This window comes from Myotis nattereri, assembly GCF_964212035.1.
Source record: "Myotis nattereri genome assembly, chromosome: 8".
NCBI lineage: Eukaryota > Metazoa > Chordata > Mammalia > Chiroptera > Vespertilionidae > Myotis > Myotis nattereri.
The window spans coordinates 12,621,763-12,692,845 of NC_138083.1; the positions used below are offsets into that span (position 1 = coordinate 12,621,763).

General features: G+C 49.5%; 1 protein-coding gene and 1 pseudogene across 2 annotated transcripts; both read left to right on the plus strand.

The window, feature by feature from the left end:
- Positions 1 to 931: 931 nt before the first annotated feature.
- UBE2V1 (ubiquitin conjugating enzyme E2 V1) lies at positions 932 to 34,186 on the plus strand. Its single transcript, XM_081096647.1, has 4 exons — positions 932 to 995; positions 18,206 to 18,354; positions 31,236 to 31,361; positions 32,545 to 34,186. Exons 1-4 carry the CDS (start codon positions 974 to 976, stop codon positions 32,689 to 32,691), a joined length of 444 nt encoding a protein of 147 aa, XP_080952773.1. The 5' UTR covers positions 932 to 973; the 3' UTR covers positions 32,692 to 34,186.
- On the plus strand, positions 20,607 to 22,187 carry LOC308523601 (large ribosomal subunit protein uL22-like; annotated as a pseudogene). The gene is made up of 2 exons: positions 20,607 to 20,627; positions 21,542 to 22,187. The product of its transcript is annotated as a large ribosomal subunit protein uL22-like (transcript).
- Positions 34,187 to 71,083: the final 36,897 nt, after the last annotated feature.

The following is a 71,083-nucleotide window of genomic DNA, read 5'->3' on the forward strand; positions in this document are numbered from 1 at the left end:
CCAGGGTTTAGCTAGCTGTGTGACCTTGAAGCAGTCCCTTCACTTCTCACATCCTGTTTTCACAACCACATAAGGCTTCTCAGAACATTGACAGTAATGGTGGAGGTATGTCTTCAGGGCCTGCAAACAAAACTGTTTTCTCTGCCTCCTCATCACTCAAGTTCCCTGGAAATGTGACCACCTTAGGAGTCTCTCTGACCACCCTGCTGCCCCTTCCCTGGCCTATCATAATTATGTTCTTTCCTATTTACTTACTGTCTCCGTCTAGATTGTAAGCCCATAAGAGCAGGGACTTGCTTCTTCAGGGATGTATCCAACCCCAGCACCAAGGACAGTAGTAGGTGCTTATTTAATTATTTGTTTGGGTGATTGAATGAATGAATGAATGCTTTCCCTGCCACCTTAATGCCCTTCAATCACTTAGCTGCACCCCCTACAAGCCTCCTCTGGCGCGGGAGGAGCATCTACTTTGGAAGCAAGACGACCTGGCCTGGGTTCATACTCTGACTCACTTACTAAACAGCTGAGCTTAGATAAATCGCTTAACCCCTCTCCGCTTCATTTTTCACATTCATCCCCACCTGGTAGAGAGGCTGAGAGGATGCAACCACATAGCCAAGTGCCCGGAGCGAAAAGGCGCTTTTTTTTTTTTTTTTTTTTTTTTTGCAGCTTTCGTTTCTTCTTTTCTTTTACAATCGCGCCTTCCCAAACTGATCACCCTGCCCTTCTCACCGGGCAGCTCAATACCTGCCTCGCACCGAGCCCGGGGGGACGCGCCGGTTGCGGGGCCACCGCGCACGCACCTCCCGTCCCCTCTCTCCCACGGCGGGGGGACCTGCCCCGCGTCGCGCGCGGGGTCCGCAGAGCCGGCGTCAGCGGCGGCGGCTGCGCGTTCGCTCGCGCCTGCGCAGAAGCGCCCGGGGACGGGCGGGGGGTGAAGAAGGGGCCGGCCTTCGAGCGACAGCGACGCAAGATGGCAGCCACCACGGGCTCGGGTGAGCAGGGGCGCCGGGCCCGGCCGGCTGAGGGGCCGCGGGCTCGGGCCGGGGTTCAGGGGCTCGCCGAGGCCATTGCGGTGCGACCCGGGCCTCGGCGCTGGATCTGTCCGCCGGGCTTCGCGGCGGGGACCGGCCGGCCTGCGTCGGGAGGAGGAGCAGGCGGCGGCCGGAAGCACGGGCGGGGGCCGGAGGGGCCTGTGGGCGGCGCGGTGAGGCCCAGAAGCTCCCCGGGGCGGCGTGAGGGCCCCGTGGAGAGGCAGGGCCGGGCCCTGTGGCGCTGCTGCGCGGCCGGAGCGGGCGAATGGGGAGCCCAGGGGCACTTCCGAGAAGCCGGGGCCGGCGGCTTTTTGGGGGGAGATCGAGGGGTCCGCTAGGGGCGGAGAGGCTCCCCAAAGCGGATGGGAGTCCTTTACTGAGTGCCGTGGGTTCGGGGCCCAGGGCAGCCTTGGGATGTCCGTGTGGCCGGGACGTCAGGGCAGCCGGTCGGGATGGATGGGCGGAGGCGACGGGGACCTGAGGGGGACTGAACGGGTCTCCCAGCGGCCACGGGGACGGCTCCAGCGCCAGTTTCTGGGATGGGGCTCGCCGAGGAAATCGCTCTTTCAATTAGGAAAGGGGAGCCTTCTGGGGGATTTAGGGCGGTAAGTGGGGGAGATCTCGGATTCCTGAGGGTGCTGGTCGGTGCGGCCGAGAGGGAGAGGGAAAGGACGCCGTCATTGCAGCCCTGCTCGAGGACACGGTATTAGACTTTAGGAGGCGGCTCCGATGGGCACTAGCTGGACACTTGCTATGTTGGGTGCAAAATAGATGCATTGGGAGCGCCAGGGGAGTCTGGGTGGGTGGGGGCGGGGGGGTCAGCTGAGGGAGGCCCATGCAGAGTGGGTGAGAGAGGGAAAGGGCCAGGTCTCGGCGATGTTTCTTGGGGAGGGAAAGCACCTCCTCCTCTGATTGGGTGAGGGAAGCAGCCCCCAGAAGTGTCCGTTTCCTAGAGCCGGGCCCTCCTTCCCCTCCTGTGGACATGGGTAGCAGACGTGTGGGTTCAGGTCCGAAGTTCCCCGTAGGCCGGATGGGGAGGGAGTGAGGGGAACCCGTGAGATGATGGGGGTTATTGGGGGGCTGCTTGGGGGGCGGAAGGCTGGGCCACGGGGAGTGAGGGGGCTCCGCTTTGGGGGAGGGGAGTTCCCCGTCCCTGGTAGGTTAAGGGGAGCAGCACTTGTTCTGACGACTGGATTCCCCGCGCTGCACACCTGGTGTGAGCCTGGGGATGAAACCCTAAAGGCCAGTTTCAGACCTAACGCCCCACAGCTGGGCATCAGGGATGGACTCAGACTGGCCTTCCTGGGGAGGAAGGCTGGGGACTGGCTGGTGAACGCCCCGGAGAGTGAGATTCTTGGAAGTGCAGGATTTGGGGGTGAGGGTGAAGTGGACCCAGAGTGCCCGCAGGTGAGGTTGGCCAAGGAGGTCCTCCCAGGTAAGGGTGAGCTCTGACGGAGGCAGTAAACCGTCTGCTAGCCTGGGCCCTGAGATCCTCTGGCTGTTTCAGGCCACACAGCAGCAGCGCTGTTAGAAGAGGGTTGATGACCCCGAATGCACAGGGTACCCTAGCTGGTTTGGCTCAGTGGATAGAGCGTTGGCCTTCGGACTAGAGGGTCCCGGGTTCGATTCTGGTCGGGGACACCTGCCTGGGTTGCAGGCTTGATCCCCAATGTGGGGTGTGCAGGAGGCAGCCAATCAATGATTCTCTCTCATCATTGATGTTTCTTCTGTCTCTTTCTCTGAAATCAATAAAAAAATATATTTTAAAAAAGTGCACAGGGTGAGGGAAGTCCATCATTCCAGGATGTTGTTCCTCTGGTAACCCAAGGTGTCATCTTTGTGTAATTGCTGGGTGGGAAAGAAGGAAAGGGATGTAGGGGATCTGACTAAAGTGACCTACAAGTTACCATTTACACTTAAAGCAGCGGGGTCTTGCTAGAGGACAGAGGAGACCATGCAATCTTCATAGATTTTGGTTTCAGTCGGAACGGTGCTGAGTCAATCATTTAACCAAGAGACTGCCACAGACACTGTCAGAAGAGAGAGGCTGAGTCAGGCCAGACTCCTGTGGAAAACTTCTCACCAGAGTAACACCCCTACCAGGCTGCTATGAACTGGGGCAAAGGGGGGACGTGTAGCAGCCAGCATGATGGTGTATTGCATCTCAACCTGTTGTCAGCCACTTGGGCTGCCTACAGTTTTTAACAGCTACTTAATTCTAACGTCGTGATGCCCAGCCAGTGAAGAGTGCTTCATACATGCAATGGTGGTCGGATAATGGTGTCAGCTGCTGTCCAGAGGAATTACAGGAGCACTTGCGTGGTTAGAGCAGCGGTCGCCAACTGGTGGTCCGTGAGATCCGAAAGGTTGGCGACCACTGGTTTAGAAAACGTGAATAGGCTTCGAGGTGCCTTAAAGTGGGTTTCCCAAAACTCCTTTATCTGTTTATACGACAAGCCTGCTATGTCCCATTGTGAAGAGTGAACAAGGTAGGCATAGCCCGTGTCCTTGAGCTTCTAGTCAGGGAGAAGGCCATTAAGGAGCAAATAATAAAGACAGTTTCAGATAGCAGTAAATAATGTACCAGGAAGGAGATTGTATGATGTGATAAAGGGTGTCTGGAGAGGTGATCAGGGAAGACTTCTCTGAGAGGGCATTTGACTGAGACAGATGATGGCAGGAGCCAACCCTACAGCATGTGTCACAGGCAGGAGAGGGCGGAGACAGTGAGTGCAAAGGCACTGTGGCAGGACCAAGCTTGGCATGTTGAGATAAATAAATAAATAAATAAATAAATAAATAAATAAAGGCCTTAGTGTGCAAGGGAAGCTGTTAAGGATGGTGAGTTGGGGAAATGTAGCTTTGGATTTTATTCATTGTAAAGAGAAACCATTGCAAAAGTGTCTGATATGAAGTAGGCATTCAGCAAATATTTGTTGAATGAGTAAAGAGTTTGAAAAAGAGGGATGGCAAGATCTGATCTGGGCCCCTAGACAGTGAGAGGAGTGCAGCGTGCTAAGAGTGGAAGCAGAAAGATTTTAATTGGGTTAACTAAAATGAGTGCACTAACCTCTTTGCTTTCTGAACTTAGTTTTTTATGGTCACTGCTTTCACACTTGGCTACAACACCTTCCCGCCTCCCTTGGTTTTGCAGGGTGTGATTTCTGCATAGATCCTAGAGGGTGGGATTGGGAAAAGCCCACTAGAATCCCTCCAAATGCCTATGTTATGATAGGTGCCTTGTCCAGGATTGCAGGACCTTAGACAGTAGCTCTTGGCTGCCAGGTCCTTCTTCTCACCCAGTACCCCGCAGGCTTCCCTGACAGATAACCAGACACTGGCTGCCAGAAGGGTAAGCCCCGGCTGGGCATGATTTTAAATTTGCATACATTGACGTGGCCTCATACACCCACTCGGCTTATGAAAATTGAACCATATGGGCAGTGGAGGTTAAGTAATCTTCCATGCCATTCAAGGGTGTTCCCCAGAGAGAGGTGGCGATGAAAACCTGTAGGCTCTTAGTTGGTCTTGTTCCCGAGTGTCTCATTGTGTGAGCATTTTGTTGTGCCTGTTGTAGCTAAGTGCCTTTTGTACAACATGAGCCTTGCATTCAAGAGAGCTGCTTCATATATTGCTCAGCTGAAGAAACAGCCATCTGTTGCAGCAGTGGAGGGGGAAACACTTCGCTGGGCCAGTACAACCTATTGCTGTCCTTAGGGATTGCCAGGGTTAATTTTGATGATCATGATTTTCCCCTTCACAAGTAACTTTAAAACCACCCTTTCCCTCCACCTCCATGTTTTCTTTCTTGCTCCCTCTCTCTGTCACCTGAATGTCCCTCTACAGTAATTTGATAAAAGTGAAATACAAAATGTGAGGTCAGGAATCCTCTGTTTAATTTTGAAAAAAACCCAATGAACTACAGCACATTGGTGAAGTATAAATTTTAACACTTTTATATTTTGTATAGTGCTTTAGAGTTTTCTAAGCACTTTGATTTACCTGCTGTGTCATCTCATCCAACTCTCCACAACCCAGTCAGCTAACCAAGGGAGGTATTGGCTCCACAGTGTTAACTGAGGGAGATTGGTGGTTGGCTAAGGGAGCAATGTGATACTCAGACTAGAGCCTAGAAGTTTGGGCTTTATTTCCCTCCCCAACCTGGTCCAGTACCTTAGGAAGGAAGTAGAAAGGCTTGGGTTTGGGCATATTCTCTCCCTGGGTTTTGGAATGGTTAAGCTTGGTGCACAGAGCTACAGCTTTAATGAGAAGCATCTGCCACCTACAGCAGGAACCCTTTTTATCCCAGTCTGAGTAATGTGAAGTTCATTTCTAAAGAAGCTTTTAATTATACCTTATACTCAATAATTTATACACGTTGGGCTTGGGACCCCCTCATATCATGTACAAGTAGGTTCTAGTCTTCATTTATATCCAAGCCTTCAAACTTCTCTTTAAGCTGCACTTCTGAGGCTTACTATGTGCTAGATACTGTATTAAATACATTATCTCCTTTCTCAGAGCAACCCTTTGAAGCAGGTAACTATTGTGAAGGTGAGGAAACTGAGCTCAGAACCAGTGACTTGCAGAGCCAGGGTACAGAACCAGGACACATGCTCTTGGCTGTATTATCATTCTTCCAGCCCCTATTGCCTGTTCTTCAGCTAGGCATCTCAAGTTCCTTCAGCCATTGGCAAGCTTGTTGACATTTCTGCCTTGGCTGATTAGTTTTTCATGGGCAGGTAGTAATGACTGTCACATAGGATTCTTTCCTTCTCCTCACATTCTTTCCATCACAAGTCCAGTAGGTGTAACCAGAAAACAGATGCCAAATCTTCCACTTCTCCATCTCCATTATTGTCATTCTCATCCAACCAGAACCATCTTTCATGGAATTTGCCTAGAAGACTGCAAAAGCCTCCAGTTTCCAATCTTGCCCTTTTCCAGTACATTCTCTTTTTTTAATAAATTTTATTGATTTTTTACAGAGAGGGAGAGGGATAGAGAGTTAGAAACATCGATGAGAGAGAAACTTCGATCAGCTGCCTCCTGCACACCTCTCACTGGGGATGTGCCCGCAACCAAGGTGCATGCCCTTGACTGGAATCGAACCTAGGACCTTTCAGTCCGCAGGCGATGCTCTATCCACTGAGCCAAACCGGTTAGGGCTTCCAGTACATTCTTAATAGAGAAGGCAGAATGATCCATAAAACAGAAACTGTCACGCCCCTGCAGAAAGCTTTTCCCACTGCACTTAGAATAAAATCAATTTTTTCTCCAAGGCCCACAACCCTTCTGTGGTCTTGGTCTTGCCTGCTCCCTGACCTCATGTGTATTACACACCTCTGCTTTTGCTCTTTTCCTTTTGGGAATGAATGTTCTGCCAGCATATCTTCACATGACTAACTGCTTCTTATTCTTCAGGTCTCAGTTCTCCAGAAAGGCCGTCTCTGACCACCTCATTCAGTAGTCTTCTTGGTCATTATCACATCTCTGTTCTGTTCTCTTTCGAAGTGCTTAACTTTATCTGAAGTTTCATTTGTTTATCTTGAATATTTTCTGTGCCTTTCCACTAGGGCAGTGGTCAGCAAACTCATTAGTCAACAGAGCCAAATATCAACAGTACAACGATTGAAATTTCTTTTGAGAGCCACATTTTTTAAACTTAAACTATATAGGTAGGTACATTGTTATTAACTTAATTAGGGTACTCCCAAGGCTTACAAAGAGCCACACTCAAGGGGCCAGAGCTGCATGTGGCTTGCGAGCCGCAGTTTGCCGACCACGGCCCTAGGGTAAGATTCTGCTTTGTTCTCTGCTAGTCCCTGGCATTCCGCATTGTCCCTGACATATAGTAGGTCCTTCATAAATATTGACGTTACAGTAAATTAATCCAGGTCTTACCTTGATATATAAACTTGACGTATTTGAAGAAACAATATGTCTGATAGGGCAGAAGCAAAAGTGGCTGTTCAGCCTTCCAAAAATGACAGCTCTTGTCTTGATTAGTTGGTATTTATAAAGCGACTTGAGCATAGAATTAACTCTGTCCTCTCCTTCCCTTACTGTCCTGACACACTTCCCACATCTCATGCTTTGTCTCCACCCTATTAGAGAAAATCTAATCTTTAGCCTTCGTCTCCCTAGCAGCAAAAAACGTCACAGGTTTTGTCATCAGCCGATTGTTGTCCCATTGTCTTGATTGTAAAGAATGATTGCCACTGTTTCTTCCTCTTGGGTCAGTGGTTCTCAAACTAGTGTGCATCAGAATCAGCTGGAGAGAGTTGATCAGATTCCTGAGCCCCACCCTCTGAGTTTCACATTCAATAGTTCTGTGGTGTAGCATAGCGGTCTGGTGTGTGGCCTGAAATTTTGCATTTCTAGCAGGTTCCCAGGTGATGCTATAGAGAAGGAGAGAAAAAATATGCTTCTAGGCAGGCACTAACTAGGTAGCTAGACTGCACTTGCCAGTTACTCAGAAGTAAAAGTTAACTTCCCTAACTTTATATCTACTTTTCAGGAACATTGAATCTGTGAACATCACCTTCCAGGCCTCCTTATTTTCCAACCAGACTCCTAGCTCAATGCACTGTCTTCCCTGACTGGGCAACCAAACCAGTTTGAATTAGCAGCTTTCCTTTTAGGAGAAACCTCTGAGGCTCTGCCATTTTAGATCAGGACCCAGGCCAGGCCGAGGTTTTCCTGATACTGGCATGCTGTAATAGCTGCTGCTTTGTGATCATGCTTTTCCTAAAAGATGTTTCAAAATCTTTTTTGTGCCAGAAATATTTTTTTTCACTTACTACACACACACACACACACACACACACACACACATTTAATTCTTTATTATTTAAAGTATTACATATGTCTCCTTTTTCCCCCATTGACCTCTCCCTGGCCCTTCCCATCCCCAAGCACATGCACTCACGCCCCCTACAGTCTGTGTCCATGGGTTATACTTATATGCATGCATACAAGTCCTTTGGTTGCTCTCTTACCTCCCTCTCCCTCCCCTGCCTTCCCTCTGAGCTGGTTTGGATGGTCTGTTCGATGCTTCTATGTCTCTGGATCTATTTTTGTTCATCAGTTTATGTTGTTCATTGTACCAGAAATATTTTAATATGTTGCTGTGTTTCAGATTGCTGCATTAAATGTTTTACTATGACATGGTATAAGACCCTATCAAATATTCATGCTTTTTCAACCTAGTTGTCATATTTTCTTTGTAATATCCTGCAGCTGCTGACTTTTCAGTTTATATTTAGCCAAGAGAATAACTCGCTGACTTTTGCTACTGACACAGATCCAGGAAAAATCCTTCTTGAAAGAAGAATTCTGAAGTAACAGGAACAAATGTTTGCTTTTTAAAAAAAATTGGATTACTATGAAATTATAGCACTTTGGTGAAGTTATCTTAACATTTTCATGGTTAACTTTTTGATAGTTAATAGTCTGTTAAGATTGACAACAGTCCATGTTTATATCCTCTGTATTGTCACTTGAAGCTATTGCTTCATCTGCCTTTTAGGAGTCAGGTTCACACATTAATGTTAGGAATTTTAAAATTTAGGTTGATTCAATGGATTAAAGAGCTGTAGGAAGAAAAATAGGTTAGAGTATTCTTGAGGTTTCTGATGTAGTAAGCTTCTGGGTTTGTTTTTTTGGCATATGTGGATTTAATTTTTAATACAGTCACTGAAATTTTTTCTTAAAATTAATATATTATAATTTTGAGCTTATACTCTCCATTTGGGATGGAATGAAGTCTTCACTTGTGACTGATATACTCACAATGTCTACAGGATCTCTGAAATCCACTAATATTTGATTTATGTCCCTGGAGTACCTCTAAAATTCTAGACCTAGGATGTGGTCGGGCCATTTGGAGTAAAATGCTCTTATATGCAGTTTCTAAATGGTTTGGGATATCAGTAGCATAGTGGCATATATATCCTATTAAACAAAGTTTATTTTATAGTGAAGAATCCTTTGTTTTACAGTTTCTTTCCCTAAAAGTCTCAATCACACTTCAGTAAAAAAAAAAAAAAAAAAAAAAATCCCTGAAAACAAAAAAATGACAAGAAAACTAGTTATCGAGTAATAGTTATCTCAAAATAGAAAACAGTTCAGAGTCCAACATTTTGTCCACAACAGACCATATTAGAGTTTACAGTAGGAACGGAAGAGGTACTGTTTAATCAGGAAAACATTTATTGAGTACCATTATATGACAGGCAGCATACCAGATTCTGGGGAGGCAGGATTGAATGAGTCACGGCTCTAACTTGAGAAGCTCAGAGAGTGAGTCAGACAATAAAAAAGAAAGGAAATAAAACTTTAAAGAAAGAGTACAGCATAGACCAGTGATGGCGAACCTATGACACGCGTGTCAGAGGTGACACCTGAACTCATTTTTTTGGTTGATTTTTCTTTGTTAAATGGCATTTAAATATATAAAATAAATATCAGAAATATATGTCTTTGTTTTACTATGGTTGCAAATATCAAAAAATTTCTGTATGTGACACAGCACCAGAGTTAAGTTAGGGTTTTTCAAAATGCTGGCACTCCGAGCTCAAAAGGTTCGCCATCACTGGCATAGACATTAGGTAAAGGTATATGGGGGAGGGAGGACTCTGAGAGGACCTCTGCAGACTGCCTGGCTTCTAACTTAAGGTTTGTGTTTCTTTTTGCGATCATTTAATTCAAAATTTAATGGATAACTTGGGTTAATTAAATTCATACTAAGCCCCTCTGGTGATCTTTCTAATGTTAGACTTCCTTTTAATAGTGCTCTGAATGTTTCTCTACTGTATTTTTAGAAATAAAGTATTAGAATTTTGTAACATTGAGCATCATTCATCCTGAAATAATATCGCGAGCTAACACCCAGCATTTGAGTGCATACTCAGCAAAGCACTCTTCAAGTTGGAAAGTCAGCAGTAAACAAAACAGATGAAGTTTTACACTCATTGAGTTTATGTTCAGATGGGACAGACAATAAACTAATGTCAGGTGGTTGTGATTGCTGTGAAGAGAAATAAAGCAAAATAAGGGAATGGGAAGTTAGACCTCAGTGAGGATTAAGGGAGCCAGCCAACTATTTACAGCTCTGGGACAGAGAATTCTAGGGTGAGGGAACAGCAAGTGCAAAGGAAGAAAGTCAGTTTGCTCATCCAGAAACTTAAAAGATGGATAATACGGCTGAAGGAGGGTGAGGGAGCAAGGGGAAGGGTGGCAGGAAATGATGTTGGAGAAGTAGGTGCATCTCTGTAGGTAAGGTGAGGAGTTTGGATGTATGTTGGTTGCAAGGAGAAGCCAGTAGGGAGGACTTTTGGGAGGGGGGTGATGGATCTAAGGGGAGTGATGTCCTTTTTAAAAGGCTCACTGTGGAGAATAGGCTATAGGTAGAGACCAGGTCGACTAAGAAACCAGGTAGGAAGCTGAGAACTACAGTGATCACAGTGGAGATGGTGAAAATTATCATATTTGGGATCTATTTGGAAATAAGTTGGGTATGGGATGTAAAGGAAAGATTTCTTATTAATGACTCCAAGATTTTTGGCTATAGCAGTATGGCAAATGTGCTATATTTTTGAAATTGAGGAGTTGGGTAGTTTTTAGAGTAGTTTGAGGAGTGTAAGGGAGTTAGCTCTGTTTGGAAGTGTTTTGAGTTAGGCCTGTTAGGCATCTAAATGGAGATGTCTAGCTGGCAGTTAGTTGAAAATATAAATTGAGTCATCAGCTTCCTTGGTCTAGGTAAAATCACTTGGGTAGTAGAGTAGACAGAGGAGCAGAGGTCAGTGGGCTGTGCTCTGAGGCCCAGCAGCCAGTGTTTGGAGGTCAGGGCAGTGAAGGCAAGAAGAGAGCCTGTGGCTAAGGGAAGAAAGACCTGCAGAAGGGAGTAATTAGGTGCTACTGAGACCTCCAGGAACTTGGAGTGGGGACTGAATTGACTAGGATTTGGCTAGGGCAGGGGTGGGCAAACTTTTTGACTCGAGGGCCACAATGGGTTCTTAAACTGGACCGGAGGGCCGGAACAAAAGCGTGGATGGAGTGTTTGTGTGAACTAATATAAATTCAAAGTAAACATCATTACATAAAAGGGTACGGTCTTCTTTTTTTTTTAGTTTTATTCATTTCAAACAGGCCGGATCCAGCCGGGGGCCATATAGTTTGCCCACGACTGGGCTAGAGGGTGCTGCTTGGTGCCCCTGATAAGCACTTTTGGTGAGTGACTGGATATAAAAGCCTAATTGATTGGAGTAGGTGCAAGTAAGGTGAAGAATTGTAGACAGGAGTTTAGACAGCCCTTTTGAGGTTTTTTTGTTTGTTTGTTTGTTTTCTTCTAAGAAGGAACAAAGAAATGAGATGTGGGGGTGTGGGGTCAAGTGAGGGTTTCTTTAATCTTATGATGGATAATACAGTGCTGATGAAGGTGATTCAGGTATTACTGAAGGTGCTTTACAGGTTTAAGTCATTAATTCATCCTGTCATCTGTAGAGGCATGGAGTATTGAGATCCCTGTTTTGCTGAGGTTCAAGGTAACTTGCAGTCACATAGCTAGAGAGTTCTGGAGTGGGAACTTGATTCTAAGCCTGTGCTCTTAATTATCTGCTAAGAGATTAAAGAAATTTACCTGAAGTATACTATATTCGGATTCTTATTTCTGAAAGATAACGTAGCCATTACCCTGACCAGTCTTTTTGAAATGGAGTGGTAAATCAAATATCTTCGTGATCATAAAAGGTATCTAAATGTCATTTATATGAGTACAGTGGGGCCTTGACTTACGAGTTTAATTCGTTCCGTGATGGAGCTGGAGCTGGTTAACTCAAATTACTCTGTCAACTCAAAGCAAAAAAACGGCCGAGAGATGGCTTATATCTCGGAAAAACTCGTTAGTCGGGACACTCATAAGTCAAGGCCCCACTGTATATACATACGGGGAAGCCTGGGTTGACTTTGTATAGTTTTTGTATAAAAGGCTCCGTCTTTTATAAAATGGAATGTGCATACCTTTTTATCCTTTACTCATTCCCCCCTCCCAATAAATATTTATCTGAAGCCTAAGGTGTGAAGACCAGTTGTTTTTATGTCACATTGTAAAAATGGCAACTACCAGGACAGTCATGCAAATTAATATTTTCTGCCTTAAATCTCTTAATAGTCCTTCTGTTTTCTACCTATCTAGGCCTGTAAGAAGTTTGATAACATATCCTGTAACAGTATTTGCTCATGGCCATATAATTTGGTCTGGCTCTGCCAAGGCAACCGCAGAAAGGACTTGAAATTCAATAAATCTAGGAGCTTTTTAAATAGCAACATAATTTTTTAGTTGATAATTTTGTATGGCTCTCGAATGATGTTACAAATATCTAAGTAACCCTTGTCAGAAAAAAGGTTCCCCACCCCTACTCTAAGCAAATGCCTCTGGCTATAGAGACTGTTAGTAGTAGCACTTCCCTAACCTGGCCTCTAAGCCTTCCAGTCCATCCTGAATGTTACCCAGAAGATTAGTCTTATCTCTTGTCCTACTCAGAGCCTTTTGCAGCTCCCCACTAATTATCCTCAGGATAAAGTCCAGCCCCTCCTAGTAACATGACCCCACCTCTTTAACTTTCATTAAATTCAAAGGGTTCTATGAGTGCCCCCCCCCTCAAAAGTTAAGAAACATTGCCCTGTGATAGATGATATTTCTCATATATTTTAATGCTGTTTTATTTTGTTGCACTTGGTATGTGTATATCTTGCTTCCATAGTGAAACTTTATACTCTGATTAGGAGGCCTGTTTTTTGTTTTTTCTTTCATAGCCCCTATAAGGTCTAGTATAGTATTGGGTAATTATTGCACTGAAAAAGATGTGTGTATGCATATGTTACTGACAAATTTATGTAAAGGGAAATTTTGACGAACAGGTTAAAAAGCCTAGCTAACTTTTTTTTTAATGGCAGTCCTAAAATATGTGGATTATTTTTACCTGTAAGTGTGAAGTGAGCTCAGACTTACATACATTAAACATGGTGAGCCCCCAAGTGGTCCCTTACCAAGTAGAGTTCAGTATACCAGCTAACCTGGTGCTAATTAGCCACTTCTATTTAAATATCAGAAAAGACTAAATGAATTGCCTCAATTTTTAAATATTTTTAAATTCCTGGTTTCTGCCTGTTTATTCCCCAAACTTTACTTCTAATGAATTTTGAATGAAAATAAAAATTTATAGCTTAGAAAAAAAATGAATTAAAAATATAGTCTACTTTAGCCCTAGCTGGTTTGGCTCAGTGGATAGAGCATCGGCCTGCAGACCAGAGGGTCCCGGGTTCAATTCCAGTCAAGGGCACATACCTCAGTTGCAGGCTCTTCCCCGGCCCCTGGCCTGGGCTCTTGCAGGAGGCAACCAATTGATGTGTTTCTCTCACATAGATATTTCTCTTTCTTTCCCTCTCTTCCACTCTCTCTAAAAAATCAATGGAAAAATATCCTCAGGTGAGGAATAAAAAAAAAAGTAAGTCTCCTTTAAATGCTACTCAGTTTGTGGGCTTACATACAAGATTTAGCTAAATAAAGGTTAATAAAGTTAGAGTACTTAACTGCCTGATGCCTAACTAGCACAACGTTTATCAATTTTTATTTATCGTTCTGACGAAAGAAAGAGTTTAAAATATGTGCTGAGCTAACCCTAGGATGTTGAGTGTCAAAGGGATTTTTGAGGACAATTAGGTGACCCCAGGGATGTTGCAAAGTGTTGGATCATAAACAGAGTATGACCCACAGACATTTGGCCAGAGCAAAGGAGTGACTGTCCCCTTTGGACAGGATGTGTATTCTCCAGCTCACCTCAGTTCTTAAACCTGTTTGAGCCAGATGTTAAATAAATTTGCAAAGTCATACCACTCTTCTCACTAATTTTATTTTGTTCTTTGGAAAATATAATTATTTCATTAAGATATGTTATCTTAACATGCAATCGTTTATTATGGTTAATTTTAAATGAATTAAATATTTTTTTAAATCTCTTTTAATTTCTAGTTCAGTATATATCAATAGCTATAACCCACATCAACAAAGGCTCTTTGAAGTCCTCAGTAATTTTTAAAAGTATAAAGGGGTTTGAGACCAAAAACGTTTGAGAATTAATGTTCAAATGGAATAAATGCTTATTGTCATTAATCAGTATAAAGTACAATTATTCTGATATTTATATGTATATTCCAACTCCTGCTTGGAATATTTTAAGATTGCCTAATAGATATTAACCAATCCAAAGTTTTTTGTTTAGTAAGATATTTCTGGTGCCTTCTTTATAATTAAGTCAAATCAAATTGTCCTATAATGTCAGTACTGCTATAATAACAAAAAGCTGACTTTGCCCTCTGTGGTGCTCAGTTACTGTTCCAAAGGCTAACCTAAAATAAGGTTTAACTGACTCTTTCTGTTGTTGTTCAATTGTGTATATAGGCTTTGCACACTTTTATTAAAGTATTTGAATGTATAACCTCATGGGAATATATGTTGGAAGTAAAGGATTCATTACTAATATACTTTCTCCTACTTCACAAGTAGGACTCAAACATCAGAAAAATATACCTTGAATTCATCACCTGTTTTGAAACTAATGACAATGAATGAGTTTGTGATAATCTGGTTGTTAGATGAAGAGATAACATTTCTAGCCACAAGGATGTTCTTTGCCAAAGTTTACAAGAGGAATAGTCATACCAGAAGTAGATAATCCAGCCTGACTTAAATTTTATCTGACACAAGAAAGCAGCACATTTATCTTACCAAAAAAAGCAACTTCATTCAATAATGAAGGACTTAGCTATGGAAGTTATTGTACTTGCCATTGTTAGTTTGACTTGAACAAGTTTAGTAATATTAAAAAACGCAGGCACAGTTATTAGTCACTTAGGGAATACCATTAAGTGAGATTCCCACTTTCAGAGATTATGCAATCCATATTGCAATCAGTTGTCATACAACTGAAGCCCTGAAGAAGGTGAGGGAGCATGACTGATGGGTATCTGGGGAAGGGTGTTTCAGGCAGAGGGAATAGCAAGTACAAAGGCCCAGAAGTAGGACCTTTGCCTGAGTATGCCCTGAGTATGTGGTTATTGTTTTGTTTTGCTATGCAAATAATAAGAGAGGTAAGAAAAGGCAGGAAATAAGAAAAGGGGGAAAAAATCACCCATAATCCACTATTGCTATCTTGGTCTGTTTCCTTTCCAATTTAAGCTTAAGATGTCACTTAGCATGTGTATTAGTTTACTAGGGCTGCATAACAAAATACCAGACTGGGTGGCTTAAAAAACAGGATTTATTTGCTCAAGAAGTAAAAAAAAATCAGTGTCAGCAGGTTTGGTTGCTTCTGAAGCCTCTCCCATTGGCTTGCAGATGGCTGCCTTCTCACTGTGTCCTCATCACATGGTCTTTACTCCATGCAAAGGTGCATCCTTATTGTCTCTGTGTGTCTACGTTTCTTCTTTTAAGGACATCAGTTAAATTGGATTAGCACCCATCCTAATGGTCTCACTTTAATTTAATCCGTTCTTTAAAAGCACTGTTTTGAAATACGGTCACATTCTGAGGTGCTGGGAGTTAGGGCTTCAACATGAATTTAAGAGGACATATGTCAGCCCATTACACCATCTGTGATCAGGTATTCAGATATCTATCAGTCTTCCTATCAATATGATTCTATGCTCTTTGTTGACTATTCATTTGTATGAGTTTAGGTTTATAAATTAACCAATTAGTAATGCACAGTGATTTTTCCCCCTAATCCAAATTAGTTACGATTATTAAAGATTTACATTTAACTCTTTGAACAAAAGATGTATTCTCTGACTCTTTGCTTATAATGTCACAAACATCCTTCAGTTTTGTGTTTGCTGGAGGAGACTTAATCCACAATAGTTAAATAATCCAGTTGGCTGTTGTATGGATGAAAAATGGCAGTGTTTCCCAGAGAAGCCATTCAAGTATGCTTTCAGGTTTTTGCTTACATTTATTTTATTTTTTAAATATATTTTTATTGATTTCAGAGAGGGAGAGATAGAAACATCAATGGTGAGAGAGAATCATTGCTCAGCTGCCTCATGCACGCCCCCTACTGGGGATCGAGCCCGCAACCTGGGCATGTATCCTTGATGGGAATGGAACCTGGGACCCTTTAGCCCGCAGGCAGACACTCTATCCACTGAGCCAAACCAGCAAGGGCACTTACATTTATTTTACAAGGAAAATTTTACCAAAATGAGAAGTTAGTATAATATTACTTGCCCTAAATAAGTTATTCTTAAAAATAAATACACGACTGTAAAAGCAAGTTCATTCATGTGCACCTAAAATCATCTAATGTGTTGTTCAATCCAAAAGCCTGGGGGTCATAGTTTACCCCTCTTTCTCTCATGTGTCATAGGCAACCTGACAACAGATCTTACCAGTTCAGATTTCTAAATATCTAGAATTGTGCTACTTCTCACCACCTTCACTGCCATTACCCTGGTCCAAGCCAGTATTATCTTTTGCAGGATTCTTGGAATAGCCTCCCAGCTGTTTCTGCCCTAGCTCCCTTCACTGTGTTCTTCACACAGTAGTCAGAGGGATCCTGTTAAAACAAGTCAGATTCTGTTACTCTTCTGTTTAGAACTCCAGTGGCTTTTTTATGTCACTCAATAATAGTTGAAGTCCCTAATTTTCTGCTGCAGCTGACTTGGCATGGTTGCTCTTCTGTGACGCTGTGGGCAAGGTCCTCCTTCAGGGCTTTTGCACTTGCCTATTTCCTCTGCCTGGAAGGTTCCCTCCCACTCCCCCTCCATACGTCAGGCTCCCTCATTTTCAGGTCTGTAGTCATGACTCCTGATTGCAGTAAGACTTGCCTTGATCACCCTATTTAAAATTGTAACTCCTCCTTTCATTACTTTGTGCTCCAGAACAGTACCATCTCTCATACTACATAATTTGCATGTTTATTTTATCAATTATATGTGTCCCACTAGAGTGTAAGCACCATGAGGGCAGGCATTTTTGTTTTGTTCACTACTTATTCCCCATTGCCTAGGAAAGTGTCTGAGATATAGTCGATGCTCAGATATTTATTCAAATTGAATTAATAGTAGCATGCATCCCACACTTTGGGAAATACTGAGATATACCGGGAACTTCTTCCGCCATCTTGAGTCCCTTTAGTAGGTCTTTGTTCACAGTCCTATGTTGAGCTAGTTGTCTCCTAGAGTCTAGCCAGTTGGGGTGCTCAGCATTTAAGGCAAAGAAAGCTTGTGACTTGCCTGGATCCTGAGTTTTATCCAGAGGAATAGTCCAAATTCCAGGGAAAGAGGTGGGAGGAAGGAGAGATAGTCAGGACTGGTTGGGAGAGCAACCCTAGGAGAGTTGCTCTGTGCCCTCCTACAGCCTCAGCCCTCTCTGGCCCCTGGAAGACACCCAGGAACGGCTCAAGCCTCAGTCTGAACTCGGGAGTAGTGGCTGGAACCTGTGAGGTGTGTACTTCCTTGTCAGGCTTTGAGTTTTTAGAAACGAAACAAGTATATCAGAGAACTGACTACCCTCTTTTAGCTTCTCTTTTAAGAGAGAAACTATGGCTTAAATAATTGAAAATGTTATCCTTGGTGCCTTTGATTGACTCTTAGTGATCAAGAAGACATTGTTGTTATTTGATGCAGTCAGGACAACTCTTCCTTCTAAGGAGTTTGAGAGTCATTCTAACAAATGAGCACAGAAATGTGTAATAAGATCAAAACAAAAGAAATCGCTTCTTGTCTTCAAGGCACTTTTTTTAGCAATTGATATTGATGGTTTTCATCCAATTAATGGACCCAAATGAATCAGCATTTCCACATGTAATCCCTTTATGAAGTTCGCCAAAGACACGGAAATGGGGTGGGGTGGGGTGACTTTCTAGTTTTGAGTATGTCTTTCTTGGTTCAGTTGTCACTTCACCTGTAACAAAACCATAAGCCCCTTCCTTCTGGTTGTGCTGGTCGATTACAAATAGATTGGAAAGCAGCAAATTTGAGGTGCAACAACTTTCAGTATTATTTGCATGTTAGCATCTTCATTCCCAGGTAGTGATAATGAGCAACTAACTCTAGGTTTACAAGTTCCCCTGGAGTTGCTAGTATCTTGAATTTCTTTCCATTTATTTTAGGAGTAAAAGTCCCTCGCAATTTTCGACTGTTGGAAGAACTCGAAGAAGGCCAGAAAGGAGTAGGAGATGGCACAGTTAGCTGGGGTCTAGAAGATGACGAAGACATGACACTTACAAGATGGACAGGGATGATAATTGGGCCTCCAAGAGTAAGCGTCGAGCTACGGCTATAAATGTCAATGTCTTAAATTCACTGTGCCTCCTTTTAAAAAATATTACCTTATCACGGAAAAAGCTCACCAATGGTATATTTTCTGAAATGTGGCTATTCTTTTTTGACCAGTTTCAGTTTATATATTTGAACCTCCTCAGATGCTGTTTAATCCCTCTAAATGGTAAGCAAAAACCTGTTCAGACTCATAGTGTGAATTTACATGACAATGTAGACAGTGAGGTTTGAGGTAATTGTACCCTCAGATGTAGTTTAGAACAAACTCGGGTTTATCAGATAAAAGGCTCCAGATGTAGCCAACATACCTGAAGACAGTGTCCAGATGAACCTTGGAAAGCCTCCACAGTTGTGGTTTTTATTCATTGTTTCCCAGTTCTAATATGCATCTGTATCCTAATTTTGGGGGCCACTCAACGAAGGGTTATTGCCTGCCTGGTCCACTCTGATCTATTCCAGGCACTCTTAGGCCCAGAGGCCTTTGCAAAGAAAAAGATGGTGGAAAATGACCTCTCTTTTAGAGCCTTCTGATTTGTGAGAGTTCCCAGTCTTCATAAAATCAGCTAACTTTTTTATAATGACACATAGTAAGCTCCACAGAAATGTCATCTAATTCTCGTAAGAACCTGTTGTTAGGTGCTACTGTTGTGTAGTTGCATTCTGTTTTACAGATGAAGAAACAGATTCACAGATGTTATTTGCCCAAAGTCACATCGCTAATTCCCAAAACAGGACTAACTCCAGAGCCTGTGCTCTTAACCACTCTCCTGCATTGTGTCCCTCCTGTTTATAGTTTGAGTTTGCCTCTGTTCCCAGTATAGTATCATCCAGTTTAAGTAGTAATGTGATGTAGGAGTGAAGAAATAGAATACCATAATGTGGTACATTTTCAGACAAGCAGCAGAAGATTCAGCCTGAATGCAGCTGGGCCTTTCCTGTGCCTGCTTGTGCTTAAGGATGATTATGTTCATTCTTTTCTCTGCGTGTAAGGCTCTGCACCACCTCTGCAGGTGATAGAAAGTCACCTGGGATGTGGCCCCAACCGAAAAGAAAGTGTCCCTGCTCATAAAGTGTTAGGACAATTGAATGTTGATCTTAGGCTGTCACACACTCATGGCAAATGACTGACTTTGCCACTTAATGGAACTTCCTGAGTCATTTTAGTAACACTATCGTTTTGTTTTGGAGGTTTTTAAAAAAAATCCGTTTTTACTCATCTCTTGATCTTTTTTAAAATCTATGAAAAGCAGGATCTTCTGGACCTGTTAAATACTGGGGAAAACCTGATCTAGAAAACTCATTTCTTCATGGAGATCATTTTTCTTGCTGTCTCTGAAAGTCCATTGTATGGTGATGGCTCCCTTCACTACATTTCATCTCTTTCTAAGAGTGGTTTAGATTTCTTGAGGATGAGAACTGTTACTCCTTAATCTCCAGAACACCTGGAAATGACTAAGAATGGGCTAGTTGTTCAGTAGATTTGTTAATCAACAGATTGGGTTTCAGGTTCTAACAACCTAATAGTGAACCCAAGTGCACAACATTGTGAATACACTAAATACCACTGAATTATACACTTAAACAAATAAAATGAACCACTAAGTTCTGTTGAAAATATTCTGTTATACCTAAAGCACTTTAGATCACCTTGAGCTTTAGTTTCTCTCTTTCAAAAGGGGCTAACTTTTCATGAAATAATTTCAGTATGCCAGATACCTTCCATACATCCTTTTTTAAAAATAACAGCTTTATTGAGATATAATTTACATATCATAGAATTCACTTACCATAGAATACACCTTTAAAATATAAAAAACCAGTTCAGTGGTTTGTTTGTTTTTTATTATATTTTAATTATCCCAGAAATAAACCCCATCCCTGTTGGCAGTCACTCCCATTCTGTCCCCCACTCCTCACCCTTGACAATCACTAATTTACTTTCTATCTCTATGAATTTATTTGTTATAGATGTTTCATATAAATGGAATTATATAATATGTGATCTTTTATGACTGACTTTTACTTACTGTAATGTTTTCAAGGTTCATCCATGTAATAGCATGTAAATTTTTATGACTGAATAATATTCCATTATATGGATATACCATATTTGTTTATCCATTAATTAGTTGATGGATATTTGTATTTTTCCAATCATGAAAAATGCTGCTATGAACATTTGTGCACAGGTTTTTGTGTGGACTAATATTTTTGATTCTCTTTATACCTAGGATGGAATTGTTGGATAATATGGTAATTCTGTGTTTAACATGTTAAAAACTGCCCAAACTGTTTTTCAAAGTGGCTGCACCATTTTACATTTGCACCAGGAACACAACAGAGTTTCAATTTCTCTACATCCTCAGTTATTGTCTGTCTTTTTACTCCTATGATTTTGTTGCCCTGACTTTGCATGGTTAAAAGCAAAGTCATAAAAGGAACTATTTGCTTCTACGTGGTTCCTGTGACCAGTATGTTTTAAGATTAGAATACAAGGTATATGCAGTTATTAAAGCATCTAATAGAGCACTTGAGTAACTCATTTCCCTATTAAATATTTATTATTGTATTATTAAAAAGAAAATCCATTAAAATTTAAAAGATGCAGCCCTAGCCAGTTTGGCTCATGGTTAAGAGTGTTGGCCCATGGACTGAAAGGTTGCAGGTTTGACTCCGGTCAAGGGCACGTACCTTGGTTGCAGGCTCGATTCCTGGCCATGGTTGGGCGAGGGAGGGAACCAATCGATGTCTCTCTCTCACATTGATGTTTTTCTCTCTGTGTCTCTCCCCCTTGCTTCCACTCTCTCTAAAAATCAATAAAAAAAATATCCTCGGGTGAGGATTAAAAAAAAAATTTTTTTTTAAATGTATGCCATATAATCCAGCAAATCTGCTGGGAATTAACTCAGTTTATCTTGAATGTATTGCCCAAAAGCCTATGTATACAAAGTTATTTCATGCAGCATTTTCAATAGTAGCAAAATATTGTAAACTGCCTCAGGGTCTTTCAGTTGACCACATTATGTGCTGTTTAGCTGTTCAGATGAATGAAACAAATTTATGTGCTGCAAATGGGACAATCCCTATGATATTTAAGTGAAAAAGTGAGGTGCACTGCTCTCCCTCTTCCCCAAATTGGCCAGAGGTGACCTTTGAAAATTTTCTAGTCACTTGACCCGGAAAACCCCACAAAATCTTGCAAATCAAGAGGCTCAAATCTTCATGTTCACTTTAAGAACACTCATGAGACTGCCCAGACCATGAAGGGTATGCATATTTGAAAAGCCACCAAGTATCTGAGGGATGTCACTTTACAGCAGCAGTGTGTGCCCTTCCGTCGTTAAAATGGTGGAGTGGGTTGGTGGGCCCAGGCAGGACAGTGGGGCTCGACGCAGGGTTGGTGGCCCAAAAGAGTGCTTAGTTTTTGCTGCACGTGCTTAAAAATGCAGACAGCAATGCTGAACTTAAGGGTTTAGATGTAGATTCTTTAGTCATTGAGCACATCCAGGTGAAAAAAGCTCCCAAGATGCAGCGTGAAATGTACAGAGCTCATGGGCGGGTTAACCCATACATGAGCTCTCCCTGCCACATTGAGATGATCCTTACTGAAAAAGAGCACATTGTTTGTAAACCAGAAGAGGAGGTTGCACAGAAGAAGAAGACATCCCAGAAGAAGCTGAAGAAACAAAAAATTATGGTCCCAGAGTAAATTCAGCATAAAATAAATACTAATACAAGTAAAAGAAAAAAAGTGAGGTGCAAAGCCATATATAGAATGTGCTGCCACATGGAATGGGGGCCATGGAGGGAGAGGAACAGGTCGTACATCAGTACTTGTGCTCTTGTGTGCTTCAGTACTTACAAAGCTCATAAAAGACATTGGTGACAGTGTTTGCCTTCTTCCAAAGGGATCTGGCTGGCTGGAGCCAGGGTGGAAAGGAGACTTACTTTTTACCATATACTGGTACCTTTTTGTGTTCTGAGTATGCTTTATTTATATGTTAGCTCTTTGAATGCTTTTTTTTAAAAAAAAAAAAAAAAAAAAAAAAAAAAAGGAAAGCAAGTTCTCCAAACCCAAATCCACCCAAGTGCTCCTTGTAAAATTCAGCCAAATGTCTAACTGTTCACAGCATTAGATGTGCAGTTCTGACCACAGAGGTGCTAGCAGTAGCCAGGTTACAGAGCAGGGCTTCTCAGCCTCAGCAGTGACGCACTGGACTGGATCATTCTTTGTTGTTGTGGAGCTGTGCTGTACATTGTGGGGTGTTCAGCATGGTCTCTGCGCACGATATGCCAGCAGCACCTCCCTCCCCCAGTTGTGACAACTGGTTGTTTTTGTGGGTACACAAATACATAGCCTTTCTTTTTTTGTCTTAAGGGAAATATTTCAATCAAGAGACAAAATGTAGAAAAGCAAGCAAGAATTTATTGACTGTAGCAAAAATATACATAGGAGAGTGAAAAAAGGAGGGCCATAGGAGGAGGAACAGGAGAGCCTAAGCAGGGTTTGCTTTGGCTCACTGGAAAGTCAAATGATAGGGGACCTTAGAGACAGATTTAGGGGGTTAGCCTGGGACGAGCTGCCGCTGCCCATTGCTCTGATTGCAAGTCTCATGAGGTCCCTTAGAGATTAGGGCAGCCGTGGGCAAACTACGGCCCGCAGGCCGGATTCGGCCAGTTTGAAATGAATAAAACTAAAAAAAAAAAAAAAAGACCGTACCCTTTTATGTAATGATGTTTACTTTGAATTTATATTAGTTCACACAAACACTCCATCCATGCTTTTGTTCCGGCCCTCTGGTCCAGTTTAAGAACCCATTGTGGCCCTCGAGTCAAAAATTTGCCCATCCCTTGATTAGGGGATACGCGCCTGTGGAGGAAGGAAAAGGGAAGAGAATGGCATAGGTTGTGCTCCCTGGAGAGAGAGAGTGCCCAAAAAATACATATCCTTTTTATTTTATTTTTTTTATTTTTTAAATATATTTTTATTTCAGAGAGGAATGGAGAGGGAGAGAGAGATAGAAACATCAATGATGAGAATCATTGATAGGCTGCCTCCTGCACACCCCCTACTTGGGGATCAAACCCACAACCCGGGCATGTGCCCTTGACCGGAATCGAACCCGGGACCTTTCAGTCCGCAGGCTGATGCTCTCTCCATTGAGCCAAACCGGCTAGAGCTACATATCTTTTTTAATACAATTGAGACCTTGCTCTGTGTAATGTTTTGCAACTTTTTTTTTAACTTAACAAATGATGGATGTCATTCCACATCAGTGCATATTGACCTGTCTCTTTTTTAATAGCTTCAAGTTACATATCTGATGTATGAATATATTCTCAAATTTTTAAAAAACAAAACAGAGTATGGAGTAAGAAGTTCATTTTGTTCCCCTTAACTCTGTGTCAGTCAGGAAAAGAGAAACCATACTAGATATTTCAACAAAGATAATTTAATATAGGAAGTTGATCAAATAGATATTGGACTGCAAAAGGGCAACACAAAGGTAACACTAGAAAACATTAGCCACTCTCTGGGGCTGGGCGGGCAGGGGAGGAGGCTAGGGCCATCAGAACCCAGCACTGGAGAAGGCCAGAGGGACTGGTTAGGAGCGCGCTAGAGGCCAGAAGCAGCTCTTGCTGCCAAGAGGAGGGGCTCGTGCTGGGGTGACACTGACAAAAACAGAAAGTAAGTGGGAAGGGGCAAATGTCTCTTCTCCTTTGTACTGTATTAGTATTGTGTGGTTAACTTGACAGTTTAGTCTTCAGGTTGTAGAATATCCCTGTAGCACTAGGGTTGAAGAGAGAAATGAGTAATTACTATGGCCTCTAGAAGGGTCCTGTGGCTCACTCAGAAGGATACTCTGACTGGTGGACAGAGCGAGTTTGTGTACAATGGAAATGGTGTCTTGTCACTGTGTAGAGGGCGTGTGCAGGTGCTGGTTAGTAAGCTCCAAGCCCACCTCTCTGCTCTGCTTTGGATACTACAAACTACATCTTTCCTTTGTCAGCTGCTTCCTGTTGGCTTTCTCTGTTCAGGACATAGGAGAGGGCCTGAAAGGCAGGGAGAAGGGACTGTTCTGTCTCTGCCACTCTGGTAATAGCCCTTCATTCAAGCATCACCTATGGGTTCCAGCCTCAGCTTTGGGGGACACTCCCAGCACCAGCCTCACAGCGCCCCCTCCTCAGAGTTCTTCGTCTCATCCTCTGAGCCTCTGGGTCTCATCAACTGCAGCCTGTTCCCTTTGTTCCCCCAATCTTAAGGGTTACCACCTGCTCCCTGCAGTTATTGCCCCTGTGTTAGCTCATGTTCCCTTTTTAAAGTTTTTTTTCAGTTCAGTGACACTGATGTAGCTGATTCCCTATATTAAATTCTCTGTTAAAATTCTAGTGCCGTGTCTTTTCTCCTGGTTTACCCCTTACTGCCACAAATAACTATATAAGTTTTGAATTGAGAAGCGGATAATGTTTAGATGACCTAGTATCACCATTTTATTATATGTTAATTTAGATTTTTTTAATTTTCTTTTCATATTTTTAAGTCAATGCCGTTTCCCTTTACTCATACCGTACACTTTTCAAATAAATTTTAATTTATAATAGTCTTACAGAAAAGTTGCAAAAGTAGTACAGAAAGTTCCCATACACCTCCCTCCTGTTTCCCTTATTGTTAGTATCTTATATGAGTGTTCTAATGTGGTACATTTGTAAGAACCAGTAAACAAATATTGATACATTATTATTAACTAAAGTCCATAATTTATTCAGGTATTCTTAGTCTTTATCTTATGTCTATTTTCCGTTTCAGAATTCTACCCAAGATACTATATTATATTTTGTCGTCATATCCTGGGCTCCTTGAGACTGTGACAATTTTAGGTTTTTCTTGCCCTTGTTAATGTTGAGGGGTACTGGTCAAATATTTTATAGAATTTCTCTCTGTTGAGATAGATATAGGTATAGATATAGATATAGATATAGATATAGATATATTTGGGTCCAGGAAAAGCTTGTAATCTCTAGGCTCTGGACCTGTTGTGCCTAATAGAGAAATAGCCTGTGTGCACATAAATACACCCAGAGTTGGAGGGAGGCATCTTTTTGTTTTTATAGGTTGTACATACTCTGCAACTTGCTGGCTCTACCACCAGCTTTGCCTTGGCTGTGTGCATGTGTGCGTGCACTGCCTCAGCCTTTGAAGAGGCTACAAAGTATCTGATTATATGAATATGCCGTAGTTAGTCAGTCCCTTGCATGTAGACATTGAGATTATTTACAGTTGTTTTTACTGTTGCAGACAGTGCTTCACATTTTTGTGCACAAGTATGAGTCTGCCTGTAGGAAATTCCTAGAAATGCTCTTGCTGGTCTGAGCATGCCTGGTTCACATTTTGATAGGCACTGCCAAATTGTCCCATGAAGCTCAAGCCACATCAACAACGTGGCAAGTGTTGTTTCATGCTCAAACAACGAATCTTAAGAACTGTGTACCATACAGAGACAGAATATTCTAACAGCTCTCCATCAGGCACATTTCCTTTTTTCCATGGAACCTTTTTAGGAGGTCCCCGAGCACTCACACACAAAAGAAGAAAACCAGAACCCTGTTGGGATTGTTTGTTTTCTAGCAGCCACAGTAGTTTATTTATGACTTAAGTCTTTATAAGATATTTGCAAGACAACCAATTTTACACATCAGAAATGGTATCAAAAGTATGAATTACAACACAGACAACAATATGAAATGGGCTTAAAACAAAGCTGAAGTGGACAGACAAGCAGTTTCTCTTTAATTTATTAACACTAGTTTAAACTTTGTTAAAGACGGAAACAAAGATCTATGTTTTAGGAGAACTGCAGGGCCATCAGTTGAAGACTGAATTTCACAGCATTGTACCCTATGTAGAGAAAAAATAAGATGAATTTTCCCCACACACATAACACACTGTAATTTCACTCTTGGAACTTTGTTAATCTCTCCAAAATCCTTCTCAACAAACCTCAATATATCCAAATCAAAGGAAAATTGATCTAAAAGAGGGGACAATAAAATAAGAGGTTCTAGGTAGAGGGAGAACCAAGGATATAGAATCACTTAAGACTGACCAGATAGCACCTCATGGCTTCCTCTTCATCTAGCTCAAGTTCAGAATCTGGGGAGTCCCCTAGATAGGGCACAAACACAAGATTAATTTTCTAACTCATATCCAAATTATAGGACCCTGTTTTTTATAAAAAATCTTACTTTGGGCTTTCTAATGACCCTTCAGGGGTCTCTATGTTTACCTGACTTGAGCCATTTTACTAGTATACTGTGTTCCAATGAAATTTCCAGTTGAACATCAGTGGTCAGAATTCAGTGTTTCTTTTTTTCTTTCTAAGAAATTAGTCATAGCATGGATGTTTTAAAATTAGACTTCATAGTGTCAAAAGTAATATTAAGATTTAATTTGTGTAATAATCAGAATCCTATTAATAAACGGCCCACCTTTTTAACCATTTTTATATTATTGTCAATAGATATCAGTGAAATTTTATCAATACTGATAAGCCACAAAATATACCAGTAGATTAATATATTAGTGCATCAGAGCTTCCAAAATGTGGTATCAGATATTTTAAAAGACTTTGTGACTTTGGCAATTACCTTGTGCCCATACCCCTAAGGACTTTTTTAATGTAAGAAATTCTGTCTTTGAGTTTTATGACAGACAAAACCATTGAGCATGAATGCAGGATACACATAGGGATAGATTTGGGATCCATGTAGACAACAGGTACTTAGTGTGTAGTTGCTGATAGAGACTGTGCTAGGATAGACCTTTTATAGTTTCCATAAATCTGTGTGGAAATCATGTCCCTGTTTGCTTCCTACTTGTTATGTTTACTGAGTGGGGTTTTTTCCTCTGAGGAAACTCCTTAATGGCAACAAGCTGCTCATTTTACATGAATATGAAGGGCAACATTCATTCATTCAGTGAACATTTGAATACTAATTCTGTTGGGGTCCTGTCCTCCTTGTTCTGTTTGATGAGGGAGGTTTGATACCAGACTGGGTGTGAGTCTTCAGAGGGGGCGGTCAGTAGGACTTACGAGAGGAAAGTTCACTTGAGCCTGGGAGCTGCAGATGCAAAGGAGGGACTGGTATAAGGGCCCCAAGATAGAACTTGACGCGTTTGATGAGTAAGGAGGCCAGAGGGCCTGGACGAGGAGGCAGAAAATAAAAGGAGAGGAAGGCAAAGGTGCACAGGGTCCCATTCAGAAACTTTGGTTTTCTTATCGGGTAACTAGGAAGCCAGTAGAAAGGCTAAGTCTGAAAATACAGTTTCTGGATTTAAAAGGTCAGTGAGGTTGCTGTATGGGGAACAGATTGTAGGGAGCTAAAGAAAAATCAGACTTGGAAGATTCAGATAAGGTACAGTGGTGGAGGAAAGTGGGTGGATGTGAGATTTTTTGATGATGAGAAGGCAGGGGGTACCGGAAAAGGGAATCATGGATGGCTGCTAAGTTTTTGCTTTAACTAACTGCCAGATGGTGGAACAGGTTGAGGGTGGGTGGAAATCCAGATTTGAGTTTTGGTTTCGTTATATAGTCTCTTTTAAGTGGATGTGAAGGGTTTCTATGGGTATATTATCAATACCTTCTGAATCTTAAAATGTTCCAGTTTTTTTTTATTAGGGACAGGCCAGTATTTAGACCAGTGGTTCTCAACCTTCCTAATGCCGCAACCCTTTAATACAGTTTCTCGTGATGTGGTGACCCCCAATTTCATTGTTACAAATTGAACATACTTAAAGCATAGTGATTAATCACAAAAACAATATGTAATTACATATGTGTTTTCCTATGGTCTTAGGCAACTCCTGTGAAAGGGTCGTTCGACCCCCCAAAGGGGTCGCGACCCACAGGTTGAGAACCGCTGATTTAGACCAAGTATGTCAAACTCAAAGGCTAACAACGGGCTAAATAAACAAGGTTTAAGTTTATGTGAGCTGTCCTGGTTGGTTTGGCTCAGTGGATAGAGCGTAGGCCTGAGGACTGAAGGGTCCTGGGTTCTATTCCAGTCAAGGGCACATGCCTGGGTTGAGGGCTTGGTCCCCAGTTAGGGGCAGGGGCGTGCAGGAGGCAACTGATCAATGATTCTCATCGATGTTTCCATCTCTCCCTCTTCCTTCCTCTCTGAAATATATTCTTTTTCTTTTTCTTTATTTTTCTTTTTATTTTATTTTATTGCTTAAAGTATTACAAGAGTATTAAATATGTCTCCTTCCCCCCCAACCTTGACATCCCCCCGGCTTCCCCTACCCCCCAGTGGCTTGTGTCCTTTGGTTATACAAGTCCTTGAAATACATATTTTTTAAAAGTTTATGTGGACCGCAAAAAAACAAAAGCTTCAGTTTTCATAGAAACATAGGTTTATTTTGATAGAGACATGTTGAATACAGAGGGCTGAAATAAATGAATAATCGTCAATATAAAATAATAGAACATTTTAATAAAAATTAATATTTTTTCTTGAACATTAACTTACCATGCACTGAATAACTGCACAAATTAATAAGTGTAACGCAAATAAACCTCTATTTTTCTTGTTCTCCAAATTGAGCACACCAAACAAGTCAGTCCAAGACTAATAATGTGGCAGTCGGCTGCTAAAATATTCGCTGCTAGTATTAGTGGAGAGAAATGGTGCACCTGCAAGTAAGGTACATAAGGGAAATGAATGCAGCATGCTTATAGTAATCAGCGAATGTTGTAGTTCGTTATTAATAATTAAGTATAACAGGATATTGTAAAAATTAAGTTACGAACTTTTTATTAAAACGTTTCTTACATGGCGTTATATTGGCTGGGCCGCAAAAATATTTGTTGTGGGCCGCAAGTTTGACATGCTTGATTTAGACACAGTGTTTTCAGGGGTTTAAATCACATCTTCTAATTTATTTTTCCAAGGACCGCTAGATGTCGCTGTTTACAAAGAAAGTTATTTGTGCAGCATGCAATGAGGAAAGGGCACAGGTGCCTCAGAAGGGAACCATAGGAGGGTCCCTTCAAGGGTGCCACCTGATGGGGAGACGTCACCACAGTGTGGTTCTTCAGACACGAGTGATAACAATGTGATTTTTTTGTTGTTGTTTTGTTTTGTTTTAAACATGTTTTACTGATTTCTGAGAAGGGAGAGGGAGAGAGAGAGAAACATCAATGATGAGAGAATCATCAATCGGCTGCCCCCTACTGGGAATTGAGCCCACTTCCCAGGCATGGGCCCTGACCTAGAATCAAACCATCGAACCGTTCAAGGAATGACCCTCAACAACTGAGCCACACCGGTCAGGCAGCGTCATATTGTTTATCCTTTCTTCCTGGGTAATGGTTCTCATTTCAGTGTTAAGTTACACAAATCGCTTAGTCCAGCCAAATTGAATTTCCTGGGAAGATTTGGGAGGAAAAATGGCAGAAAGGCCCATGGTCTCCTAGTGACAGGATGGTCTAGTGACAAGGGCTCCTAGAATCTCCTTAAACCAGGAGGTGGCATGACAGTTGTCAGAGGACAATAAAGGCCTTTCTTCCTGAAAACAGCTCTACAAGTGGGTTTGCTTATGCTTGGTGTTGTCAAGCATGGCATTCGGAAGAGATCCGTTTCCTTAGTTATGTTCTTAGAATAGTTTTAAGTTTGATTAGCAGCAAGGGTCAGTCCTGACTCCATCAGCGAGTATAGTTCACGAGACCCAGACAATGTGATTTAATATAGGACAGAACGCTGTAGATTAGCCTTCTGTCCGATATAATATTTGAACTGGGAGGTGTTTGACTAGGCAATGCTTGAACAGTCTTAAAGGTGGGTAGCTCAGGTGGGGGCCAGGGTACTGTAGGCAGAAGGAACACCTGGCAATGGCAGCACATTTTACAGCTTATTGGGTAGACATTGCAGTGAAAAGTTCATTGACATGGGGCATTGGATTTTTACAGTGTTTCCCAACAAAAGCACGGCTGGTGTTTGAAGAAGGAATATTCTTTTGTGCAGGCCTGGTGACCTTGGCGTCCCCCCTTCCTCCCCTGAACACACACACACATGCTAAAGACTGGTAATCTCTTGGGCCGTTGTAAAAATAGCAAGGGAGAGTTGGTACCTGCCCGCTGAGGTCCCCTGTGCAGTGCACAGCCCCAGAGTGATGATGAAGTGGGGAAGCAGCTCTCATATCTGTACCGTCTGCATCCCCGCCCCTATCTTCTGCTTAATTTCTGAGGTTCTGTAAAGAGGAGATGCCTGTTCTGTGCTTTGGACATATTGACACTTAATGCATTGGCTATGATCCTAGAGTGGATAGACATAGAGTGTGGCTTCCCAGAATAGAGAATACTCTTAACACACCATCCCCGGAGTGTAGGGCAGCTCTGCAAAGTAGAAAAATTAACATAAAAACAGGTCCACCTGATTGGACTTAATAATACTAACTTAAAACTTTAGTTCCCGGCTGGAGTGGCTCAGTTGGTTGAGTCACCAAAAGGCTGCCGGTTCAATTCCTGGTCGGGCACATACCTGGATTGCAAGTTTAACCCCCACTCAGGGCATGTACAGAAGGCAACTGGTCAATGTCCCTCACCCCCCTCCCATTCTCTAAGCATGTCCTTGGGTGAGGATTTAAAAAAAAAAAATGTAATGATGCTAACTTTTCCCCAAGGCCAGAATACACAGACACTAGTGTAGGGACTAGTTACCACTGGCATTTCAAATAGCAGATAGACTGCGTAATGGAAGCAGATGCACCTGTTCTGCAGTCGGGGGTATTGGGCTTTCAGAAGGTGTGCCTTTTTGTTGAATTCTCTGTAATTGCCTGACATCTCTACCCTTCTTTTCCAGACAATTTATGAAAACCGAATATACAGCCTTAAAATAGAATGTGGACCTAAATACCCAGAAGCACCCCCCTTTGTAAGATTTGTAACAAAAATTAATATGAATGGAGTTAATAGTTCTAATGGAGTGGTAAGTTGTTTTTTCTGCCCCTACTTGTTTCCCAGGATTGAGAAATGCCTTGTACTTTTAGGCCTGATCCCACGTGTTCATTGGTTATGTGATGATAACGTATATTGTAGTATGAACATTTGGGGTGGGGTCACGCATCTGGGCCGGCACTGTGCTCATCACTTTGATACATGAGCTCATCAGTCCTCATGCTATACCCCTATGAGGCAGAAATGAGGACACTGAGGCACACAGGTGAAAGATCTTGCTCAGGGTCACACTTTGGCCTAATTTGTGGATCACTGCTATATAATTTTTTTTTAATGTCCTTGCTTTCTTTAACTTATTTTTACTACCATAAATGAAAACCAGTCTCACTTGCCATAAGGCAGTAATGGCAACAAGAAATACTACAAAACCAAAGCAAAGTTAATGAATTTTTCCTCCTTATGTTCTTTGCCAAGGGCTTGGAGCCTTTGAGGCCTGCTCTCTTGTTCAAAGGGGAGATCAGCAGGTGTTCGAGGGTATGGCATAAGTTAACATCACGTGAGCTAAGCCTTAATTTTGAGGTATTCCAAAGATTTGAGGGGGGCGGAGAGGGGTTGGAAAGATGTGAGCCTTGTACTGTGTGTTCAGTGTTTAATGTTGTATCCAAGTTCCACCTAAAGTCCAGAACCAGAACTTGACCCATGCTTTGGGAAATTTCTTTTAGGGAATGCTGCGTTAGCTTGAGAGATTATGACTCTGAGGCAGGCCCTTGTCACTAGAGCTTGGGTCCAGGCCACCTGTTGTCTTTGCTCTTCCGACTGCCCTGCACATCTTTGTCATCCACCACCTGGGTGTAGAGTCGAAAAAGGACAAGCCCTGAGCAGCGGCAGCGGCAGCAGCCCGCCCAGAAGCAGGTCATTGTTTTAGAGCTGGTTGGGTTGAGTCTCGTCAAGTATCAGGCCATTTCTCTAAAGGTGGCTTTACTTACCCGTAATTTCCTTCTCCCAAACAGTGAGGGTTTGGGACATAAAAAGGGAAAATCAGACTGGTGGGAGGGATCTTGCAGGTATTCTGCATGTCAGATATTGTATGATCAGCGTGTTCAACTTAAAAAAATGCATTTTACTCAAATGTATACTGTAGGTTAACTCCAGTGTACAACAATTCTTTTGTTTGAGAGCCCAGCAGTAATTTGTTTTTATTTGCCTTTTTATAGGTGGACCCACGAGCCATATCAGTGCTAGCGAAATGGCAGAATTCATATAGTATCAAAGTTGTCCTGCAGGAGCTTCGGCGCCTAATGATGTCTAAAGAAAACATGAAACTCCCTCAGCCGCCTGAAGGACAGTGTTACAGCAACTAATCAACAAGAAAGCCACAGGCCCGCCCCTCCCCCACTCGATTTAAGCAGTCTTCATTTTCCACAGTAGTACATTTTCTAGATACGTCTTGTAGACCTCAAAGTACTGGAAAGGAAGCTCCCGCTCAAAGGCAGTTTATCTTAAGATACTGTAAATGATACTAATTTTTTGTCCATTTGAAATATATAAGTTGTGCTATAACAAATCATCCTGTCAAGTGTAACCACTGTCCACATAGTTGAACTTCTGGGATCAAGAAAGTATATTTAAATTGATTCCCATCATAACTGGTGGGGCACATCTAACTCAACTGTGAAAAGACACGTCACACAATCACCTTGCTGCTGATTACATGGCCTGGGGGCTCTGCCTTCTCCCTCTCCTCCCCCTCCCCCTCCCCCTCCCTCCCTGCAACAGCCCTCCAGCTTGGGGTGGCTGGTTAGAGTAGATGTGAAGGTTTCAGGTCACAGCCTGTGGGACTACTGCTGGGTGTGTGTGGGTGCTTCGTTTGCACCCCTGGTTTCTTTTTAAGTCTTAAATGATGCCCCTTCCCCTTCTGAGCCACCATCCTTTTCCCACTCCACTACCACCCTTGGCCGAAGCATAGATTGTAACCCCCTCTGCTCCCCTCCGAAATTGGCCTTTGGTGAGGAATTCAGGGCTTTCCCCATAACTTCCCCCACCACCTTTATATCGAGGGGTGCTGCTTCCTCCTTCCTCCTCTTCAGGTCCCTTTCTTGCACCATCACCACCCAACACTTTCCATGACACTCCCTTGCTTTGGCCAGAAGCCATCAGGTAAGGTTGGAAAGAGTCTCTGACCTCCCTCGTTTAGTTTGGAACCACATTCATTTATTCTCCCGCAGCCCAGGAAATGAAAATTGGGTCCGCAGCCCTGCCGCGCTCTGCTGTCATCATCAGCTGATAGGTTTGTTTGTTAAGCTCAGGAAGGCCACAGAAGACACTTGTAAGCACATGATCCCTTTGAATGAATTTTGTTGTTGTTCCTGTCATTGCTTTTGCTTTTACAAATTGAAGTTTTAAACAGCTCTCATTTGGTCATCTTTGCAATCCATTTGGGTCTAGTTTGGAATCTGACAACTGGAACAAAAAGAACCTTGAATTCGGTGCATACTTTGGTTTTGGTGCTGCAGCTTCTCATGGTCCTCAGCAGGGATTAAGAAAGAACTCGATGTGCACGGCAGAGCCCCAAAATTGGCGGGCTTGACTTCCTGGCAAATGGCTGCGTTTTTCCACTTTTCTGTTCAGGACCACTAATTGCTGAGATGTGGATGCATACCGAAATAAAGTGATTCATTGTGTTATTAAAGGATTTTTTTTTTTTTTTTTTGTAATTTAGTATTTGTGTGAAACCACCTTTTCGAAGCAGCAACTATCAAGTCTGAAAAGCAATTGATGTTTTCATTAATCTTTTTCTGGGGAAAACCTTAGTTGTAAGGATTTAACATCCTGTAAGTAAAGTTTAACATAACAGTATTCCATAAGCAGCCTTTTTATTGTCAGACCATTGCCTGATTTTAATATAATAAAAAAAAGTGTGCGTTAATATTTAAGAAGCTCTGCTCTTCTTCCTCTTGGCATATAACAGGATCAGCATTCACTAGTCATGTGTTAGATGCTTTGGGATTCCAGTAGGCCTCCTAATGCTGGGGTTGGCAAAATTTTTCCACAAAGGGCCTAAGTTAGTAAATATTTAGGCTTCGTGGGCCAAGAGGCGAGATCGAAAATATTATGTATTTATGTAATGAGAGAAATTTCCACAAATTTTTTTATTGGTGAAATTCAAAATATAATAATGGAGTATAGTTTTTTTTTGTAGTGAGAATTCTTTTTTTAGAGGAGAACGTTTTGCTTAGTTGGAATATGAAGTTTGTATTCCCTATTACCAAATCAGTTGCAGATGTTCATTCTTTATTCGAGGGGGTCATACAAATACAGGCAGTGAGCCAGGTGTGACCTGTGGACCATAGTTTGCCAACCTTTGTCCTAAAAGATTGTAGTAAGCAAACGGGGTGGCATTCTTTTTGTTTGTTTTTGTTGTTAATCCTCACCCAAGGATATTTTTTTCCATTGCTTTTCAGAGAGTGGGAGGGAAGGAAAGAGGGGAAGAGAGAAACATCAATTGGTTGCCTTCCACATGCACACCAACTGCGGGTGGGAGTGAAACCGCAACCCAGGTCCATGCCTTTGACCGGGAATTGAACCCAAGACCCTTCCATACGTAGCACGATGCTCCAACCATGTAGCCACACCAGCCAGGGCAAAGAGGGTGGCATCCCTTGATTTAGTAGCTTTGTGGGACTCTATTCTCCACCAGAAGCTTTATATTGACTGCATTTAGTCTTGGAGGCGAGCGGGGGGGATTTGAGTAAGGATTTTTCACACGTTTTTCTAGTCTATGAAAAGACACTCTTGATCGGATGGTTGACAATTTGTCAGCCATTCACTGTGTGAGGGGTGGAAACATCTGTGGCTGTTTTTACCCAGGATTTGAACTTCCTGCTGTGGTACCAACGGCCAGCAGGCACACCCTTGGTGTCCTGTGGTAGGAGCCAGGCCATTCCCTTGTGGCTGTTGGGGTCAGCTCGGATGTCAGAACCTGGCTGCCTGGAAAGAGCCAGATTGTTTCCTAGTGGGCCACCCTCCAGAAAGGACTGCCCAGTTTCTGCCCTTCGGCCCTCTATCAGCTCTCTGGAGTGAATTGCTGCTTTCAGCTTCCCTGAGAGAGGACTGGGCCAGGGACATTGTGGCTCTGTGCCCTCAGTCAACTCTCCAGAGGGAGGAAGGACAGCTTCTAAAAGTATTTCAAAACTCTGCTGGGAAGCCCAAGGCCAGTTCAGGGCTCAATCTAAAGATGGCGTCTCTTCTGTGCTGCGTGGCCTCCAGCGAGGAAACAAGTCCCGTCTGAAGGCCTAGTGTATCCTTTGGCCTTCTTGGTAGGCTTCAGGATACTGGCTCGGAGCTTCAGGAGCCCAGCTAGAACTTCCTGTGACAACTGCTTGAAACCTCAAGCTGTGGTGGTGTGCCCCACAGTCGTGTGACTTGCTCTTTATTGTTACTGGTGGGTTCACAGGTGGTCAAGTTTATGGCTGGAGTTTAGGCCTAAACTTAGGACAGAGAAGAAACAGGTGGCCTCCCTGGATCACACTCCACTTCCCAGCTTATGCCAGGTCTTTGTTCCTGAAACCAGTGATGGGTCTCCCATGACCTCTGACCACAATCTTGAGGTGAGGGCAGGTCCCTTGAGCTGTGTCTCTGCCCAGAAAGCGCCTGGGCCCTTTGGGTGAGGGATCCACAGCTTCCCCAGTTGTGGATGGTGTAGAGCAGGGGTGGGGAACCTTTTTTCTGCCAAGGGCCACTTGGATATTTATAACATTCGCAGGCCATAGAAGTTATCAACTTAAAAACTAGCCTGCTATATTTGGTCAAGCATTTAATTAACTCACCCTTCATGCATTGGCAGAGCCAGACCAAATGATTTCACAGGCCTTATATAGCCTGAGGGCGGGCGTTCCCCACCCCTGGCTTAGACCCTGCCTTGTGGGATCTGCTTGGCCCCTTGCCCTTTTCCCCTCCCCCTTGGGGAGTAATGGCCCCTCCGTCTTGTTATTCCCTCATCACAGAGCCCAGTGGAAGGACTCAGGACATGGCATTAGCAGAAGGAATTGTGAGGAAGGGCAGCTTGCATAGCTCTGAGCTGAGTGAGCATTACAGGAGATCACACTGGCTGCAGTGACCTGGGGAGGAAGATCTTAGTGCTAGAGGCAACGTCACTGCTGCTGCTGGTCCGGTCCCCGGGAACATGGGCTGCCTCTTTGAGGTTCTGGCGTGTGACTGATAACAGGTGGTGTGAAGGCACTACTCAGTGCCGGGGACATGGGCTCAACGAAAGCCAGATCTTGCCAAGAGAAGCCGTGAATGTGAATTTTTATGTAGAATCTCCCAAAGTTCGTGTCAACAATAAAGAGCAAGCCACACAACTGTGGGACACACCTCTTCATTCCCTGTGCAGAACAAATGCTGTCACTGCGCGCTGGCCACCGTTGAGACCATCATGGCAGCCTTTGACCTCTCGGAGCCTGTGGTCCGGGACGCTGTGCGCAGGGAGGAGCTGTGGGTCCGCAGAGCACAGCAGCATCACCTTCGGCACAGATGGGAGGTGCCACGGGAGGCACCCACATTTCACGGAGTCTGCAGTCCTGTCCTCTGGGAGAGGCACCTTTACGTGCCACCAAGAAAAAATGCTGCCAGTTATAAGTGTAACACATGCGATTTTTTAAAAATTGACTTCGGAGGGAGAGAGAGGGAGACCGAAACATCAATGATGTGAGAGAATCATTGATCGGTTGCCTCCTGAACACCCCACAATGGGGATCAAGCCTGCAACGTTGGCCTGTGCCCTAACTGGGAATTGAACCTTGACCTCCTTGGTCAGTGCTCAGCCACCGAGCCATGCTGGCCAGGCAAGACATGCGACTTTAAGAAACATCCCAATTCTGGATTAAGATGTGGGTGTCCATATTAGAGTTTGGGAGAAGCAGGTGTATTTGTCAGTGCGGATAAGAGCAGTGGCGGCCGCACTGGTGATGAAGAACAGAGACCACATCACAGCCCCTGCTCAAATGAATCTGCCCCTGACACTCCAGTGGGCAAATCTGAGCTGCAGAGCCCATTTCCGTTTTCACTAAATAGAGAATCCATGAACCTAGAGAGAACTTCAAACAGTAGAACGGGAATAGAATGCTTATGACCCTCCTGCTTATGACCCCATCCTTTCCAAGCACCTGTGGGTGGGGGGCTCTCCCCAACTCTCCTTTCCTCCCACTCACTTCTAAAAATATAAACATAATTGGGGATGTGGCCTCCACTTTGCTCTTCCCTCACAGAACACTTTTCTCCCTCACAGGACCCCCAGGGGGTGCCAGCAACTGATGCACCATCACCCAGGTGACCAGGCCCTGACTGACAGACACCCAGGGGGTTTTGCTCACCAGCCTCGGGGGCGGGGAGTTGCATTTGCATCCATGGAATAAAGTCCTAGAAGTGAATTTATCCAGGGACAGAGGCATTTTTAATTTGTCTTTTTTTTTTTTTTTTTTTTTTTGTCATTTTCAAGTTGCCTACAAAGTGGTAACTGTCCCACCAACACGGAAGGGCAGGTCCGTGCCCCCCCCCCCGCCCCCCCCCCCCGCGCGCCCGCCGACCCCCCCCCCCCCCTCTCTAGGATCATACTTCTCTGCCTGCCCATCTTGGAGCTGAACATGCTATTTTCTAGTTTTCATATGCATTTATTTTTGTTGCTGTGGTTGGGGTTTTGTTTCGCTTTGTTTAATCCTCACCTGAGAATATTTTTCCATTGATTTTTTAGAGAGAGAGAGAAATATTGATGTAAGAGAAACACATTGATTGATCCATTGGTTGCCTCCTGCACACGCCCTGACCAGGGCCCAGGGTCAGGGAGGAGCCTGCAGCCGAGATACATGCCCTTGACCGGAATCAAACCCGGCTTCAGTCCGCAGGCCTAAGCTCTACCCACTGGGCCAAACCGGCTAGGGCTCATAGGCATTTCTTATGTGTGGGTCTGGGTGCCTTCTCAAGTTGAAGAATCATGTTTTTTGCCGCTCAGCTGGGACCCGCCGGGGCTGGGTAGTGAGTGATAAGGGAAGGGTCTGGTGGCCTGTGAGGCCTCCTGCCGCCTCCGGCGTGTACTCGTGAAGTGATGGGCAGACAGTAGGGCAGTTGGTTGGTTGGTGGGGGGACAAACGGAAGGACCGGCTGGGAAGTTTGACGGCTCCAGGGGAAGCCTGAATGGGCGAGTGGACGGAAGAGACACGTGAGTGAGTGAGCAGAGGTGAGCCGTGGGTGACCTCTCTGCCCACGGGATCCCAGCGTAGGACCTGGAGTCGGGAGGCCAACCCCAGCTTGTTGGGGCAGGTCCTGAACCGCTCTGTGCCTTTCGGTACCCACTTTCCAGGGTTGGTGTAAGGATAACGTGAGGTGTTGCGCGTGGTGGGATTCTCACAGTCCCCGATACAAACAGACCCTCAGTAAACAGCCACTGCTGTTACCCCGTTCCGGGAAGAGAAAAGAAACTCCCGCGGCTCCGGTTCTGGCTCGGGCCCGCCCGTCCGCTGTGAGCCAGCAGAGGGCGCCCGCGCGCTGCGGATCCGCCCGGCTCAGCTCCGGCCAAGTCGGCTCCCAACCCGGCCCCCGGGGCTGGGCGTGGAGGAGGCGGTAGGTGCGGCCTCTGGGCTGGGAAACACCATCTCTGAGCTGGGCTCTCGCATCTTGCTGTGAGCATTTGGCGCAGGGAACCCTGCAGAAGATGCAGGGGCGGGGTGCGCACCCCTCCCCACCCCCAAGCCCGGAGGAGTGCACCCCTACCGAGTGCACCGTGCTACCCGCCCATTTTTCACTGCGGTCGGGCTGAGGTGCAGAAAGGGCGTGACTGAGGTCGCCGGCCCAGGTGTGCCTGCGGGAGGGGATCTAGCCCAGACTCCCGCGCTGCCCCTGGCTGCCGGGACGAACACGCAAAGCCTCAAGGGCCTGCGGAGGGCCACTGTGAACTGCTGAACTCGCCGTATTTGTCTCTGGAATGCTGGCTTGGGATGGCCAAATGCTTCAATTTTTCGAGAGAAGCCTGACATCAGAATTTAGTAAAAATCGCAATTTTTACAGTGGTAATGGAGTAAAGGCTTTAAATTTTTTTTAATCACCAGTTGTCACCCTTGAGCTACTTTTAATGCTCCCTTGGAGGAAAGCATTTTGAGACAAAACCATCTCCGCCCTTTCTTCACTTGCTTACCCAGCCGCCTCAGTTTACAGGTCATCTCCAGCTGCGTGAGGAGCCAAACCCCATCCCAATGGAGTTTTCACCCCTTGGTTCGTCATTCATTCATTCAGGCATTCACTCATTCATTCAACAGCATTTACGGAGTGCTGTGCGCTGACCCCTGTGCTGGAGACAAAACAAAACAAAAAGAGCAATTCTTTTTATTACTATTTCTTACGATTTTTTATTGCCCTAGCTGGTTTGTTTCAGTAATGGAGCATCGACCTGCGGACTGAAGGGTCCCTGGTTCAATTCCAGTCAAGGGCACATGCCCGGGGTTGTGGGCTCGATCCCCAGTAGGGGGCGTGCAGGAGGCAGCCGTTCAACGATTCTCTCTCATCACTGATGTTTCTATCTCTCTCTCCCTCTTCCTTTCTCTCTGAAATCAATAAAAATATATTTTTTAAAAGATTTTTCATTGGTTTTTAGAGAGAGGAAAGGGAAGGGAGAGAAACATCAATGTGAGAGCAAAAGCTGTCTCCCACACACTCTGTCAGCCCAGGCATGTGCCTTGACCAGGAATCAAACCAGCAACCTTTCAGTGCACAAGACGATGCCCAACCAACTGAGCCACACCTGCCAGCACTGGGGGGCTGATCTTTGCATGGACAATAGACAAAGTGATTTTTGAAGCATTATGCACATTCCCAAAGGAATAGTATGGGAGGGCAGCTGTGGGTAGGGAGAGTCTCCCGAGGAGGTGACTTCAAGTAGGTGGAGGACCTGCCGTGCCCAGAACCTGGCCCAGTAGATAGTTCCACGTAAAGGGAACTGCAAGAGCAAAGGCTCTGAGGTCCATGTCACATTAAAAGCCCACAGTGCAGCCCTAACCGGTTTGGCTCAGTGGATAGAGTATCGGCCTGCAGACTCAAGGGTCCCAGGTTCGATTCTGGTCAAGGGCATGTACCTTGGTTGCGGGCACATCCCCAGTGGGGGGTGTGCAGGAGGCAGCTGATCGATGCTTCTCTCTCATCGATGTTTCTAACTCTCTATCCCTCTCCCTTCCTCTCTGTAAAACATCAATAAAAATATTTTTTTAAAAAGAGAGCACATCATCTTATTTTTTAAAATCTCTCTCTCTCTCTCTCTCTCAAATTGAAAAATTAAAAAAAAATTAAAAAAAGAGCCCACAGTGCATAATGCACAGTAGACACTCTGAACAGGTGGATAAATGAACATGGATGTGCTATGCCAGGCCAGGATGGGGAGGGCAATAGCTGATGAATGAATGAATGAATCCAGGATTTGCCAGAGTCCAGATGTTGCTGCCCTGGTTTCATCAACTTGATCCCAGGCCTCTCCCACGCATGTTCTGGCCTCAGCCACAGCCAGTTGGGAATGACTTTCCAGGCCATCTCTGGCTGGAAGGTCCCTGCACAGCCCCAGACGCCCCCTCCAATCTGGCCTGAGCCCCTTGTCTATGGCCTAGAAACTGGGTCGGAGGCCAGGGGCTGTGCAAGGGTGTGGGGTGGAGGGGAGCTGAGCTGAGCTGATTTCCCTGGGCCAGGTTGGCAGTGGGTCTCAGGAACACCAGGCTTTTCCTCGGAGGAAGGCAGTGATCTGGGTGCTACTGAAGCCGCCCTCCCCACCCTTGTCCTGTGCTGGAGTCTTGCCTGGAGGGAATGAGATCTTTTCTGAAAGGTGGCCTCGTTGGCACATCCAGTCACAGAGAGAGGACACGCCTCAGGACCATCCTAGGAAGGCTCATCGGTCCTTTTAGGCGCTACCTCTGGCTTGTACCATCAGCAGCCCCTGTATTGACTCCATTGCCCCCAAGAGGGTCTGGGGATGGGAGTGGACCCTGCCTGGCATATTGGCAGCCGCACCAGCTCCAGGGCCCTGAGCTGCTCCCCAGCCTGGAGCAGTGGTTCCCCTACCCCCAACCCCCAAGGAGATGTGCCCTGGCTGCCATGCCCCACCACGCACAACTCGGTAGCACCTGGTGGGGGCTGAACCTCAGGTGGGGCCACCACCTGCCCAGGCCAGCCTGCTCCTCCCCCACCTCCACCCCCTTGCAGTGGCTCCAGTGCCCAAGCCATGGAATGTGATTATTTTTCTTCCCAGATAATTCAGGCCAGAAGACTGGGCCAGCCACTTCCGGCCTCGCTGCCTTCCTGACCCTTCGCTCCACAAACTTGACACTGTGGTCAGAGGCTTAAAGCCAGAGCCAGAAGCCCCCGTGCCCTGGCTCCTGATCAGCGCCCAGCTCTGGAATCTGACTGTAAACACCCAGGACCCTCAGCTGCCCGTTTCCCACAAACTCCCACGGAGAACATGCTGGCTCAGCCATGGTGCCGAGTGAGTGCAGCACTTGACAGCTACCAGGCGGCCCAAATCACAGTGCCCCCGGAGCTCCCGGTTAGCCCAGGGACACAGCAGCATCCGCACTCCCAGGCTCATTCATTCAACGAGTATTTAATGAATGTCCTTGCAAAAATAACAGGGACAGTGTCAGTAGCTGAGCTCCAGCCATGCCCAGGGGCTGGGCCACCTTCTCTACAATCCTTTGAGAGAAACTTATTATTTCTCCTTTGGCAGAGGAGGAAATTGAGGCACAGAGAGGTTAGGCAACTTGCCTGATGTCACACAGTGAGTAAGTGGCAGAGCAGGGATTGGAACCCTGGCTCCAGGGCCCACGTCCCCACTGTCCAACCACTGGGTCCCTTCGTCTTCGCTCACTGCCTCTAACATCAAGTAAAGGGGTTTCCAGTTGAGTTTTCCCAGGTGTCTCCTCTAACACTTGAGATGGTTAAATCTTTGGGGGGATTCAGATCATTGGTAAAATGGCAGGTGCCCCCATACTGGCCACTACCCTCCTGGCCGGGCCCAGGCACCCTGTTGATGATGGGTCCCAGAGAGGGGTCGAGACCACTGGGAATGTCACGCCCCCTCCTCCCCTGAGCAACTTCAAAACCCTTCATGTTTCGAGCCCTGCTTTGATTTTAGACATTTTATGGGCATGAAATCTAAGCCTCGGTCCCTCTGAAGACACTGAGCTCCTTGGCGGTGGGGTGGCCTTGTGGGGCCACTGGACAGGCCACAGGACAGGGCTCGGGGTTTCGAAAGGACCCGAGGCTGGCAACGTCTAATGGCCTCTGTAGGGTCCAGGGCTGTCTGTGGCGATCAGGCCCCGGGGACCCTTGTCTTAGTGAAACCTATGGGCCAGGGGCTCTGCCAGCCTGGGACCCGCTTCGTCTCATCCCCTTCACAGCAGCCTCCTCGAGGCGGGACTTTCCTCCCGTTACAGATGGAGAGCCTGCGGCTCAGAGCTGGGTTCAGGCTCTTTCCCCCCGCCCCTGCCCCCCCCCCCCCCCCGCATCCCGCCACCTCCCCACCTGCAGAGGCTTTGGAGAGAGACTACACACAGGCAGGGGGAACGCTTCCCTCCCAACAGCCTGGGCTCTGGGCCTCACTGAAGGCGATGAGAGTCACTCGGGTGGACGTTCTGAGGAGCGTCCAGGATTTAAGGACAAGCACTGGCTGCGGAGTATCTGAAAGGCATCAGCGTCAGGGGGGGCCAGGCCCCCAGAACCCTGACCCGAGTGTCCAAGCTGGCTGTGCGCGTGGGCTTCTGGGGGTGGGGGTGACATCGACAGAACCTATTTCTTGTCACCTCAGCCGGATGGCCTCAGCAGCTCCTCACACCCACCCCGCCCCTGTCTGGACCACCTCCCAGGCATGAGGGATGAGAGCTCTCGCCCCCCCACCCCCCACCCCCCACCCCCTATGACTACCCTGGGCGGCCACCGGAGCCCAGCTGCTGTCAGTTCATTCCCTCGCTCTGTTCATCCACAGAGTGAAATCTGTATGACCTTCCCGTGGCTGCTGTAACAAATGGCCATCAACTTGGTGGCTTAAAACAAGACACGTGTATTCTTCCACGGTTCTGGAGAATTCCGAAATCACGGTGTCAGCAGGGCCGGCCCGCGCCAAGGGCTCCGGGTCAGAATCGGCCCTGCCGGCTCCAGCTCCTCCTCCCGGGGGTCCTGGGGCTCCCAGGCTCGCAGGTGCATCCAGGCTCTGCCTCCGTCTTCACGCGGCCCTCCTGGGAGTCTGTGTCCTCCCTTATAGGACGCCAGTCACCCCGATCCAGCATGACCCCCTCTCAAGATCCCTCACCAATGACCTCTGCGAGGACCCTGTTTCCAAATACGGCCCCATCCTGAGCCTCCAGGTAGACATGAGTTTGGGGGGACGCTATTCAACTCACTGTGAGCGCCTACTATGCTCCAGGCCCCGGGACAGAGTGGTGAACGGACAGGGGGGCTCTGCCCTCATAGAGCTCAAGTGCAGGGGTGGCCTGGGGAGAGACAGGAACGGGTCACTACAGAAACGACCCCGCAGTCAGCACCAAGAAACGTGGAACCCACGCGGCAGGAGGGTTGGCCTCCGGCTGGGCCGGGGGCCTGACCGCCAGTGCCTGCCGGCCGGGCCAGGGCTGTGTGATGGCCGACGCGGGGCTCGTCCTCCTCACCAGGAGTCCTGCCCCCTGAGCCCTGGGGCCCAGCTCAGAGCTCGCCTCCTCCTGGAAGCCTTCCTAGGACAAAGGCGCCCCCTGTGGTCCCCAGGCCCCCTGAGCTTCCTCCCAGCCTCGGTGGGCGGTAGGGCTGTGTTTTTCATACTTGGGAATTCTCCGTGTCTATCTAGCTACTATTTATTTATTTATTTTTAGGGGATATGGGGGGGGGGGAGGGGGAAGGGAATGGCACCGGGAGGGAGAGCGGCCTCATGTCTATTTATTTACACAAGTAATGCTTTCTGTAGAAGAAAAAACCCACATTTAATTAAAAGCATCAATAGCCCGGCCAGCGTGGCTCAGTGGCTGAGCATCGACCTATGAACCAGGAGGTCACAGTTTGATTCCCCATCAGGGCACATGCCCAGGTTGCAGGCTTGATCCCATGTGGGCCATGCAGGAGATAATCAATCATTCTCTCTCATCACTGATGTTTCTATCTTTCTCTCTCTCTCCCTTCCTCTCTGAAGTCAATTAAATATATATATATATATATATATATATGTATATGTATATATATTAAAGCATCAATAGAAAAGTGCACTGCCTTTTTCCTCTCCCTAAATCCCCTGCCTGGAAATTCTCTCTCTTGGCAGATATACACTACTCAGAAGAGTCACTGGTACACAGTAGGTGCTCCATAAATGTTTGAATACATGGTGGCTATTGATAGGCCCTGGGGCAGGGAGATAATCCCCTGGCCCCCAGGAATTCACTGAGGTACAGTCTCTGTGCTGCCCAGTCTCGAGTGGGGCATACAGTCAGTGCTCCATAAATGCTGGCAGTGGTTGGGGAGTTGTCTATGGGGTCCTTCCATCTTTGCTACTGTCCTTGGTGAGAATGGCCACTGGGTCTTCTGTCCCCAGCTGCTGGCTAACATCAGGATCTTGGGGTGGGGATGAGGGATCCACTAGTCAAGCTGTTAGCATTTATTGAGCACCTACTGTGTGCTAGAGGCTGTGTAACCTGCACAGCAGTGAATGAGAACAGCCCTGTTCCTCCCTCAAGGAGTTTATGTTCCAGGCGGGCTACTCACAGACAAATCAGTGAGACATCTGGCCCCGATGCCAGGGAGAACGAAGACAGAAGCACTCTGGGAGTGGCCGATAGTACATAGGAAGGTCACGGAGGCCTCTGGGAGGAGGTGACACTGACAGAGTCAGGAGCGGGGGGAGGGAGTGTTAGATGTCTGGGAAAGAGTTTGGGAAAAGCAGAGGAGAGGGCTAAGGCGGGACGAAGAGGGGGGCAGAGCTGAGTGGCTGGGGCTGAGTGGGGGAGAGGCCACTCAGCACCTCCTGAGGGCCTCCTGGTCCTGGGAGGACTTGGGCTGTTCCCCGGATGAGGTGTGAGCTGTGGAAGCTCTGAGCACGGGGTGCTGTGACGTGATGTGGGTCTAGAGCAGCGGTTCTCAACCTGTGGGTTGCGACCCCTTTAGCGGCCGAATGACCCTTTCACAGGGGTCGCCTACGACCATCCTGCATATCAGATATTTACATTAAGATTCATAACAGTAGCAACATTACAGTTGTGAAGTAGCAACGGAAATAACTGTATGGTTGGGTCACAACATGAGGAGCTGTATTTAAAGGGCCAGAAGGTTGAGAACCACTGGGTAAGTTTCTCAGCCTCAGCACTAACGATGTTGGGGCCGGATTCTTCTCTGTCCTTCTCTGTCCTGGGCTGTAGGATATTTAGCAGCACCCCTGGCCGCTGCCCACCAGATGCCAGCAGCACACCCTTCCGCCCCTTGTGACAACCTAAAATGTCCCCAGACGTTGTCACATGTCCCCACGGTGGGGGCCGGCGAGGAGAAACTGTCGGGGAGGCGTCTGGGAGCAGGCGACCAGGGAGGAGGGACGGTGGCAGTCCGGCCGCGGAGGCTGGTGGCGGCGGTGGGGTCAGGGAGGCTTTATTCTCTACCTCTGAGTTTTCTGTCTTTTCTGAAGTTTCTGAACATGTTTCTCTTTTGCAATCAGAAAGACAGGGTTGGGGAGTGGGGCTTGTTTTTTAAAAGAGAATCAGTCTACGGCCATACCACCCTGAAGGCGCCCAATCTCGTTTGATCTCGGAAGCTAAGCAGGGTCGGGCCTGGTTAGTACTTGGATGGGAGACCGCCTGGGAATACCGGGTGCTGTAGGCTTAAAAAAAAAAAAAAAAAAAAAAAGAGAATCATGTGAAACTGTTGCCGCTCACCCGTAAGAACAGCTGCCTAGCGGTGCCTCAGTTTCCTTGTGCGTGGCTGCATTGCTGAGGGGACAAGACAAGGACAATACAAACTTCCGGGAGAGCACGTCAGCCACGGCTCTCAGGGGAGTACAGCGGCTGCTCTGCGGTTCTATTTCTAAGAGCTGATCCTCTAGAAAACACTTGCCTGTGTTCCCAAAGACGCGCAACGGGGGTTCATCTCATCGCGGCCTGTGGGAGTGAACACGGGCAGAAACCTAACCGTCCACCAAGCCGGCCTGGGGATAAGGCCGGTGGCTTCACGCAGGGGAATACTACGCAGCTGTGAAAAAGAGCGAGGCTGCGTTGTCAAGGGAAAGCAGCCAGGTGCTGAACAGTTTATGTTTTGAGGCCGTTTGTAAAACAAGAACAAGATAGGAAAGAGAATGGGTGGACTCGTTCGTGGCTTCTCAGACAGCCCCTAGGAGGGTCAGAGACACAGGGCCAGGGCTGAGAGTCCGGAGCAAGAGGAAGGCTTCGTGTGGTTTTTCTTAATTTTTTTCTTTGGTTATTATTCTTTATTGGTACAAAATAGGCCAACAAAGAAAATATCAAGAATAACACCCCCACCACCAAGAAAGAAAACATTACAGAGGGAGCTGGGCCGGGCCTGTGGACCCTCGCGTTCCCTCCCCTCCTGCCGGCCTGAATTTGCTCACTTTGCTACTCACTCAGCATCCCTGGAATTTTATTGAGTTTTGCACTTTTTTTCTGTGTGGATTGCCTTTCCTCCTCAGGGATGTGAAAAATAAATTAAAAAGACGTTTCCTTGCATTGTCACCCCTTCACGCTGCTCCTGGAGCTCCGGCTTCCTGGGAAAGGGGGCTGCACCCCTTGCCAGGACCCCAGAGGAGGCAAGGGAAGCAGAGCAGCTGGGCTGTGGAGCAGACGAAGACCTGGGCACAAAAGCCCCAGTGCAGCTCGCTGGCTTCTGCAAGCCTGGGGCTTGGAGCCAGCAAGCTGGAGCCAGGCGGCCTCCCGGGCCTCCTCACAGCCGCTTTTGATAAAGCCCCTCTGTGCACAGGGTGGGGGGGCCCGGCCGGCTGGAGCCAGCTCACATCTGGAGGCCAGCACAGGCCCGGGGCAGCCGTCGCGGCGGACAGCGGCGCCACCCTGAGCCGCACGCCCAGCCCTGGGTAAACACGCCCGCGCCCACCCAGCGGCTCACCTTTCGCCCACAAGGCTGCCTTTCTTCTCGGCCCCCAGCCGAGGCCGCCACGAACATTCCTCCTGGCACAGGGCAGAACGGGCGCTGACCTCAAGGCTGGGCTTAAATCTGAATCCAGGAGCTGGGCAATGGAAAGGGTGCTTTGGAAAAGCACCTACTGTGTGCCAGGCGCTGAACTCATTTCAGGCTCACTGCTGCCCTGGGAGTGGGTACATGTGGTTAAGAGTGTGTGCTCTGGAGCTAGAAGACCTGGGTTCAAATTCCAGCTCTAGCTGTGTGACCTTGCGCACTCAACCTCTCTGAGCCTCGGTTTCCTCGTCTGTGAAATGGCAATTAGAATAGCCCCTCCCCTGGCCGGTTATGTAAATATTAAGGAAGTTACCATAAGTTAATTGTTCAGAAGAGTCCCTGGTCCATAAGTGCTCGATATTACGATTACTCACCCACCCATTCAGCAAAGCTGTCTGAGGCGTCCCGTGCTGGGCAGGAAAGTTAAGATGGTAAAAAACAGGCCCAGCCATTGGGGATCCGCGTCCTTGCTCCGCTGGGTGGAGAGAGATGATCGGCAGGGGAACCCCTGAGAGCAGATGCCCCCCTCTTGCCCTGCAGCCTGCTCCCCTGGGCCGAGGCTACTGCCCAGCCACCGTGTGGTCAGGCCAGGGCTCCATACTCCTCCCCTGGGATCATGGCCCAGGACCAGCCTGGAGGCAGCAGACGTGGGCCCTCCTGTCCTGGGCCACGATGTGGGCTCTCAGGTTGGTGGGTGGGGACCAGAGAAACAGCCTCGTCTGTCTTCAGACCAGGTGCCGCGTGGCCAGGAGTACACAGCGGCTCTGCCTTTTCCTGGGGGTGGGGCCCTCAGTGCATCCTGATGCTTCCCTGACCTCCGTTTCCCGTCATTTGCAGGGACAAGTGGGTGGGGACAAAACACAAGTGTCTCCTGACCCTCCATTTCCTCATCTGCCGGCCGGGCAGTCGCACGGGTACCAGTTGTGCCACAGGGAGGGGGAGGCTCCGTGAGAGAGGCCATGGGAAGGGCACAGTGCTGCGCAGCGGTCAGGGCAGCTTCCTGCAGGAGGCATGGTGCTCTAAGGCGGGAGGAGTAGCAGGAGGAGGGAGAGCTGAGCACCTGCAGCGCAGGCAGCCTGCCACCCGAGCAGTTCACGGGAGCCGCATCGCTGACCCTTCCAGGAAGCTGACAAGCCTGTACCCCAGGCTTTCCCATTTCACAGACCAAGACGCTGAGGCCCTCGGCCCTGGCCCCGTAACTCAGTGGCTTGGAGTGCTGCCCCGATACGCCAAGGCTGTGGGCTTGCTCTCCAGTCGGGGCACATACAAGAATCAACCAGTGAATGCAGAAATGCATGGAACAACAGATCAGTGTCTCTGTCTGCCTGTCTGTCTCTCTCTAAGTCAATAAATAAAATTTTTTTGAAAAAGAAAGAAAGAAAGTGAGGCCCAGGGAATGAAAATCATGTATTGCCCTCAGGGAGTAAAAGCCAGAGGCCGAATTTGAACCCTTCCTCATTCCTCCCCTCCCTCCCTCGGGCTTTACTGTGCGCTGGATTCAGAGACAAAGCAAGCCCAGTGTCCACCTCAGGAGCCCCCTCCTCACATCCCTCTTGGTCATTAACCTTGAACTGTCCCTGGCCCCTTCTGGGCCTCAGTTTCTCTCCTCCAAGCAATGGGTTCAACCCCCGCAGCCCCGCCGGCCCCGTGTTCCTGACTCAGGGCAGCATGGAGGAGCGGCAGCAGGGGCCTCCCTGCTCCAGCGAGGCGGGGTGGGGGTCCTCCACCTGCTGCCACCCCCCCTAGTCCCCCGTGAACCTGCTCGCCAGGCTGGAGCCAGCCGCCATCTGGAGCGACGGGCTGTTTATGGAGCCAGGCGGCGGCGGCCCTGGCCCTGACCCGGCCAATCTGGAAGCGATTAGCGGCCCAGGCTGGGGAGCGTTTGGAGTTCTCATCATTGGGTCGGGACACCCCCCAGCCCCCACCCCGCACCACCCGGAGCCGAGGCCGCTCTGGGGGTCTCCAAGGAGCCCCCTTTCTTGCAGGGCACTCCAGCTCGGACCTGCTCCAAGGCCTAGAGCTCTGAAAACTAGCAGCGGCGGGGAGACTGGGCCACACACAGGCCAGGATGCGGGGGTGGTGGGGCGGAGATCTGGGGCCTCCCGGAGGAAACCTCTTGCAGAATTGCTTTCTGGCGGGTTTGGTTTTGAATATACATACAAGTGCATCGGGGAAACACGCCCCGATACACAACTCGGGCAGCACAAGGCTGTAAGGGTGCAGCGTGAACCCCCATGTCCCCCACCAGGGGAAAGCATGCTACCAGGGTCTTGGATCTCCCGAGATGGTGTGAGCGGCTGCACACATAGCATCGAGTCACTCTTCTTGCCATTGTCCACAGGTGGCGGCCACTTTACATTCTGTCCTGCCCCTTCCTTTTTTGTCCCTTGGGTTAATCCATATTTCTGCCATGGCTGCTTCTAATAATCATAGTGTCTGTAACAGCAACGGCGGCAGCAAAGGTTTCTCTAGGCCTTACTATGTGCTGGGCACGTTGCAAATGCCTAACATGGTTTAGATTTTTAGCCATGGGGTGAAGTGATTCTACGAGGGGGTTCTATTATTCTCATCATCCCCATTTTGCAGATGGGGAAACCGAGGCAGGGAGTGACAAGGCACTTGCCCAGTGGCACACAGCAGTGCCTGGCAGAGCCGGGATTCAGGCCTCGGCTGTCAGGCTCCCAGGTCTGTGCTCCAAACCCCTGCACCTCCTGCCTCTCCCAGGCTCCAGAATATGCCCCTGTCTGGATGGACCCCGGTGTGCTTAACGAGACCTCAGAGAGGCACCATGGGGCTGTTTCCATCTCGTGCTGGTGCCAGCCATGTTGTGAACACCGTGATCAGCCTCATGCCAACAGCACTGGCGGAGAAGGGTGTCCGTCCCCGGCAGGGCCTGGCCAGGCACAGGACAAGCAGCCTGAGGGCCCAGGGCGCAGCCTAACGGGCCACGGTGGCAGAGGTGCTGCTGACGCCTGCCCCAGTCCCCTGGGAGGAGGGGGGAAGCCTCCTCAGCAGCCACATCCTGGGCCTGTTTCCAGGGAAACGCAGGCCCCGCCCAGCACGCCTCAGCCTCCTGCCGGTCTCCTCTGATGGGTGGACAGGCCTCCAGTCTCCTCTCAGGTCTTTCCACCTCCAGCCTCACCCTTCAGTTTGGGCCCCACCTTGCAGTGGAGCAAACCTGTAAAATCTAAGTCAGCGGTTCTCAACCTGTGGGTCACGACCATCGGAAAACACATATAGCATATCAAATATTTACATTACGATTCATAGCAGTAGCAAAATTACAGTTATGAAGAAGCAAAGAAAATAATTTTATGGTTCAGGTCACCACAACATGAGGAACTGTATTAAAGGGTCGCGGCATTAGGAAGGTTGAGAACCACTGATCTAAATGAAGTCAGGCCTCTCCCAGCTCACCCCATCACCCTGAGGAGTAGGCCAAGCCATGGGCAGGTCCCCAAATTGCCATGCCCATGTCACCCCCCCGCCCCCCAGGCTGGTCCCTCCATCAGGAACACCCTCTCCAGCCTTCATCTATCTAACTTCTCCTCATCCTTCCTGTCTGACCTCACAGCCTTCCCAAAGTCCCAGGCTGGGTCAGGCAGGTGCCGCCCTGGCTCCCCCTTTCCAGGCCCCAGTGAATCTCAGGTGGATCACACCGTTGTCAGACATCTGTCTCCCTTGATAGAATGTCAGCTCCAGCAAGACAGAGATGCTTGCCTGGTTTATGTATTTCAGTATCCCTAGAGCGGAGAGCGGAGTCTGGAGCACGTAGGTGTTCAAGAAACTTCGTTGAATGAATGCATGCAAGAATGAATGCATGAATATATGAATGAATGAGTGAGTGGGGAGCCTGGGTCTGTCAGCATAATGGCTGCCCTGAGGGCAGGGGGTCCAGGTCTAGCCTGGGGGTGTGGGGAGGAGGAAGGAGAAGGGGAGACAGCTGAGAGAGGAGGAAACAAAGAAGAGTTTATAAAGCACCTCGTGTTCATCAGGCCTTTCTCATTCCCATGGACTGCGAGACCCATTATGCAGATGAGAAAACTGAGCCCCCTTCATTTACTCCACACCCCCATCCTGCGAGTCTCCAGGCCCTGGGCTGGGGGTTGGGGTGACAGCAGAGAACAAGCCAGGTGGGACCCTGGTTTTTCAGAGCTGATGGGGGAAGGAACCCTAACAGGAAGTGGAGTGGAAGGAACTAGAATTGGCGCCTCAGCATCTCAGTGACACCGCTCCCAGCCAGCCACTGCCGTGAATCCCGGCGCCACCAGGACAGCTCGCTCAAAAGTTTGTATTCTTGACACGGTGATGTCTGTCTGCCCCGTTCTGGGTGTTGAGTGGTGATACTGACCTCACTGTGCGACAGGCCCTCCGCTAAGCACTTTACACAGATGAGCTCGTTGAATCCCCACTAGTCTTCTGGGGGTGGGGGCTTTTATCATCTCCATCTTATAGGTGAGGAAGCCGAGGCCCAGAGAGGGCAAGTGAGTTGCCCAGGGACACACAGAGGCAGACCCAGGAAAGTAACATGAAATTCTACACAAGGTCACGGATGCCCAACTCAGGATGAAGTCACCTCTGGAGGGAGGGCAGGGGATCTCTGCCACGTTTTCTTTCTCCTCAGGAGGTGGGAGCATGGGCACTCAGGCACCATTTCTCAACTCCTCTTGCAAGTCCAAAACAGTCCGTCACAGCACGTAGCCATGTGGCCACAGTACGTGGAGTGACTAACAGTAGACATGGGGCAAGCCTTTGACCCAGCTCTGTCTGACGACTCGCCGCCCCCCACACCCCCCTAGGCTCTCCCTCAGCCTCCCCGCCCTCCTGGCTCGCAGTGACGTAGCTGTGGTGGAGTTTGGCAACCCGGCTGCCCACAGTTACGACAGCACCTGCATCTGCCAGCTGGAGGGGAGGGGAGGGGCCTGGGGCCTGCCGCTGCCTCTGCCCGATGACCCCTCCTCTGGCAGCCCAGCCGAGGTGCCCGGATGCCCTCTCTCCCGCCCCTCCAGCTATACCTTTCCTCATAGTACTTTGCACCATGTGACGTCACAATGGTTCGCAGTGACCCAAACAGTCAGCACCTTGCAGGCAGGAATCATGCCTGAGTTCATTACCACTCTCCCCAGAACTGGCATATGGGTGGCACTCTAAGTATTTGCCGAGTGAACAAATGAAAAACTGGATACATGAATTGCAACCCCTCCGTCCCTTTCTTCTTTCCTTCCTTCTTTCCAGAGATGGTTACTAAAGCACCTACTATGTGCCAGGCATTGTACTCCGCGCTGGAGACACAATGGTGAGTGAAACAGGATCTCTGCCCTGACATTCTAGAGAGGGCCTGGTCAACAAGCAGGCATCCCACAAACAAAACGCAGCGATGCCGCCCGCAGCGGCCCCGGCGGGAGCGGTTCCTGGGCCTGGCCACCTGCAGTGGAGGCTGACCTCCAGGGAGGGGGGCGTCTCCCCCAGGAGGTGAGCCTGCAGGGCCCCTCCGCACCTCCACGGAGCACCTCCACATGCAGCCACGGCGGCAAAGCCTGTGCCCCGGGGAAGCGTGCAGAGCAGGGCGAGTGAGAAGACACTTGCTGGGAAAGAGGAAGCCGCCCGTCACTGAGCAGGGGCATCGGGCCTGACCTCGCCCTCCAGCCGGAAGCAGCCCTGAGGAAGTGACACCCGTGCAGTGCCCGGACACCGGCTGATCCGAGTGGCCGGGAAGAACATTCCGGGCAGCGGCACCGGCCAGGGCAAAGGCAGGAAGGTCCGCATCCCTCGGAAGCTGCTGGCTCTGCACCGGACGCCCCATCTCTGGCCTCAGTTTCTCCTTTGTGGAAAGGAAGCTGCGCCCCTGCCAGGCAGGGTGCTGGGAGGTTCTCTGGGAGCGCTGAGGGCTGGGCCAGGCACCGGTTTGCCTCCTGCAGTGGCTGTTTTCCCGTCTCCCCGCCAGGCTATGGGCCCTGCGGGAGAGGGCCCAGCACTACTACGCGCAGCAGGTGCTCGTGGACTGAATGAGCCAGCGAGCCTCCGTCCCCGCATCGGTGTAGTGGGGAGAACTCTGGTGTGGCCGTGAAAACGGAACAAACCCTCCTCCACTCTCGTGCTGTCTCCTCTCCGCACTTTCTGATGGTGGGTCAGACCTCTCTGGACTCCTGAGTCCTCAAGATGACCCTCCCTGGGGGCTGGGGGCTGGGGGCTGGGGGCTGGGAAAGGGGAGGAGAGGAGAGCGTAGACTGAACAGTCCTCCAGCTCCAGACTCTGAGGCGGGATCCTGAGGTGCCTAGAAGGAAATGACAAGCAGCCTCACTTACAATGGGAGGAAACTGAGGTACAACAATAATAAAAATCGAATGCTTACTGAGCACTTACTACAAGCCAAGCACTGTGCTAAGTCCTTTGGCCCAAATTATTTCATTTAATCCTTCAACAATCATCAATGTGGAAAGCTGATACTATGACCCCCACTTTACAAGTAAGGAAATGAGGACTAAGGGAGGGAAGTCTAGGTCGAGGCCACACCGCCAGCTAACGGGGGGTACTGGGGACGGACGGGACACAGGTCTGGCTCCAGACCCAGAATCTTAAATCTGGCACTCCCTGGGGGGCAGGAGGAGAGGAAGGACGCTGGGAGAGACGGGAGATAAGTCCTGATCTGGGGGACCAAGTTCTGTGGAATAAAAAGGTTGCAAGAGTGAGGGGTCAGGGGTCAGTCTCATGTTCTTTCTATCCTGGAAGGCCCAGGGCAGCTTGGAGAAGCCCCATGTAGCAACCTGGAATTTACTCTGCTTCATTCATTCATTCGCCCACCCACTCAGTCAGTCAATAGGAACAGAATTCAGGATGGCACATAATCAAACAGATTCATGTAAACAATAAATGTAAATGATTTAAATGGATCTATTAAAGACAAAGACTCATATTAGATCAAACTTCACTCATTTATTCATGAGACAAATATTTATTAAATGTCTAAAATATTCTAAGTTCTTTTTTAGATTCTAATGATAGAATCAAAAAAGGCGATCTGGTGCCCCAGCCGGTTTGGCTCAGTGGATAGAGCATCGGTCTGCAGACCGAAGGATCCTGGGTTCGATTCCTGTCAAGGGCACATACTTTGGTTACAGGCTCCTCCCTGGCCTGGGCCCTGGTAGGGGGCTTGTGCAGGAGGCAACCAATCGATGTGTTTCTCTCATATTTCTCTCTGTCTTTCCCTATCTCTGCCACTCTCTCTATAAATCAATGGAAAAATATCCTCGGGTAAGGATTTAAAAATAAAATAAGTAAATAAAAAGGTGATCCGGGGAGAGACCTGTGGGGCTGGCATGACCTTGGGGAGTGGGGAGACAGAAAGAGGGCTGGCACGTGTGGAGAGTAGCTTTAGGGTGCCAGTGTGGTGGGGTGAAGTGGGAAACACCAGGTACCCGAGAGCATACACAGGACCGAGGCTGAGGCCAGCATGCCAGCCCCGAGGGCCCAAGGAAGGTCAAGATGCAGGGGATCCGGGTCCTGTGAGTCAACGACTGCTCCTCACTCTCCCAGCAAAGCCAGCTGGACTCTTGACCCTTCCCAACCCGCTCTCCTCCCCGCCAATTGGAGCCAAAATGACGAGCAGTGTCCCCTCTGGGAAGAAGGTCTCCATGAACTGAAGGTCTACTGGGTGCCGGATTCCTCCACCGCTGGTTTCCATGTTAAATGACCTCATGAAGTCCTGACATGGGGTGACTTCTCTCCCCATTTTGCAGAAGAGAAAACGGAGCCTCAGAGATGTAGATGACCTAAGCCGGGCCAACGGCTGGTGGGAAGCCAGACTGGGGTTTGAAGTCAGGGTACCTGACACTAATGGGCCCTCCTGGGAAAGGGCAGTGGAGAGACCTCAGCTGGCCGTGTTCTGACCTCTAGGCCTCACTTCTGTCTACGACTGGGAAACTGCATGTCAGATCAGTGTCAGAACTTGATGACTCCCTCCCTCCCTCCCTCCTTCCCTCCCTCCCTCCCTCCCTCCCTCCCTCCTTTCCTCCCTCCCTCCTTCCCTTCCTTAGGACAGTGAAGGTCCCACAGGGCTAAGCTGGCATTTCTCATTTACCCTCGAAATGACTCCATTTGACAAAGACTACGACAGCGGCTCAGAGGGGAAGTGATGGCCGAGGGCGCCCCTGAGGACTGGGACTCTGGTTGAGCCTGTCCATTAGGTGGTAAGAAGGGAGACATCCAAGGATATAGAGACTTTAGGGTGGGGGGTGGGGCACAAGAGCAAGGACACGAGGACAATAAGGGCGAGCAGGCCTGGAACCCAAGACTCTTGACTCCCAGGCCACTCACCGCATGGCCGGCCCCCTGGCCAGGTTATCTCCTGAGAGCAGGAAGGGGCCAGGAAGTGTCCCCAGTCTCCCTGCTCAGGTCCCGTCCTGGGTCCTGCCCACACAAACAGGAAATGCCAGGCAGTCCCCCCCCCCCCGCCCCCCGGCCCCCGCCCCAGGGTGTGGGAAGGCTCCCCCTGGATTCCAGTGATTCCAGCACCAGCCCAGCCTCCACGGGGATCTGGGCCCTCAGAGGCCTACGTGCCTTGGGCAAGGTCCTTCCCCTCCTGGCGCCCCAGTCTGCCCCCCTGGAGTCACAGGCTCTGGGCCAGACAGAGCTCTGCCACCTCCTGGCTGTGTGACTTCAGGCAGGTGTCTGTCCCACTCTGAAGCCCAGCTCTCTCTTCTGTAAAATGGGGAACAGTACACAGGGCTTGTGCTCCATCCACTGGAGACACAAGGGCCATCATTACCCTAAGCCAGGGCGTGATGGGGAAGGCTGGCCTCTAGAAAGAGCCCTGTGGCCCTCTGGGAAAGATGTCCTGGCTTTTTTGGACTCGGGACCACTCTGGACACCTGTTTCCCAGTCTGTAAAAGAGGCAGAGCTGTGACACAGCCTGAATTGCAGGGCCTGAGTGGCAGGAGGAGGCAGGGGGCAGGGGCGGCAGGAGGAAGTGAAATGAAGTGGATTCGGGGAATGAAATGGGGCCTGGAGAATGTGGCCTCCTGATTCCTCATTTCTCCTCCCTAGTGAGACAGGCCGGCCAGAACGAGGCTGGCGGACAGGTGGACAGGACTGGACCCCATCTCTTGGGAGCTTGCGGAGGCTAATGGGGGGCAAGGTGGGAAGGAGAAACAGGCCTGGGGCAGGGACGAGGGTGCCCTGTTCTCTCCTCCGGCTCCTCCCAGGCAGGAGGCCGGTGCTCCCAGGGGCCGGGTCTCTGTGCACAGTTCTCGACCCTCCCCGGGCCCCGGCTCCAGATCCCAGGAGCCTGTCAGCCAGCCGAGACTCCGTGCAGTCGGTTTGTGCCCGGCAGCGCAGAGGCACAGCAACTTGCCCCAGGTCCGGAGCTGGGTGAGGATCCATTCACCCACCCAGCCGAGTAGCCACTACATGCTCAAGCTCTCTCTAGAGACAGCGGGACCCCACGTGTGGATGAGGAGGCCACCCACCAGTTCCACGCTGGGGGACAGCATGGGCCTCAGACCCTAACGGACATGGGAAACTGAAGGCCAGGGAGGGTCCTCTGGCTTGGAGGCACCAGACGTGCCATGGGCTCTGCATTTGGGCCTGTCCACCTCCCGGTGCCAGGCCTGTCCTGGGGCAGAAGAGCCTGGGAAGTGGGCACAAGCTCCTGCATTCCACCCTCTAACAGGCACCAGGTTGCTGTGCTCCTCAGCAGCTGGGGCTCTTTGCTCTAAGATGTATATGCGGCCCTGACCGGTTTGGCTCAGTGGATGGAACGTCGGCCTGCGGACTGAAGGGTCCCAGGTTCGGTTCCGGTCAAAGGGCATGTACCTTGGTTGTAGGCACATCCCCAGTAGGGCGTGTGCAGGAGGCGGCTGATCAATGTTTCTCTCTCATCGATGTTTCTAACTCTCTGTCCCTCTTCCTTCCTCTCTGTAAAGAAATCAATAAAATATTTTTAAAAATAAAATAAAAAATAAAGTGTGGTAAGAGTGACAGGTACCGGAAGTCAACCAGTGCCCCAGCACAGCTCAGTCAATCGGGGCTGTTGCTGTAAGAGGCCTGTTCCTTAATCCCCCTGAGGCTTTGTTTCCTCACCCGTGAAACAGGCGTGACAGAGCCCCGCTGAGGACTCTGTTATCCCCCATAAAGCACTTACTGTGTGCCTTGCTTTTTCTTCCACTTCTGGTCCAACACCCAGCACAGTTGCTGGCGTAAAGTGGGAGCGCGGCATGTCGTGGCCATAGCACTACTACGATGATGGCTGCCCTAGCTCTCCCACTCCCCGGCTGTCTGAGATCTTGGGCGGCTCACCAACTTCCCACCTTGCTCAACTTCACTTTCCTCCTTCATAAAACCGAAACCACCATAGTGCCTGCCTCCGGAGCTGGGCGAGATCCATTCATGCATTCCACAAATACTCAGTGAGTGCCTGCCACTTAGGAACCGGGGTACAACTGGGAACAAAGCAGGAAGGAACCAGCAACCCTCCCTCATGGAGCCGACACTGCCGGGGAGACCGACGGACGGGACGAGTGGTGTTTTACAGGGCGTGCTGGGCGGTGATGGCGAGGGAGAGGCGGCGAGCTCAGGTTGTGCTAGTTTTACGTGGTGAGGCCGGATCTGAGCGTCATGGGGAGGACGGAGGTGGACGAGGCCGTGTGGGCCTGTGGGCAGGGTGGGGTGAGGGGGGACCCTGGAGGGTTCGGACTTAAGTTCTCTGGCCAAGTGTGGGCTGGAGGGGGCAGAGGGGAAGGCAGGCAGCCCTGGGAACGCGCTGGTCCAGGTGGGAGAGGCTGGGGCCCGGGACGGTGGCAGGGGAGGGGGGCGACGCCGTAGGATGCTGGGTCTGGATCAGCCTCACACCTGCCTCAGGGAGATTTTATCCCCGTTTGGCACTGAGGACACGGAGCCTCAGCGCGGCTTTACCAGGGCCTTGGGCTGTGGCCCAGACAAGCCTCCACTCGACCGGGAATCCTCGCCTGTGGGGCCTCTCCTTGCCCAGACCTTCCCCGAAGGAGCAGGTGCGGGGTCCGGACCCTCCAGCCCGCAGCCCGCCCACCCTCCTGCTTGGGACACAGCTTCTCGCCGGATGCCTGGAGCTGGTCACCGTCCTTGTTAGATAAGTAATAAGCTCTAAGGATAAGGTACAGAAATAAAAGCCCAGGGTCTGGGATGTTGAAGGAGATGCATTAGCTTCTCGAGAGCTAAGGACAGAGTCGGGGCGGTCACTGCCTGAGTCCCGCGGCAGCAGCGCTGGGCTGCGAGCCCCCAGACCCGCGGTGGCAGGGGCTGAGCTCTGTCAGTGACAGCCCGCAACAGGCGTGCAGGGGCCCAGCCAGCCTCCCCTTTGGAGATAAACGGGGAATCCGGTCTGAACAGGCTCCGGCACCTACCTGCCCCGCTCACAGAGACCCCGGAGCGAGCCCAAGCGCGAGAGGCCCCTTCCCCAGGCGGGGGCTCGGGCCCTGCAGGAAGTGGCCAGCGCTGGGGCAGGCCTGCTGCTTTGATCAGCTTTACGAGCCAGGCTGTTTATGGAGGCCCGGCCCCCACCCCCCGCTACCGGGACTGCGTCTCGTCACTGGCACTCGGGATATTAGCAGTCCCGGGGGAGTCTGCCCGCCGGGGTCTTGGCCCCATTTCCTCCAGCCTGGCCCATGCCCTGCCCCTTGGCCTCCACCCCTGGGAACTGGGTGAGAGGGTCCCCTCAGGCCAGAGCCCCTCCTGGAGGGGCCTCCTTACTGTTGTCTGCAAACGCCGAGCAAGTGGGCCCACCTCAGGGCCTTTGCCCCGGCCGTGCGGCCGCCTGGAGCCCAGTCCCCAGCTCCTGCCGTGCGGCTCCTCCGCGTCACCTCCTCAGAGAGGCCTGACCTCCCGCTCACCCTCGGCACAGCTTCCCTTTCATTCTTCATTGCCCGTGTCACTGGAATTTTCTTGCTCATTCTTTCTGCTGTGCATTTTCTGACTTCTTCCCAGGACAGGGGCCTCATCGGCCCCACGCACCGCTGTGCCCCAGTGCCAGCATGGTTTTGGCACACAGTAGGTGCCCAATAAAGGTTTCTTGAGTGAAAGAGTAATAAAGTCTTTTGAGGGAATGAGTTGTGAGCAGCCTGAGGCCCCAGAACATTTCTCAGAGTCCTCATCTCCCACCCTCGAACGTCCCTGGAAGATTCACAGGCACAGAGGCTGCATACGGACGGGAGTTTCCGATCCCTTTTATGGATGAGAAAACAGGCTCAGAGAAGTGATGTGACTTGCTCGGTGACCCCCCCTTCCCCCCTTCCCCCCCTTCTCATCTCCCCCTTATACCCCACATGCCCCGCCCACCCCTCCAGCCCCCCTCCCCCGTCTCCCAGGCCTGGCTGATGCCTGTGAGGGCTCCTGACAAGAAGCAGTGGGGAACAGGTGTCCGACCAGCCAGGCCAGTTCTGGAGCACGTATGGGGGGCACCCCCCCCCCCAGGCTGGGGCAACGCCGAGGGATGACAGTGGACACCTGCTCCCACACCTGCCCCTGCCTCCTCACCCTCATTCAGGCCCTGCGAGTCCCCCAACACCCACAGGCACAATGGGTGGTTTGTTCTGAGACCCCAGGACGCCCGCTCCCCACTCCCTTGGCTCCGCCTGTGCTCTGTGACCTGGGGCAGGTGCGCCGGCTCTGGCCCGGGAAGGGAGCAGTTTTCCATCCCCTGCACAGACACCATCGGCGCCAGCTCCCCACTCACCCCACCAGCTGCTGGGGAACCTCGGGCCCAGGGGCAGGGGGCATGTGGGCACCTGCTGGGGGCGGGCCGGTTCCCATTTCTCACAGAATCTGTCAGTCTTCCCAACAACCCTGGAGGCAGTCTGTGGCCCCCCCTTATCCCATCCCCATGGCGGCCCAGACAGAAAGGGCAGGGCACTTGCCCAGGGTCACACAGCGAGCAGAAGTGGGACCCAAGTTTGCATGTTTGTCCTATTCCTCTCGCTCGTCTCTCCTGGGGCATCAATGTCCCAATTAGCTCCGCTGAAAACCTACTGTGCATCGGGCATTGAAGTGGGTCCCAATTCATTCAAACCATCCCTTCAGCAGATGGGGATTTGCCAGGCACTGTGCTGGGCCAGGGCACAGAGCAGAATGAGATAGACGCGCCGGCCCAGGAGGGCTGACCTCCCAGTGGGAAGGCAGAGAATAAACAAGCAGAGGAAGAAGCCAGCGGGATTACTCAGCTGCGATAAGGATGGTGAGAGAGGGGACTTCAGAGAGTGAGTCAGGCTGCTGGGCTCCGAGGAGGGGACGTTGAGCCGAGACGGGAGGAGGAGCTGCCGTGGGAAGAGGAGAAGGGCCTTGGAGGGAGCCGGACCCATGAGAGCAGTGCCCCGCGGCGTGAGCGCGCCGGTGTGTGAGGCACAGGGGGCACCCCCGCTTTACAGAACCGTATTCAGTGCCAACTGTGTACCAGGGCCTGATGGAGGAGCTGGGCACAGAGTGGCCGAGATGACAGGATCCCTGCCCTGTGGGGATGTCCTGGAGCCCAACTGTACTGACTCCCAGGCCAGCAGAGCTGCTTCCAGCCCCACCCCTCTTCCAGGAAGCCTCCCATAATGACCGGGCCTGCCAAGACCTGCCTCACTCTAGGACTCCGCAGCCGACTCTGACACTGCCCCTCCACCCACGGGTGCCCAGCCACTCCTCTGGAGCCGGCTCCCACCTCAGGATGCAAGGAAGGGCTTAGGCACTGGCAGGATGTTTTATCCATTAAGGTCCTGGCAGACGCCAGGAGACGGGTGGGGTGGAGGTGGGAGTGAGAAATGACTTCTGCAGGCAGGACAGCGCCTCCCCCGCTGTCCAGGGCTGGCTCTCCCCAGGACTGCCCAGCTTGCTGCCCTGAGAGTCCTCCACCAGGCCGTGGGGAAACCGGGGCTCCTCTAGGGCACACTGCAGCTCCCAGCCTCTGGCCACAGCCGACAGGCAGAGACCACACTGGAGGCGCTCAGACCAAGCCAGACCCGCAGAGGGACAGAGGAGTCATTTTGGCCTCCACAGGGTTTGAAACAACTTCCCACAGATTTCCAACAAAATCCAGACTTCCCGTTTTCTCATGGCAGTGGGCCCACTTTCCTGCAGGACAGTGAATCCGCCCACCACAGTCCCTACCAAGCCCTATTGCCCTCTACCTTGTTCACTTAAGTACCTGCCTAGCACCTGTCGGCCCTGGAGTTGTCTGACATTTGCCTAAAGCAAGGAAAAGAAAAACAAAGGGTGGAATTTCAGGCAGGGGTGAGGGGAGGAAGAATTTGGACTCCCAAGAGCAGCCCCTGGAGGCGCTGGGCTTTGCATGAGAGCTGACCTTCCCAGGCTCTGCTGACCCAGGGCTGTTCTCCAAACAGGGCAGTGTGTGCATGGCTCTGGGCTTCCCACACACATTTCGCAGACATCTGTGTTTGTCTTCGTGGGCACAGAGTACTTTTGGGGACTGATCTCGGATCTGTCATTTCCTGGCTGTGTGGTCTTGGGCCAGGGCCTCAGCCTCTCTGGGCCCAGTTCTCTCATTGGTGAGCCTAGGGCTGGCAAGACAGGAGGAAGAGTGACTCCCACTATTGGGTGTAAAGCCAAGTGCTTGGTATCTGCTACACCTTCAGTCCTCACCCAGGGATGAGGACACCAAGGCACAGAGAGGGAAGCACTTGGCCTGGGGCAACGGTTTGTCACTTAAAAGAATTCAATACCTAACAGCACTATGAACTGAACAATAAGCTCCTCTCCACACCCATGACCAGTCCTAGTGGGATACGTCTGGAGAGCAGGACCAGAACCAGCCGCCCAGGAACAGAGCCTGGCTTTGCCGGTCCTGCCCTTCACTTCCGTGCACCTCTACTTCCCCATCTGTGCAATGGGAACAATAACAGTTGCTTGAGGAAAGGGAAGGGCCCTCCGTACTTCCTACTGTGTGGGAGTGGGTGGCATCTCCCTCTGGGGTTCCAGCTCTTTTGCCCAGGCTTTCTGGGATCCTCCTCCAGGCTTCCCCTTTGGACTTTTGCGCTCCCCTCGGTCAGGGACAGGGACCTTGTCTGTTTGGCCCCTCACTGTTCCAGCTCAGTACACATTGGAGGAATGAATGAATGCGCGGATGAAAGAATGAAGGAATGAATGAACCAGTGCCGGGACCCGTTATAGCTGGTCCAACTCAGCAACACGGCGGTGGGAAGAGCATTTAGCAAGATCAGGCCCCACACATTCTGGCGTGGACCAGAATGCCACAGACACATCTCGGGTGATGGAATTTACTGCTGAATCTGGTGGGGAAGGCAAAAATATTATCGGAAATCCTTCTATTGCTCAAAATGCGCAGAGGACTTGTGTGCCACCCCATCTCCCTGCTGGCAGCCACATTGGCCTCTGGGCGGTTGATCCTTGAACACGCCAGGCACATCGCAGCCTCAGGGCCTTCGCACTTGCTGTTCCCTCTGCCTGGAATGCTCTTCCTGGTCTGCAAATAGATGTGTGGCTCACTCCCTTAGCTCCTTCAGGTCTCAGTTCAAATGTCACCTTCCCAGGGAGGCCATTCTTGACCTCCGTCCATCTCTGCGCTGAAAGTGCCCACCCCCACCCCAGCTGTAGCCTGCCTTTTTGCTGCGGCTGTTCTCACAGCTCTCACCTGGTGCTGTGCTTTCATTTGTTGCTAGTCTCCTGCTGAACTCCTGGGGCAGGGGTCTTGCTTTATTCAAAGTTGTAACTCCAACACCTAGAACACTGCCTGGCACATAGTAGATGCTCAATAAATATCTGCCGAATAAATAAGTAAATAAACACAATAGACAAGAAAGGAATGGAAGGCTCTAGGACAGGCCAGAACATACAACAGAGCAGAAACAATGCGATGGAATGGACATGATACACCATGACAACCAACACAACCCAGCAAAGCCAGACTGACCCTCAAGGCCTCAACAGAACTGACGGAACAGCAAGAGCCCCTCCCAAAACTATGATCAAGAACCCAGCAGGCACCACTGGGGCAGGTGGCCCAGAGCTGTATTTGGACTGGGGCCTTCCCACGCCACCTCCACCCAGCTCTCCTGGTCCGAGGGCTTTTCCACCCACTCAGCCCCTGTTCCTGTCCAGCTGGACAGGTCAGGGGGGTGGTTCCTGGTCTGGGCACCGGGGCACTGGCTCCAGTCTGTGGTGATTCCTGCTGACTCACTGGCCATGGCTCTGGACAGAATCCCATGAGTTTGATCCTATTTGGGGGAGGAGTGGGGGCCAAAGAGATGAGGCAGGAAGTCAGTCTACATGGGGAGAGGCGGTGTGTTGGGCTGGCCACAGGCTGCTTCCCCCGCTCAGGGTGGTTTCTGCTTCACCCCTCTCAGGCCCCTGCATGGCCCTAAAAGGACCCAGCCCCTCCCACCAGCCACCTCCCAGACTGACCCAGGCCCCAGCTAGCCAGCTGGTTACGAAGGAGGAGGAGAAAAAACTTAGGGTGCCCTCCATGGGGGATGGCTGACCAGTAAGAAGCCGGCCCTGCCCAACGCAGATTCAGGCCTGACCTTGGAAGCCTGAATTTACTTGTGGGGGGTGATCCTGATCTGAGGTTCAGGCCTCATGTCAAGGCCGTGGCGAGGTAGGGGGGCCCTCCTGCCCGTCTGCCTGGAGGTGTGGAGGTCCTGATTCCAATCTGATCATTATTCTGGCGCCTCCCTCTCTTCTGCCCTCGCCCCACTCCATCCCTGAGACAGGTCAACTCACCTCCTAAATCTACCTGGAGTCTGACCACGTCTCACTGCACCTCTCGCCCCTCTGCTCAGGATTCCACAGGAGCTCCCACCCAACTCAGAGCAAAAGCAAGCTCCTCCCCGTGGCACCCATTCCCTCGCTGAACTCATCCCACCTCACCTACTCTGTTCCAGACACACTGGCCTCCTTGCTGCTCCTTGGTTAGGCCAGCCGTATTCCTGCCTCAGGACCTTTGCACTTGCTGTTCCCTCTGCCTGAAACTCTTCCCAGATACCTCACATGGCCCCCTCCCTTGATTCCTTCAACTCCTCCTGGCATTACTTCCTGAGAGATACCTTCCTTCAGCCCCACCCAACACGGAGGCCACTCCCTCCGGCATCCCGACTCCCCCAGCTGTGCTTGAGTCTTCCCTCTGGGCCCTTATTACAGCACACTGTACCGCACACTCAGTGGTGCTAGTCTATCTCCCTTGCTAGAATGACAGCTCTATGGAGGCAGGGAGATTGTCTGCTCTGTTCACTGTTTTATCCCACATGCCCAGAGAAAGACCTGGCCCATAGTAGGTGCTCAGTACATTTTGGGCAGATAAATGAGAGGATGGATGAGCTAGAGGCATTGGCAGGGGTAGGAAGAGCACATTTTAAAACTCAGGTGGTCAGGGGGAGCCTCTCTGACGAGGTGACATTTAAGCTGAAGCCTGAGGTTGGAAAGAGCGAGCCAGTCCCTTGAAATGTTTGAGGCAGAAGACATAGCAAGTGCAAAGGCCCTGAGGCTGGAACCTGATCCACAGACTCAAGAAACAGAGAGAAGGTCATGAAGCTGAGTGTCGTCCATGTGAACGTGGAAGCAGGAAGCACGGGGGTAGAAAATGTGGGGGTTGAGTCTGCTGCCTGCACCCAGAGGTACAAAGACCCTACTCTGATACCCCGGACCCCGTCTGTCTAACAGATGGTTTTCTGTCTGTCTTGCCCAACAGCAGCCACAGCTGGAATCTCAGCTCTCCGCCCACGCCCCCTCAGCTCCCCTCCCTACCCCACCGCCACCCACATCCCCCTTTCCCGCCTGGTGCTGGCAGCGACGGGAAACTGTGACTCAGGAGTCTGGCTGGCTAGGGACCTCCCTCCCCCACGTCCGGGCGGCCAGGCAGGAGCCAGCCTTGGCCGACGCCATGGGCCCTCCCACCTGACGTCCAAGGGGCTCGGGCCAGGGTTGTCCTCCCCTCAGCAGGGCCGACACTCCACATGGATTCTTATTGGCAGCAGCACCAACCACGCAAACGTCCCAACTGTGTGCAGTGGGTATTCCCACTTTCCAGGGGAGGAAATTGAGGTTCAGAGAGCCTGTTACACTTGCCCAAGTCACACAGCAGAACAGGCCGCGTGGGGATACGGTGGCCGTGCTCAGTGGCAAGTCCAGGGCAGCAGGCTTGGTGGAGCCGAGCCTTCGCCAGTGTGGACAGAGCACATGGTCCCCGGGCACCTCCTGCTAGGAGGGCCCCTGGACGCTGACCTGGCCTTGGAGCCAACGCCCCCCCAGCTCCGGAGCTAGGGGTTCTCTTCTCTCTCAGCCACACACAGAAACAACTGACCAAGAGTCCAGGAAGGGAAATACCCAGCGAACGGGACACAGGGTGCTTCCTGGGGTGCCTCCCGGCCCCCCCCCCCATTTCCTCCATCAGCAACTTTCCGCCCACCAGCCGGACACAGTCACTTCATTCTGCAGGACACAAAAGGACATTTTTCCTGCCCTTCCCTGAGGAAGGCTCATGGGGGCTCAGAGTGTGGGCTCCGTCCAGATCCCGACTGTCCGGGTCCAAACCCCAGCTCAGCCACTTCTTAGCTGTTCAACCTGGACAAGTGTCACCGCCTCTCCCCGTCTCCGTTGCCCCGTCTGTACCGCCGCCCGGGGCTGCCTTTCCTGTGGAATGAGTCGGTGCGCACAGCAAGTCCATCCTCCTGTGGTTCTCTGGGTTTACAAGCCCGAGTCTGTGCTGCGAGCGCATCTGTGAAACTCCCCGGTCACCCTGACCACCCGTGAGAGTAGCGTGGCCAGGTTAGGTTTTATTCTCTGGAACCCGCTTAACAAGCCATCGGTTATTATTTCTGCTAAATTATTTTTATTATTATTATTATTTTCAGCTAAAAATGCAGTGCGGTTCTGGGGAACTGATGAGCACAGCCTACTTTCTCCTTTGATGAGGTGGCACCCAAGCATCGCTGGAATTTGAGACATTCAGGTCAGGACGGACATGGGACTTCGAGGTGGACGTCACTTCCACCCCTGGGCTGCCCATTCCTTCCAGCCCTGGGCCCTGTTGCCTCCCAAGCCCCTCTGGAGAGGAGATTCTGGGAGTCCTTGACTCCCTTCTGCCCCAGCTTCACCCCAACTCAGAGCATGGGATTCTTTAGTGCCATGTGACGAGGCCCAGAGAGGTGAAGGAGCTTGCCCAAAGTCACACAGCCGGGAAGGAGCAGGGGGGATTAGAATCCAAGCAAGTCTAGTAGAGAAACACTAGCTTTTACCTCTTTCCTCAGCTTCCTCTGTAGATGGATACTCGAGAGGCTAAGGGTGGACTGAAGACAGCCTGGGTCTCGCTCTCCCCTCTCTCCTGTTCCAGCTTGGGTTCAAGGTGGTTTGAAATCCAATGGACCCACTCCTGACCAGTGGGACCTTGACTGGTGAATTCCACTTTCTGAGCCTCAGTTTCCTCATCTGCAGAATGGGGGCAGTGCAGAGCCTCCCTCGTTAGCTTGCTGTGAGAGCTCCCCAAGACCACGCACACTTTAAAAAGTGCTTAGCTGGCAGTTCTTCAAGAAATTAAACATAGAGTTACCATATGACCCGGCAATTCCACTCTGAGGTAGACACTCAAAAGAATTGAAAACAGATGTTCGAACAAAAACTGGTACACAAATGTTCATAGTAGCACTATTCATAATAGGCAAAATGTGGAAACAAATGTCCATCAGCTGATGAATGAACGAACAGAATGTGATACATCCACACAATAGACTATTCTTCTGCAATAAAAGCGGCGAAGCCCTGACACATGCCAAGCCACGAAGCAACATGTGAGAGAAGCCAGACACGGAAGGCCACAGAGTGTGTGAGTCCGTGAATACGAAATACCCAGAGACGGCAAATGCGCACACACAAAGTAGGTTAGTGGTTTCCAGAGGCTGGAGGGAAGGGGGGGTGGGGAGGGACTGTTTAATGAGCACAGAGTTTCCTTCTGGAGTGATGGAATGTTCTGGAACTAGATAGTGGCGGTGATTGCACAACGCTGGATGTACTAAATGCCACGGAATTGCACACTTGAAAACGGTTTAAAATGGTAAGTTCTGTGTGTATTTTACCACAATAAGAAAAAGTGCTTAGCACAGTGTCTGGTGGACAGCAAGGGTCCAGCAACATGTAATTATTATCATTATTTCCGGAGCATTTCACTGTACTCAGGGCGTGGATCCCAGAGTTAGCTTGGGAGGCTTGAGTGGAGTCAAAACTACAATCCACAAAATGCAGGACTCTTCTCCCTGCCATCCATCAACGGCACCCAGTTGTGGGTCCTTGGGACCCCATGTGCCGTGCCTCATGGCCGTCAGTAGGTAACTTTGGGGAACCCTGCCTGGCTGACGCTGTAATAGTGGGGAAAGAAAAATAATACATCCCATAACCCAACAAGACAGATTATAATGCCATGGAAGGATGCGTGTTATGAGGAAAAATAAAACCGGCTCATGTACCCAGGGTCATCAGGGAAGGCTCCTCAGAGGAGGTGAGTCAGAGAGCACAATCCAAATAAACTGAGAGAGGAGCCAAGAGATCTCGAACTGTGATCTGCACAACCTTGCATAATCCGCCCCCCCCCCCCCCAGCCTCTCCCTCCTCACTGCGTTCCAGCAACACCTTCTCTCATAGTCACCCGGCTGCTCTGTCCCCAGGCCTTTGCACTTGCTGTTCACTTTGCCAGGAACACTTTCCTCACATCTGTCCCCGATGAGCTACTTCCCATCATTTGGGTCTCTTCGCAAATGCCGCCTCCTCAAGGAGGCCCTCCTGGACTGCCCTGTCTTGAAGGGCTCTCACAGTCACTCTCCATCACCTCCCCCTGCTTTATTTCCATCCCAGTACTTTTTCTACTTGAAACGATCTTCTTTATGTGTCTACCACCTGTCTCCCCTGTTAGACCATCAGTTCCAAGATCTTCTGTCTGTCTTGTTTTCCGGTGTATCCCCCTGTGCTCCATGCCTCCAACAGTGCCCGGCACATAGGAGATGCGCAAGAAATATCTGTAGGAGTAAAGCAGAAATAAATGCATGAGTGTCTCTTTGTAGAGAGGAGGGACCTCAGCCCAGAGAAGGGCTAAGACTCCCCCAAGGCCATGCAGGCGGGAGACGGGTGACTCCAGGAGCCCCTCTGAGCCCAGGCCTCAGGGTATCAGGGAGTCCCTGCTTGTTGATGAGGGCTGTGGGGCTGGTGGGCCAAGGGACTCTGGTGCCCACAGCCCCATCTGTCTCTCTCTCTCTTGATGTCCCTTCTGCCCACCCACCTCCCCAGCCAATGTCCTGGTTGGGCCAGCCTCCAGCCCTGGCAGCTGAGAGCTGGGGTTGCGGGGAAGATGCTAGCCAGCTGCCAAGTTAGCCCTGTGTTCCTGAAATTGCCATCCAGGAAGTGAGCAGGGGGTGAGCGTGCCCACGTCACTGTCCCTGCCTGGCACTCAAGGCCCGGGCAGGTGGACCCAGTTCTCTGAGCCCCCGATTCCTGCCGGCTAAACATGGGTGACAATTCCCACCTCACGGGCTGTGAGACCAAAGAGGCCTCCGTGGGGTTGCACGAGACATGCTCACACTAACGGGTGCTACACAGGACATAATTACACTGAAAAGTTATGCGTTGTTTTTCTGAAGATCAGTGTAACTGCGTGTCCTGAGGTCTTGTTGTTGCTGACCTTGTTTTTGTTTTTGCTAAATCTGGCAACCTTCTCCTGGCATGAAACGTGTCAATTGATGTTTGCTGAATAAATGCATGGAGCTAACGTATATTAGCTGAAGGAACAAGGGAGTGAGTGATTTGTAAAGGCATTATTTAAAAATACCTTTGTAAAGGTGCTAGTATGGTTGTCATTGTTTTCTCACTTATGGTTCAAAAGTTCTTGCCTCTAAGAACACTCTTGCTTGGGTCTCGGGAGCAGGCCACTGGGGAAAGCCAGGTTTGCAGGAGGAAGTGACTCACCCAAGGCCCTCTGGGCCCGTTGCATCGAGCCCTGTCGACTGCACCCCCAGGCGGCTTCTGTCCTCCACGCGATAATAAAACCTGCCCCGGCTTGGCATGCATGACCCCTCTGAGTCTCAGAACAGCCCCTCCAGGCTGGGACAGCTGTACTCCCAGGGTGCCAAAAAGGGAACCCAGACGCAGCGAGGGGATGTGGCTCCGCCAAGCTCATGGTGGCACCTCCTGGATGCGGCTCCTCCTCCTGGGACAGAGCTTTGGGCCCAAGGACTGCAGCTGGCAAAGCTCCAGGCTCAGCTATAACTGGTGAGTCCCACGGCCCCACGCTTGCTCTCCCAGCCGCTGCTGGACGAGGACCGACGAGGAATTACTCAGCCCGGGTTTAACTTCATGGAGGAAATTCCTCCCCCTGGCCGCCTTCCCACAGGCCCCAGCTCCACGGCCGGGAACTGCCTCCCCCAAGGCCCATTCACCTCCTGGCGGTGCCAGCAGATGTGGAAACCCAGGCTTGGCCCGGAGCTGGCAGACAGTGGGTGGTGGGTGGGGCTTGTGCCAGACACACCCTACCAGTGCAGCCAACTCTGCATTTCATTCAGTCGTTCAGCAAACATCTATGGCGTGTCTGTTCGGGCCAGTCACTGGGCCCCTCCTTTGCGTTGGCTGTAAGGAAAAGTGGATCAAATGATGGATGTTTTAAAAGCCTAACACAAAGCAAGCATTCACGTAGCTATCCTCCTCTGAGCACCTACTGTGCGCTTGGCACCAGGCTTACCCGTCTGGCCTGACAGGGAGACAAGATCACTCCAGGAAACCAGAGTGAAGGAGAGACTAGGATGCTGACCAAACCAGCGAATGCCCATGGGATTAGCACTTGCTTTACTATCTCCCACATTTAGGAAGAATGAGCAATTATAGAGCACCTCTTAATTGAGGCAACTCTCTTCAATGGGTGGGCGATCAATCCATTGATTCATTCAACAAATATTTATTGAGACCTACCATGGGCCAGGCACTGGGGACACAGCCGTGAATAAAAGCAAGCAAGCTAAAACTCTCTACTGGTCAGAGCAGAGTCTGGAGCCAGATGCCTGGTTCAAGTCCCAGCTCTGCCACGCACCAGCTGTGTGACCTTGGACAAGTAACTTGACCACTCTGCGTCTTGGTTTTACCTTCTGAAACATTAATAATAACAGTACCCACTTCGTGGGGTTTTGAGGATTCAATACATTTCTCCATGTCAAGCGCTAAGCCCCAGAGCCTGGTATGTTCTACCAGCGCAACACATATTTGAGTTGTGTGTGTTTTATAATCTCCATTTCTCAGTGAGTAAACTGGGGCTCAGAAAAGTTATGGCACCTGTCCACTGTGAAAAGCTGGCTGAGTTGGAACTTAAATCTAAATGTTCGAAGGACAGAGAGGGCCCCTCCTTCAGGGCCCCATTCTGGGTCCAGCTCCCAGCCCCCTCCTGCCTCCCAGGCACAGCTTTTATCCTTGGTCTTCAAGGTCCTACGCAGACACCTTCACGCACTGTCCCATGGACCACCTGCATACACATCTCCGCTGGTGCTCATCTCCGCCGGCCCCACCCCAGATGTGCAAGCAGGCGGCTGTCCACGCAGGGCCCTGGGGCTGCGTTTAATGTGT

Bases quoted from the DNA above. Each gene is read 5' to 3' on its own strand.
- UBE2V1 (XM_081096647.1), top strand. From the start codon at position 974: ATGGCAGCCACCACGGGCTCGG. The intron at 996-18,205 runs GTGAGCAGGGGC...CATTTATTTTAG, and splicing joins GGCAGCCACCACGGGCTCGG to GAGTAAAAGTCCCTCGCAAT. The intron at 31,362-32,544 runs GTAAGTTGTTTT...GCCTTTTTATAG, and splicing joins TTAATAGTTCTAATGGAGTG to GTGGACCCACGAGCCATATC.